This window comes from Podarcis melisellensis, assembly GCF_964234715.1.
Source record: "Podarcis melisellensis genome assembly, chromosome: 6".
NCBI classification, from domain to species: domain Eukaryota; kingdom Metazoa; phylum Chordata; class Lepidosauria; order Squamata; family Lacertidae; genus Podarcis; species Podarcis melisellensis.
Window position 1 is genome coordinate 48,248,651 of NC_138538.1, and position 72,089 is coordinate 48,320,739.

At 43.3% G+C, this 72,089-nt stretch overlaps 1 protein-coding gene across 1 annotated transcript; it reads right to left on the bottom strand.

Moving 5' to 3' along the window:
• Nucleotides 1-455: 455 nt before the first annotated feature.
• Nucleotides 456-23,391, bottom strand: KCNA10 (potassium voltage-gated channel subfamily A member 10). The gene is made up of 2 exons (XM_081914690.1): nucleotides 23,325-23,391; nucleotides 456-2,224 (listed from the first exon to the last, which is right to left on the bottom strand). The coding sequence occupies exon 2, from the start codon at nucleotides 2,145-2,147 to the stop codon at nucleotides 594-596; it is 1,554 nt and encodes a 517-aa protein (XP_081770816.1). The 5' UTR covers nucleotides 2,148-2,224; nucleotides 23,325-23,391; the 3' UTR covers nucleotides 456-593.
• Between the last annotated feature and the right edge of the window lie 48,698 nt (nucleotides 23,392-72,089).

Genomic DNA, 72,089 nt, shown 5'->3' on the forward strand with positions numbered 1-72,089 from the left:
AGCATATCCACAGTGCCTTCCCTTACTACCAAGAAAACCTCCAAATTTTGCTGAGATCAGCAATTGTGACAGGCTGACAAAAAGGGCAGCGGGAAGCTTTCCTGTTGCAAGGAGTTGCAGCAACTACATTTTGGCACAATAGTCAAATTCCTGCTTCTTCTAGCAATTAAAACAAAGATCAGTTTAAATTTTTCTTGTTGTTAATTTTCATCAGCAATAACCCCATTTGTGTAGAGGAGGCACCCAGAGTATCTATGGCCAACCTAGAATTAAGGGTAAGAGCTTTGTTTATAAAACAAAGCAAAACAAAAAAACATTGATAATAAATTCTCACATTAGGGAACAAGTATGTGAGACAGCCTAGCACTTGGTTATAAAAAGAGACAGAGGATCAAGGAAGAGAGATAAGAAATACTCTGTTTATTCGAAAAGTCACAAGAAGTCAGATAGCAAAAATGAAAGACTGAAAAACCCAAGCCAAGTTGTTGTTGCTGTTTTTAAAAAAAGAGATTGAGTTACACAGTAGACATGGTTTATCAATCGGTCAGTCAGAGACCCTTAGACCCTTCAAGGCTTTTATCTTCTGTGACTGCTCAATATTTTTTTGTCTTGTCTTGAGAACAATTTTCATTTGTGTTGTTCAGGGAGTCCATACTCCCATTCCCTGTAACCACACCGGTGAGTATTTTTTCTACCTCCCTAGGTAATACTTGTCTCTCTTCATTCTCTGTCTCCCTGTGGTAGAAATAGTTAAAGTTGGAGACAATGACTGGCACAGGAAGTGCAATGGTGAGCACCCCTGCAATAGCACATAAAGTCCCCACTATCTTTCCCCCCAGGGTGATAGGACACATGTCTCCATAGCCAACAGTCGTCATGGTGACCACAGCCCACCAGAAGCCATCAGGTATGCTGGAGAAATGTGACTGTGGTTCGTCCACCTCTGCAAAGTAGATGGCACTAGAAAACAGGATGACCCCAATGAAAAGGAAGAAGATGAGCAAGCCCAGTTCCCTCATGCTGGCTTTGAGGGTCTGTCCTAAGATTTGTAGCCCCTTGGAGTGCCGGGAAAGCTTGAAGATACGGAAGACCCTCACCAGGCGAATAATCCTGAGAATGGCCAGGGACATGTTCTGTTGGCCGTTTAGCTCAGTCTGTTGAATCAGCTCCGTGGTGAGGGTCACAAAGTAAGGAATGATGGACACAATGTCTATGATGTTCATAATATTCTTGAAGAACTCAGCCTTGCTGGGACAAACAATGAATCTGACAAACAACTCAAAGGAGAACCAGACGATGCAGGCAGTTTCTATCACAAAGAAGGGGTCTGTGAAGGTATTAGGGACCGCAATGGCTTTGGTTAGATTGTTAGCTTCAGCCTTGAGGTCCTTGATCTCCCTCTCATCTCTGAACTCAGGTAAGGTCTCTACACAGAAAATGATAATAGAGATGACAATAACCAGGACCGAGACCAAAGCCACCCCTCTGGCTGCACTAGAGCTTTCAGGGTACTCAAACAGCAGCCAAAACTGCCTATGAAAGTCATTGGTTGGCAGAAGAGTGACAGGGTCCTTGATGAAGCCTTCATCCTCTCTGAATTGGTCCATGGCATCTTCGCCCAGCTCATAGAAAATGATCTCGTCAGCAAAGACATCTATAGGGACGTTGGCTGGGCGCCGGATTTTTCCTCCCGATTGATAGTAGTAGAGTATCCCATCAAAGCTAGGCCTGTTTCTGTCGAAGAAGTACTCGTTCCTCATGGAATCAAAGTAGTGTATCCTCTTCTCAGGATCTCCAAGAAGGGTTTCTGGAAACTGATCAAGAGTCTTGAGCTGCGTCTCAAACCTCAGCCCAGCAATGTTTATGATGACTCTCTGGTCGCCCTCATCCATGCCCACATTCTCCAAGCCCAGGTGGTCACTGAACTCAGTAGACAATTTGGAGAATATGGTCTCATTGTTTGTGTTCTCACTGTTGATGAGAATTCTCCAGTTGGACAGGAGGCTGGTACAGCTGGGATGCCCTTTGTGCGATTGGCCAGCAGCCCTGAGGTCATTTGAAAAACAAGGCTCTTCCGCTACCTCGTCGGTGTTGTCAAAACTAACCAGTGCCACCTCCATTTCCTTCCAAGTGGACACGTCCATCATATGGGGGTAATCAGATTAGCGGCATAAATCCCGAGGTTAGATACCGGCAGCTTGCGTCTTTCCCACGCTATGATGATCTGCAAGTGAACAGACAGAGAGACCGAGAGGATTTTATGTCTATGTGTCGCTTGCTCTCAAAGAATGAAATCAAACTGAGTCCAGGGTAACTCATCTTCAAACAAACAGAATTAATTACTTTTAATGCTATTAACTTAGTACTGCTGCTGTTATCCCTTCAAGGGAGGATTCGAGTAGGTGCTTTGCATGCACTCGTTATTTCTGCAACACCTCCCAGCACAGTGCTGAAGGTTATAGGGTTTTACAGGGGCAGTGTCTTGGACGGTTTCCAGAAATCCAGCGCCTCTGCTCTTTTCCCAGGCACTGTAGGTTATCCCTATAAGAGTTTCAAAGCAAAGATCCTTGGGGCAGGAAAAGAGGACCTTAATATTTAATTTATTAGCATCTTTTTAGGACCTGCTTCCCCCCTTTCCTTGTTTGGGGTAGAGCAGAGTCGGGCAAGCAACAGAACCCTCAGTGGCCAGTTTGGATGAGTTCAGTCTTAACCTGCTTACCGCAGCTCCCCCCTCCCCCTCCCCCAGTCATGGTTTCTGCTCCCAAACATATGGGAAATTCATTGCTCTGGCTTCTTCAAAACAAGCAGAAGCTGCAAATTTTGCATGCTTCCATGTGACAAAATGCTAAGAGGACAATATGCAGATGTTCAGCTTCTTCTGGTAACAATGCCCATTTCCCATATGTCTGGGAGCAGAAACCCATGGGAGGGTTATTCCCCATGGGCTCAGAGGCAATCATCAAAGCCTCAAGAAGAAGAAAATCAGTTGCCACTAGTATAGGCCATTGTGAGCACTGGACGGGACACACAATGCATTTTCTTCCCTACTACTACTACTACTACTACAACAAAGCAATTTTATAGCAGGACCAACACATCAAGGGCAAAATCACACAAACTTGGATTTAAACTCATGGCACCCCAGAGATGCCAGTATCTGAGGGGTCCAAAAATAATCTGGAAAAGGGTTTATAGCATTACAATGAAGTATGGACACTTTTGAGAAAGGAATCTGTGCTACTACAATTATTGAAAAGTATGGCACTCCTCTATAAAAAAGAGCAGCAAAAGTGCTGAAACAAATTTGGGAGGGGGTTGATTTTTGTACTAGAAATGTTTTGCTCAGCTTTTCAAATTCTCTGTTGGCTTGTAGACACCCAAAGTTCTGACAATCTGACTTTGGAATCTGATTTTTAGTTCTGTGTGGTGCTTGTTTGAGAGAAGCCCAACCATTCCCTCCCATGTCTGCACCGTTTTGTGACTATTTCCCCAGCACAGACAGCACCATTGTAAATGTACTTACACAAAGTCCCATGGAGTTCAATCAGACCCACATCCAGATAAATGAATATAGGATTGTAGCCTGAACATCTTACATTTACTCTTGTGATTTTCCCTGTAGAACACAAATTATGTCATGATTGTGCTGGAGAGATATGGCTGAACTTCAGAGATAAACATCTTAAGTATAAAATGGGATGTAGCACACCCTTGATCATGGAGGTTAATTCCTGATATTCCCAAGTGACATAGGACAAAGCTACCCTGCTCAACATGCTATCTCTAGCTGCTGCAATCCCAAATAGGAATGGACAAATGTGTCAATTTCAGTTATCTACCTTTCCCATTTTTCCCATTTTAAAATTCAGTTCTTCACACTTCTGTGCGGGGGGAGGGGATCCTCATGAAAAATTGTGTGCATTTTAATGCAAATGTCCTTCAATGAACACATTTTGATGTGCACTTTTGTCTAATATACACATTTCTGCAACCAATTTTCTATAATCGAATGTGTTTAAGATGTTATTTCCATGAATACATGCATTTTTTGCACATTTCTCCCCAATATATATGTATTGTTTCGTTGGAGAACTGTATTGCAAAATTCAGAATTCAGTGCAAATTGCTGTTTAAATTCATATATTGGCTGGAGAAGTGGGAATTAGGTAGTTTCTCATTAAAATGTGAACAAAATCAAATTTCCCTTCTGCCCCTAGCCCCAGAGGAGGGGTGGGGAGCAGTCAAGATCTAGCAATTGTATTTGCTCTGCATCATTTTTATTTTGGTCTAGTCAAAAATATCTGGTACACTGAGAAGGAGCACTGGAGTGGTTCTACTGGGGCTCCTGTGAAGCCCCTAACCTCACTGCCTCTTTGTTACACCTCTACACTGTTCCCGAAAATGGCAGTAACACTGATGTTAGGAGGGCAGCTCTGGTCCATCTCTGTGACCACTCCTGAATGAGCCCAATCCCTCCTCTACAGGAGTACATAGAAACAGATATGAAGAATGTACACTATTCAGAGTAGTGCGACCATAGTTCCCGCCACCCACCATATTTGGGAGCTAAATAAGAATTAAAACTGTGTGCAGTTCTTGTGGCTAAGATACTGGCTTTTTTTGCACTGGGTGTGTGGTCATGCATGTAGATGTGTGTGCATATATTTGTATATGGTTCTCTTTAATGCAAGGATGGGGATCCAGAACTGAATATCCCTCCATGAGCCACTTTGACAGGTAGTGGGGTCACCCATCTGCCAGTCATCTGATGCCATAGGACATCAGGTGGTTCCAATTAAAACCTGTGACTACAAAGAAAGTATCAGGAGTGCTCCTGATTTTTCCTTTAAAGCTATGGCTTGAGTAAAAAAATGAAAAAATGAAGTCACAACCCATGCCTTCAAAGGAAGAATGGCACATAGCCTCTCTAAGCAGGCTCCCATTTCTTCCTTACCAGCTTGGGAAATTCAGTGCTTTTTAAATTTGTTGCATTTTCTGTCACAATTCAAAACATTCGGAACTCAAGTAGCAAACTCCTAGTTTTGTTTTCTTTTAATTTTGCACCACATCATCTTCTGTCATACATGCACCTGGCATCACAGAGCATCAGGTGGGCATAGCCTGGGCCAAATCAGAGCATGGGCAAAATGCAGGAGGTGCTGCTGGACATTGTTAGGCCCATAGAACAGAAGTTATTGATTGCTGCTTTGATGGAATCCAAAATCTGCTGCATTACTCTGCCTTGGCAACACCAGCAACACAAAGGGGAAAGCTATTGTTACTGAAAGCAGTCACTTTGCATCCATCTGCAGATGCCACAGAGCTCTGTTACCTTCTCCCTCTTACTACGTGAAAGCAATAATTTGATGATGATGATGATGTTTCACAGCACACCAAATTAGCCACAGCTCTCCCCTTAATGGAGGAAAGCAGAGCTTGTTCAGCCTGTGTATGTACAAATGACTGATGAGTCTTATCTGTGTGTATTGGTTACAGTTTGCCGTCGCCACTATTGCCGCACTCTCTCAAGATAGTAATACAATACACCATTGTCTGAGAATGGCGAGTGGCAGGTGAAGTTCTAGAACCACCAGACAACCAGACTCATGTGCCAATGAAACTGCTGATATGAAACTGTTTCCAACTTGAGTAATTGCAGCTGTGTCCATTATGTGAAATGACACTTACAAACATCTCCCCACTCATTTTCCCCATGTATGGTCATCAGATCACCCTTTCTATACACCTGAGCAAAACGGCCTTCAAATGCTATCATCTTAAAAGGGAATATTTAGAGGGGTTCTGGGGTCCAAGGACGCAGTAGATGTGGTCTTCCTTTTGCTCATCATTCACAAGGAATGTGGCCTCCCTGGTGCACTGCTTCACTGCAAAACTACTCATGTTTTGCACATTGTAGACTATGGGCACAATATAATAAATAATAATAATAATAATAATTTATTTATACCCCACCCACCTGGCTGGGCTTCCCCAGCCACTCTGGGCAGCTTCCAACAAAATATGAAAATACAGTAATGCATCAAACATTAAAAGCTTCCCTAAACAGGGCTGCATTCAGATGTCTTCTAAAAGTCTGGTAGTTGTTGTTCTCTTTGACATCTGGTGGGAGGGCGTTCCACAGGGCTAGAGAAGTCTCTTGCCCAAGTCCCATTGGAATGAATGGGAGCAATATGGAGCCCACAGTCATAGATTGCACTGCATGAGCCCTTTTCTCTGGAATTGCCATCCTTTGCACACTCATATTTTATGAAGAATCAAGACGCTGAGGCCCAGCCTTTGCATTCTAGTTACACACACACACAGTTTTTAATCTATATTTCTCAGGCCAGTTGTTGTTGCTTTTTTGGGGTGAGCAAAGGTGAATCTAGGGGAGCGCAACTGGTTTGGTCGCACTGGGTGCGCAACTTCTGGGGTGCTGCAGCAGGCGCCACAATTATTGACATCCAATGGAAGGTAAGAGGTAGGAGGCGGTGCCAGATTTTGGCACCGCACAGGGCAGCACTGAAATTTGAGGTGTCAAGGACCACCACTGGGGGCGGGGGGAATAAAATATAGTTTCTGTGCTAGCTTGTCTGTGTGCACATGCAAAGTTCTTTTGATGCAATTGAGGGATACTGTACCTTTTAATTAAAAGCTTCCTATTTGCAGCTTCTGCTCTTTTGCTATCTCTTCCTGTTCAGTGCAACATAGTTTTTTACCTTTTTACCTGCTTGGAGGGATTTAAGTACTGGTTTCCTTCCACTATTTTCCTTCTTTTAAATTCCATAGCAAAATAGCAATATTTCAGATAATGCAAGGAAATCAATATTCATACTTACACCCAGGCACGAACTTATATAGCTGGAACAGAAGCTGAGCAACTAACAGGCATCACATACCCCCCGCTGCATCAAAGAGGAAGCAAGAAAATGGGAAGATGCTGCAGGGAAGAAACTTTTAATTAAGCTCCACTAAGCAGGATTAATTTCTTTAGTATGCATTATGGAAACATTATTGGCCATGTGGATTGCCGTGGCTCAATAATACAGCATAGGAGAACATCCGAACTGTTCCATTTGCACCTGCTGTGCAGATTATCGTAGGATCAACATTGATTCAGTATCATACTCTGCTCTGCCATAAATGAATGCATCAAAGGCAAACACGGGAACACCAGTAGTCATGTGGACATGTTTCTATTTTCCAGTGTATTTTTCTTGTTGCTAATGTATGGAAATGCACACTTTAGCTGTAAAGCTAATTGCAAAATTTACTCATAGCTAACTGCAAAAAAGCTAACAAAGGAAGCCAGGGGCTGCTGGCCCTATTCATGGACTATTTAAGGGTATTAGTTGGCGTCCTTTTCAGAAAATAAAAGTACAATGTATTTGCAAAGCTGCAAGGAAACATGCAATATATAACTTAGTTTTCAGCATTGATTTCAAAATGGAAAGTTGTCTCATTTACCCCTCTCTGTAAATCATCCAACAGCTGCTTCCCAGAATCTGATTAACTAATACTCTTTATCTTAAATCCTCTGCTGGAAAAAAATAAAGGTCATTTTAGGAGGTAGAGTGTTTCTCCCATCACATTCTCTTTGTAAATTAGTATGTTTATGCTGTGCTTTCTCTTCCTTCCCCCCCCCCCAACAACCCTTGTCCCATCCCAAAATGCAGTTACATAAAATTGGTCTCGCTTCCGAGAAGAAGGAGCTCTTGGGTTCCTTCGGTGACTAAAACTCACTGTAAATGGGGGGAAAGCAGCAGAATAGATGCAGCAATGCATCCTTTTGTCCCCACCTCACCCCAGCCCGATTGCTTAGTCAAGATGACCAGTGAGTTTTTAGAAGCAAGTAACCCTCTGTAATATACTTAGCCTCAGGACTTACCGGTACAAGGCTGAGACCCACCAAAGCTCAATGCATCTGTCACATGAAACAATTTTACAATAATATTTCAATTAAAAAAAAAACTTAGAGGAGGGAAAAAAGATAATTCACATCTGCCTTTGCTAAGTTCTTCCGAATAGGATAAAAGCAGCAGGCAGGCAATGTTAACTGACACTGCTCTCTTCTATTTTATTAACTTTGCATCCGGATAGCTGGTACCTAAGAGGCTGCAGTAGCATATGGTGCTGTAGCCTAAAACTTTACCCCCCTGTTTTGTCATGGGAGGAAGAAGAAAAGAAAAGAAAAAGAAGACTTTCATCTTATTGTCCGGCTGGCTTCGGGAAGAGGAGCTGAGAAGTACAGTTAATGCTCGAGACGCAGCAAAGTCGCCTTTGAAAGATGTTGATGAAGTAGCCGGGCTTGGTGGAAATGGCAGGTAAGATCAAATAACCTCCGGGACAATCTCATCTCTTATCCCATTCCACTCCTTCAATATGATCACCCTAAACTGCTTATAGAATCATCCCGCCTGCAATATTTGATATCCTTGTAGTCTAGACAGGAATACATTTACTCCAGCGAGCTCCCATGTGCACCACGGGAGGAAAAGCTGGAGCATTTCCCTGTCCCTCGTGAGGAGCATAATGTACTCTGCCAGGTTTCAAAACAGAAAACGTGCATGGTTTTCCCAGACCCTCTCATAATGCGGCCTGTTACAACAAACAGGTTTGAGGAAGTTGCACATCAGTGTTGAAAGGATGTTTTGTGTTGCTTCAGTATGTGGTGTTTTGTTTTGAATATGACTTCATTCCTTTCCTGTTGTTATTTACGGCCAATCCTTATCCGGAAACTATATCTTTTAAAGGTACTGAGCTAGACTAGCAGCCCACTGCACCCCCTGCCCCATTCCACAGCTGTTCATGTCATCCACCCTTCTGTTCCATGTGCTGTAGCCAGCAGGACTCCAGACTCACGGCATGGGGGAGAGGACCAGGGCACACATGGAGAAATTATTTTATTATAATCAGTTATTTATGTAATGGTTATTAGCATAAAGGGCATTTCAAGTACATGTGTGGCTCTCAGTCATCAGGAATTCATAAGTAAGCAGTGAATGCAAGGTTTGGTGGCATATATATATATATATATATATATATATATATATATATATATATGCTTTCGTAGATTTTCACGGGTACAGGAATGCAGGTTTTGGTGTCCTCGGGTGTCTTCCCGTGTAAAAGTTGGGGTGTCTAGGCGACGTTTCGACGAGGTCTCACTCGTCATCTTCAGGCTGGTGCTTTCGGCTTCTTGTTACTGGAACATCCTGAACATACTGAGATTCTGCTCTGTTCCAGTAACAAGAAGCCGAAAGCACCAGCCTGAAGATGACGAGTGAGACCTCGTCGAAACGTCGCCTAGACACCCCAACTTTTACACGGGAAGACACCCGAGGACACCAAAACCTGCATATATATATATATATATATATATATCCCGCAACCACCCTGCAAGGTAGGTCAGTTATATTATTTTCATTCAAACATGGGAAGCTGCCTTGCCCCAAATCAGGCCATTGGTGCACCTACCTCAGTATTGCTGGATAAGTCTTTAATAGTTATTGTATTTTTAAAAAAAACAACAATAAAAATCTGTTAAAAAACATAGACTGGTAGTAGCTCTCAGACAGGGGTCTTTCTTGGGCCTACCTGAAGATGCCAGGGATCAAACCTGGGAGCTTTTGCATGCAAAGGGTTGTATTCTGCCCTTACGCTATCCCCAAATGGCAGGTGAGGGGAGAGGTTAGGAGAAGCAGTAGCTTGCCTATGGCTGGGGCAAGATTAGAACCAGGGACATCCAAGTTGATTGTTCACACTCTTCTTAGTTATGATGCTACACCAGTTCTTACATAGCATCATCAGTGTGCAAGGCACTTCCAAGAAGCAAATGAGAGATCCCTGCCCTAAGGCGCTTGCAATCTAAATTTCAAAGGTGAACACAACAAGTGAAGAGGAGGAAAGAGGAAGCAGAACAAATGTGAGCTGCACATACTTACTATAGAATTGTAGAGTTGGAAGGGAACATGGAGGTAAATAATAATAATAATAATAATAATAATAATAATAATAATAATATCCCGACTAGTCCAACAACCTGTAATGTAGGAATAATTTGGCCATTGTGGGACTTGAACCCACGAACCTGAGATTAAGAGTCTCATGATCTGCCAACTGAGCTATCCCAGGTTACGCTTTGGTTCATGGCAGTGAGGTGAGGAATGGTTTGGGAGACCCAGTGGCTGCATCCTGCAGTCTTGGTGCTTCAGAGTTTTAAAGGGGACATGGCAACTCTATGCACAATAACAGTGGGGAAGAGGAAAACCTCAGGAACACTTGCCACTACATGTGCATAGTCAGGAACAACAGTCAATCCCCACTTTCCTTGGCAGATGTATCTGCATATTACAAGTGGCTGAATCACCTGTCCCTCGTGTGCGTGTACTACTTGCTCAGGTGTGCATGTAAACCGTTCAGCAGTTACACCCAAACACCTTAACGTGGGAAGCAGCCTTCAGAATGATCCCAGGCCCCTCTGAGGCCTTTTGCTCAGATATTGCAGCTAATCCCTGATGCTACTCAGTATTTCTCAATGGAGAGGGTACCAGGCAGAGAGCTTGCTCACAGACTTTCCATTTCTAAAGGACCCTCTAATACCTCAGCCCAGAGACCTGATCTCAACACGAAGAACAAAAGCAAAGAATAATAAACACTCAGTTAGGTGTGCCTACCTCTCGCCTGAGACCATGAGGACAGTAGGCTCCTTTAGCTAGGGTGCGCTCACACTCACTTTGAGGCAGCCGTAGCCACTCTGAATCCCACAAGCAGCTCATTTTAGTCCAGGTTCCTGCCACAGTTAGTGGTCAGTGCCTTTCAGACAGCTGTTATGACTCAAGCTATAACACCGTGAGCATTTATATCCTTTGCAAATAAATAAATAAAGGAAATGACTTCTATAATGAAGCTGTGGATTAAGCTCACTATTTATACACTTAGCTAATATTTGCCCTCCCTTAATCCTGTTAATTTATTTGCCTCGGTATCATACTGTTGCAGTGAGTTCCACAAGTTAGATACGTCTCTTGGATTTTTTTTTTAAGTATAGGATTCCTATATATAAAGCTCAGTAGTTATTAGAATTCAGCAGAATAAATTAATTGTGTGATACAGAGTTACATATTTCACATTCATGGAATATGATAGCTGGTTACTAAAATTGGCTGTGTTACCAAAATTTATGAAACATAACAAATGATAATTCAAAGAAAGTAATGGGCATATTAATAAGTACTGCTTCACTAAATGCTGACTTTCATGTGCTTATATTAATCAGTATTTTCACAGCCAGAACAATTTATATGGCTTTTAAAGCCCTACGTATTTTCACCTGCATATTTATTTCTGACCAAACTGCAGGAGGCAGTGGAAGACAGGAGTGCCTGGCGTGCTCTGGTCCATGGGGTCACAAAGAGACAGACACAACTAAACAACTACACTAATAATATTTATTTCTGCCGTTTAATGCTGCTGTTTAGTTTTTATCAGTTTTTGTTGCTGTGATTCAATCGTTGTATCTGGTTTGATGTTGTCAAACCTCTGGAGTCTGTCTGAAGAAGAGTAGGATAGGGGTTGGGGGGGTTTCCCCTTAAAGCAACAAATAATGTGTTCTCCAGGAGATGGTGGTCTTACCCCTGAGCAGGTAATCATAATTAATGGAGTTGTGAAGGTTGGTGGGATTAGTGCATTATTCCTTATTTGTTAACAGTTCTTTGCTTCTGGAATTCTTGTAGCCGAACAAAAACTGGATCCTAGTTCTGTTGGCTGCTGTTGCTGCTGCTCAGAATATAGCAGAAGAACCTTGCAAGTAGCCTGCTGTGTAGGCAGCATGCTGCAGATGTAAGAAACCTTTTGAAGTATGCATGGCATGGAGCTAGGCTGGCCATGTACCCTATCTTACAGTGGTCAAACCCTTAACTGAAGGTCTGTCTCTTCCAAGTCTAGTTCAAAGAAGGAAGAGCAGGGGCTTTGAAAATGCCCATCCATGGGGAACAGCTGGATAGCAGATAGCACAGGCTCCTGGTAAGTCTCCCCCATGATGGTGTGATATACTGTATTTCTATCGAAATTACAGTAACTCTCTCTAAATTTGCATCTATAGTTCTAGGCCATCTAGGCTCTCGCCCCCTCTTTTTGGCCCTGTATAAGCGACCACCCTTTGTGGAACTGTTTGGGTAAGAGCCAGTGTGGTGTAGTGGTTAAGAGCGGTAGACTCCTAATCTGGGGAACCGGGTTCGCGTCTCCGCTCCTCCACCTGCAGCTGCTGGGTGACCTTGGGCTAGTCACACTTCTCTGAAGTCTCTCAGCCCCACTCACCTCACAGAGTGTTTGTTGTGGGGGAGGAAGGGAAAGGAGAATGTTAGCCGCTTTGAGACTCCTGAAAGGGAGTGAAAGGCGGGATATCAAATCCAAACTCTTCTTCTTCTTCTTCTTCTTTCTGGTCAAAAGTTTGTATCCAACTCAACGGTCAAAAAAAATCATAATCCTAAATAAAAAATATATAATGATATAAATTATATATATCCCTGCTTCGTAGGGGGTTGGACTAAATGATGCTTTGAGGCCCTTCCAACTCTACAATTCTATGATTCTAATTATTATTATTATTGCCTTAAAAGGCCTTGTCTGTGAAGTTTCTCATTTAAGAAATGCATTGGCTATTGGTCCTCATTTGAAGCATTTAGTGGTGAGTTTTGACCGCTGATGACACCCTCCCCCAAAAAAAATGTGCTAATGAAGCAGATTATACTGGGGAGAGTTGGAGCAAGTGAGGTTTGCATCTTTTCCAGGTGATTTGTGGATGGTTCTTCTGCTTATCCACACACACTTCAAAGAAGAATTGTCAACAATATTTTTAATATTGCCAAGGGTTGTTGTGTAACTATATGTACTTCTTGTACTGTGATTTCTACCTTATTTCTAAGCATTGAGAATGTGAGATGTTTTTAAAATCTGATTTGATCTTAATCAAAAGTAATCAACATATGAACATACTCATTATTATATTCATATATTTGTAACACAGTACAAGCATTACCTGCAAGCATGAAAACTGGCTTCTCTAATTCAATATTCTGCCCAAACTCACCCTTACTGAAATCAATGAGTCCAAAAAGGACTCAACCTTGGGTGATCATGCCAAATTATAACAATTTGTTACAACTGATTTCAAGTTCTATTTCTAGCTGCAGTTTAATTTGATTATACTTTTTCTGTTTCAGGGTGGAGGCAACAGAGATGTTTCATGGGAAGCTATGTATGTTATTCTGTCATTGAAAGAATTTCTGGCACATGAAGAAGCAAAATGGACTACGCCTCATTTCTCAAAAGGACAATGAGCATCTGCCAATAAACCTATAGAGGACAGGACCAAACATGTCAACGGTTTAAAGACTATGGCTTTGTAGTTGGTTAGTTCATTTTTCTCTACATCAACAACTCCATTACCGTGTAGTGTTTGCTTGGACAGCACAGAGGAAACACTGGATGTCTTTACAGCCACAGCAAATAATCAGAACAGAGAAGCCCAGCTGCATTCCTGCTGCCAAGAAATTGGCTGGTAGTGAGTTCAAGACACACAAAAGGAAGCTCTTCATGCAATTCATAATTAACTTATGCAATGATTGCAAGCTGTAGTGATGGACACTAGTTCATATAACTTTGAAGAAGCATCAGGCAACATTTATAAAGAATAGGCCCATCAACATCCATTAGCCATGATAGCTAAACATGGAACCTCTATACACAGACCAAGCTTCCCAGAGGCATCTAGCTAACCAAGAAGACATAATGTTCTGCTAGATGGAATTATTAATCTGATCCAACAGAGCATCTCTTACTATTTTCAAGATGTATCTCCACTAAAGGAATAAGTGAACCTAGACCAATTTTTAATGTGATACGTGATTCCTAGCTTAATGACCTTCTTCCCAGCGATATGCAATTGACCCTATCAGTGATGGTCTTCAAACAGGTTTGGAAGACTCACCTCTTCCAGCTAGCTTTTTAATTAAAATGACCTCATTGAAGTAGCTTCAATAACTTTAAAAGGTTCCTGCAGTTTTTCTGGTCTTATTTCCATGATGTTATGTGCTGTTCATTATTTGTAAAATAAAACATTACCTTAAAAAGAGGGGGAAATAATATTTTATTAAGGTTGTTGGGATTATAAGAGTATTAGTTTTAGTCTGCTGGCTTATGTCCTGTAAGATGACCTTAAAACCAGAGTGTTCTGTGGATTTTGTTTTTGCTTATTAAAATTATGAGAACTGCAAAGAATGTTTGGTCTTTCCTATTGTGTGATTGATTCTAGAAGTTCTTTAAGTTAGTTTAATGGAGTCACCTTAATGATGTGAAATAATGATGTACCTGCAGGTACATCAGAGCAGTGGAGAAAGTGGAGATGGAAAATGCAAGGGCTTTGCCCTCTTTCACTGTCTGAAACCCTTTAAAACTGGGGCAGGATCTCTGAGGATCCCTCAGTTTCATCATTCCTCCCACAGCCCATGAAAGTAGCCCCTGTGAATGGGTTGGTTTCGCCCTCTAAGGTCAGAGTCACTCAAGTAGGAAGGTAAAAGGAGGGAGTTGAAGCTGATGCTTCTTTTGCTGGTGATAAGAGTTCAGAAAGTTTTAACAGACCAGAAATATTTCTTCAGCTCCGCAGCAGAAGTTTGCCTTATGTCTGTATTGGTGTTGCTTTCTGAAAATTTATAAAGATGAACATGCTCACAGAGGAGTGAGGGGGGTACATAGATATAAGAATCTATATATATATATTGGTGTCAGGGCAGGGATGGATGTTTAGGACACACTAATGACAAAGACAGTGCCTGAAGCCAGATAATTTGCAGCTGCAAATCAGCACAAGAGAACATAATGGGAGCACATTTCCTGACTCACCATCAGTATTGACCTGTGTATCTGCTGTAAGGCAGGAATACTTCATATGAGCAGTACAACATCAGAAGAGGGAGCTTGAGCAAGATTGCAGCTCGTCCATGATTTGAAACATTTGACCTTTTAAGAACGGATGTACCGGCTCTTAGTCTGCTCGCACTGCCAGAATGGCATAGAAGAACTTCGCTGTGTGAATCAGATTCTCGCCCAGTACTGGTGACGCCTGCCAAAACTGCTTCAACTTGAAACCTCAGGCGCAGAGGCTTGTCTTCTTGTGTGAACAGTGACAGCCAGACTTGTTTAATCCCCTCCTCCAGTTTGCACATTTTATTCAGATTTTTGCTTTATAAATAAAAATCAGATTAACAAAGAACCTGGTACACCCAGTACACGCCATGAGACAGAGGAAATCTTTCTGATACCCAGACATTCAGCGCATATTAATCAACCGTGGATTAACCGGGTCAGCCTGTAATTTAATAACGAGAGAGATCAGAGATCAAAGCTAAAAGGCAGACTTTCCACATATAAAAAGCAGCTAAAAACCATCAGCCATTAGAGCCCGCTATCAGTTAAGTGAAACTACATGTGCTTTCACAATGACATATGGGCTTGCCCTAGAAAAACAAGAACTCTGTTTCACAGCAAGTTTTTTAGTATGCTCCTCAAAGATCTTTCTCAGTAATATTACAAGATGCCGAACTGTGAGCAGCCTGGTACCTGATAGGACTTTTGATGCCCTCTCTGAAGATTTGAGATTCTCAGTCACACAGGAACCACTTTATATATTCTCCACCAATGAGGAGGGAGCACCAAGTTGGTTCTGCAGAGACTACAGCTTCTACAAAGGTATCATCTAGGTGTCAGAGTTGGTTAAGGCCTCTCCAGCTGTGGGGGTCACAGCCCTTCCCCACTCTTCTGCTTTATGCACAGGCAGTGGTTTTGGTGAAGATGACCAGATTTTGTGGGATGTCTGTCTCCCTGAATAGATGACAATGAAGGTCTGGCCAGAAACTGCTCTAGATCTGAGGGTGTCTTGTTCAAAGTGAACCCTGGATGGGCTCCCTCCTGTGTAAACAGTCCGACTGGGGCTCACCTGGTGGAAACAGGCGGCAGCACTCTGAGCAATACAACAAGCAGTATTGAGTGATCTAGATTGGCCACCAATTTAATTTCCCATAATGTCCCAGAGTGGTACTACACCAGGGGAATTGTGGGACATTAATATGGCAGCTGGACGCAGCTGGGCAGGACTGACCCTGCCATGCCCTGCCTTGTAGCAGGGTAAATCAACCTGCTAAGACAGTACAGACATACCTCATGTTACGTCCGCTTCATGTTACGGAAAGGGTTACTTCCGGGTTTTGCTGCTTGCGCATGTGCAGAAGCGCAAAATGATGTCACGCGCATGCGCAGAAGCAGCAAATCGCAACCTGCACGTGCGCAGATGCGCCACTGTGGTTTGCCCTGTTTTCATGTTGCGAATGGGCCTCCGGAACGGATCCCGTTCACAACCAGAGGTACCAATGTACCCTAAAGGCAAAATGGAGACAAGAATTGGTATCTGATTGGTGCCTTTTTAAAGACTTTTTAAAGTGCTGGCCCTAGCAAATGCATTTAATTTCCAGTTTAGGCAAGAAAATGTTTTGGGCTGGCAGTATGGGTAGTGGGGACCCATTAGATCTACTTGAGCCCATGAGAAATCTAGTAAGCCTTGGGGGCAGGACAAGATCTTCTAAAAGATTCCTGTTGAATCAAATCAATATTACTGCTCTCTGATCTCTGCTTCTTGGGCATTTTTCGCATGGCAGAAATTTTCTGGCAAAGCAGCACCATAACAATACATTGCTGTAAGGAAATGTTTCACTTCAGATCAGTCAATGTATGCTTGCAGTCAGAAAACATTTAAGTGGCCATTTGTCATTTATGATCTTGCTGAGATTCCTGCATTGCAGGGGGTTGGACTAGATGATCCTTGGAGTGACCCTTCCAATTCTAGAATGCTATGATTCTGTGAAGTGCCAATGGTTCTGAATATTCTATTGTTGCTCTCAAGTTATGCTCTAGAGGGGAAGTCAAGGGAGCCACCTAGTGGCACCTGAAAGCATTACAGTAAAGCAAGAACAAAACTTTTAATTAATTGCAACTGATGCTTGCAGAACAACTTTTCGGAATGCTAGAGGCCTGCCCCTTTAAGGCCTTCCAAGGGGCAGAGCTAGGAATGGGTGAAATGACCCTGGGAGCAAATTCTTCACTAGGAGATCTTCTTGGAAAAGTTGCTTTGCTGCATCACATCCCACATGGGAGCCTTGTTAGGACTAGTCAAAACAAAAAAAAATTCCTTCCAGTAGCACCTTAAAGACCAACTAAGTTAGTTCTTGGTATGAGCTTTCGTGTCCATGCACACAAAAGCTCATACCAAGAACTAACTTAGTTGGTCTTTAAGGTGCTACTGGAAGGAATTTTTTTTGTTTTGACTATGGCAGACCAACACGGCTACCTACTTGTTAGGACTAGGACTGGCAAGACTCTCATTTTTAAAGCACCACATCATGTGGCAGCAAATTCACTATGGTGAAGAGATGCGCTTTCCCTTCTCTGCCAGAATCTTCTGCCATAATCTCATGTTGACTTGCATCTACAAGAGTAGCTTGTAGAGGCAAGAGGCCTGCTCACTGGCTCCACATTTCTAGAGGCTATTGGCAAAGACATTTACTTTGGTGTGGGATAAATGACATGCCTACACATGCCTTTCAGTTTTATTTTTACTTTTTACAATGTGTTTATACCATTGCAATTTTTTAACCTGGAGACAATTATTTAGCAATTTGTGGGGGTAGAGTTGAAAGCAACAGGTAATTTATTAGAAATAGGAGGGAGGTGACAGCTCTTACTTTAAACAAGGTACCCGGGGTTATTTCTTTCAAATACATATACATCCTGAAAATTTATAAGAAACTTGCCTACCCTCTCAGAAACAGCACTCTCCCCCCGCTTTCTTTCTCTCTCACACATCGCAACACACTGCTTTTTTCACTGTTTGGGGATCAGGGTTTTTATGGAGTGACATAAGCCTGAGTTGCCACTGCGGCATATCACAATTTCTTGCTTCGTTTTTTAAAGTAACTTGCCTGATTTAATATACAAAGCACATAAGAGACAGTTCTTCATCACTTTTCTCAAATACAGTGGTACGTTGGGTTTCAAACACCTCGGGTTACAAACACTTCAGGTTACAGACTCTGCTAACCCAGAAGTAGTACCTCGGGTTAAGAACTTTGCCTCAGGATGAGAACAGAAATCGTGTGCCGACGGCGAGGCAGCATCAGGAGGCCCCATTTGCTAAAGTGGTGCTTCAGGTTAAGAACGGTTTCAGGTTAAGAACAGACCTCCGGAACGAATTAAGTTCTTAACCAGAGGTACCACTGTACTTGAGATTGTGTTTTGATGGCTGCAATTTTGGCTATTAGTCAGAAAGTATATGAATCATCTGGCACTGGTTGTTTTTCAAATCCCTTGAAATAGCAATTAACAGTGTTACAGTAACATACAAAATTTCAGGTCATTCAGCTCCCCTTTTCTTTTTCCCAATTCAGGTACAAAATATAACAGTGACTCAGAGAGCAGTAAGGAAAAGGGGCAACAACCTCCACTTTCCTTGCCTCTCCTTCTAAATTGTGCAGATTGATCCCACAAGCAAATGGGAAGTAGTGATGAAGTGGTGTTACTCAGTTAGGAAGACTCTTGAAGTTGGGTTGCTCAAGCCCTACCTCAGGGGTGGGGAACAAGATCTGGCCCATGAACCAGATTGGTCAGCCCTCAACCCTCTGCAGGCCAGCTTTGACCAGTGGGCAGGACCACCCACCAGACAATCCCCTGAGATTGTCTGGTGGGTGGTCAGGTGATTGAAACCTGGGAAAGTTCAACTGGGATCGCTGCAAGCACTGATTGGCAAGCACTGAAAGGTGGTGTGGTTACAGCGACCACCTTTCAAGGCACACTCCCAGAGGCTTGCTCCATTAGCACAAAGCAGTTTGCATCAAAAGGGCTCGCTAAGATGTAGGGAACAAGCCCACCTCATCCCCCCTCCACAAAAACCCGGAGATGACATTGCTTTAAAAAGCTTATCACATGGTACCTCTAATTATGTCCAGAAGCACTTGTAACATGGTTAAGTCTACAGGGGAGGAAACACCCCCATAGCCACTCCATTCACTTGTAGCCACTGTGCCATAAGCTTTTAAACAGCTACCCCTAGAGAAGCAGGAGTACATCAATTGCTCTGCATGTTTAGGTGACCTGACCTGGACTAATACATCAATTGCATTAGTCATTTAGATTTTGCACTTCTCCAAATTTTACAATACAGTTCTTGTCTCAAATCACATACCCCAATGTGTAAAAAGCTTGTCCCAACAGTATTTTAGGGCAGAAATAAATATGTTTAGAAATGCATACGTTAAGGTAAAAAAAGTCATATTTTGTGGTAAAATAGTATTTTAAATACTTTTTAAAATTAAAAAATCTGTTTCTTTTTAAAAACAACAAACCCAGATCAGTGCAAAAATGAGACTTAATGTACTTCTGAATGAACGCATGTGAAATTACCATGGACTGAAATTAAACTGAAGTTCACCCTTAGTATTGCTGCCAGTCTTGAATCACCCATACCACAGAAAACATTGAGGGGGACACGGTCACAATGCTATCCCTCATTTTTAGCTGTAAATATCCTCACTTGCACACAAAGCCTGATCCAAGTCCAGTGATATCAGTTAAGGCTCTTTGGCGCTAGCGTGGTTTGCATGAACACTTCTAAGTCAACAGAACATCCCCTGCACAAGAAAAGCCTCACAGTGGATTAGCTGATTAATGTTAATGCATCCCGAGTATACTTCTAAGGTAGCACACTCTGAGCTTTTGTCATTTTCTGTTCTATGACATTTGATAGTCTAATTACTGTTCTAATTGCTGTACCACAGGACATCAGATCTAGCCAACAGAGGTGTTTTCATTTCCACTGGAGAAACACCGGCGTTGCCACTCTGCATATTTAGCACATCTTGTATATTCCACACATTCACTTTTGAATATGGAAACATGCTGTTCTTAAACACACACACACACACACACCACTTTATATTACAAGAATTCATCAACAAAAGGTTTTTTAAGCAGGCACTTAGTTAGAAACAATATTCTCACTGATTTAGGTAACTACCTGCAACAGGGTTAGTGATGTCACTGAACTCATATTTCAAGGGTCGCAAGTACAAGTTTCAGGAGACTCATCACAGCTCAACGGCAAGTGAATATTGTAACCCCTGAATTCCCCTTCCACCTCTTCCAGCCGACCTCAAATCTGCTCCCTCCCACCCAAGCAGCCCACTTTCAATGCATCCTGATTCCCCAAGCCTCTTGTAGGAACATAAGAAGCTGCCTGGACCACTGATCCACCTTGTACAATATTGTCTACTCTACACCACCTGGAAGCAGTCCCCCAGGGTGTTAGGAAGGAGTTTCTTGTGGCTCTACCTGGGTTTGAATCTGGGACAGCAGATACCGTGCACTTGAACCAGGGACTGCATGTTGAGATTCTTACACTGCATGGGGTTGGGCTCTCGGAACCCCTTCCTACTCTGCAATTCTTTGATTCCTCTTCCATTCTCTTCAATGCCACTAAGCTCCAATGGGTGGTAGAAAGATAAAGATAGGGAGGGAGGGAGGGAGGGAGGGAGGGAGGGAGGGAGGGAGGGAGGGAAGGAAGGAAGGAAGGAAGGAAGGAAGGAAGGAAGGAAGGAAGGAAGGAAGGAAGGAAGGAAGGAAGGAAGGAAGGAAGGAGGATTCCTATCCCTCCCCATTTAGCACTGCAAAGTAGCACACCAGGCTACAAGACTGGGAAATGTAATTTCCCCAAGGCAACTGACATTACAGGACCTCTTGGGAAAATTACATCTCCCGGGGGATACTTCAGCCTGGCTTTCGACACTCCTATGCAGTACGCACAGCTGATTTTGGAGGAGAGAGGAGAAAGTAAGCTACTTCCCCTCCTTCCCTCTTTCTGTGGCTTGTCGTAGTTTGCTGCTGGTGCTTAGGAACCTGACCTCCACTGCAGCTTGGGTCACATTCACACCATACATTGCAGGCACTTACAACACTTTAACAGTCATGGCTTTCCCCCCCAAATCCTGAGAAGTGTCGTTTTTTAAAAGGCGCTGAAGATCCAGGCACCCTTAACAAGCTACAGTTCCCAGTACTCACCATGACTGTTAAGTGGTTTGAATATATGTTGTGGGGGTGACCCCAGTCAGTGAGATGAGAGGGATGGGTCAGTGGGTTTGAAGGATTGTAGGGACTGTTTCAGTGGAAAAGAAGGGAGGGGTTTCACATTGACTGATAAATAAGCTGATTTAAAATTGAGATAGTTTGGTCCATTGAGTAGTTATGGCTTTGCGTAGCTTGTTTTCCCCTTTTGCCAATAGCTAAGCACAGGGACACCACACTATATTGGAACCACAGTGTGACGGTAGAGGGGCTTTTGGCCATTTTGTCTCTAGTTGCAGTCCCGTTCCTGACTGGATCCTTACAATATGCAACCACAGAGGACTGGGCACAATCTCAGTTCATAGCATATGATGGTGAGGCCTTGAATATGTTCCAAAACCTCTCCAGAGGTCCTGATGAAATGCCCTGGGATCTTTCAGGATAGAGTCATAGAATCGTAGTAGTAGTAGTAGTAGTAGTAATAATAATAATAATAATAATAATAATAATAATAATAATAATAATAACAATTTTATTTATACCCCGCCCTCCCCAGCCAAGGCAGCTAACAACCAATAATAAAAACAAGTTGAATGAATACAACTTAAAAACAAGATTAAAAGACAACATTAAAACATTAAAATGCAGCCTCGTGGAATTGTAGAGTTGGAAGGAACGCTGAGGATCTCCTAGTCCAACCCCCTGCAAAGCAGGAAGATGCAGCTGTCCCATATGGCGATCAAACCTGCAACCTTGGTGTTATCAGCACCATGTTCTAATCAACTGAGCTAAATGTTCATTGCAGGTAAGGATCTTGAAAGACACCAAGAGAGCACAACCCTTTTCTTTCTTTCATAGTTGCACTGAAGGTGCAGCTATTTTCACCCCTGCATACCACACACAGGATCACACAACTAGATGTACAATGAAATTCTGAACAACTTTTAAGAATTCCTTCCTTCTTTGCTGGAGGTCACTCCATTGTGGAATGATCTAGCCCACTGGAAAGTGGGAAAGAATTCCACTACATTGAATGAAAGGTATCACAGATATCTGAGCAATTTGACATCAAAATCTCATGCAGCATAGTAGTTTAATTTCATTAAATCGCATACCAAAATCAGTCATTCATACACCTTCCATTGTCTGAAGCAAGAAGGACTTCAGAGGGCTAGTCAGCTTGCAGGTGAGATCTGGGCCTTACTCATTACCAACTTTTAATTAAAGTTTGGCCAAAACAATGGCTTTGATCCCAGATGTCCCTTCTTCAAATGAAAGGGCTCCTTCCATTTGTAGAAGCCCTTTCAAGCCAGTGGAGGAGACCAATGGTAGGAACCAGGTGATCTTCACCACTTCTACCTCCCACTATAACACCACCATGCCATCCTATCCTGCACATTGTTCTGGAAGGTTCTCCAACTCAACTAAAGAAACGAAATTTCCAAAAGCTGTGTGAGATGCTGCTGCTGCTCCTCCTCCTCTCTCTGTTGAATGCAACGATCCAGGCACAACCTTAAATTTGATAGACCCCAATTTTCTTATAGAGCCTGATCCATAAGAGAGGCAGAATATACATACAGTAAAATCACCACCACTGGTCCATAAAGCAGGTAGATAACAACACATTGTGGACATTGACATCCCTAGTCTTGAAGAACATGCTGTGATATGAGGATAGGACTGCATAATATTGGATAATTTAATGAATTCACCTTAGGGCCACTGTGAAGGGTGTTCTCCCAGTTTTGTTTCTTCACTTGAACAAGAACTAGTCACCATTCCAACCATTTTTAAAATACAATGCAAATTATTCAAAGCCTTGTAGAGCAAAGTCATCAATAAACATGAACAGTAGGAATATTTATATCAACACAAGGAAAACAAAAGCTATTGGAAGTTCTGATTCACATGGATTTTCCTAAATTGAGGTTATTGTCTTGAGGTCCACAAATGGAGGCATTGTAAGATACTTCATTTAGAATTGTTAAGTAAACAGCTTTTGTTTCATTTTAAATGAGTTGCTGCAAAAGAGATTGTTTTACTACACCCCATTGTACCCTGCCTGATTGTATCTATTTATGTTTCTATCACTTCATTCCCCCTGCCCACCAAATGGGTTCTTCTTTTAAAAAACAATGCAATATAAATATTCAGCAGCTCACCTCAGATCCAATTCAGCTGGTCTTTTGAGGGGCAGGAACTTGCATGGGAAAGGCTGAGATATCTCCAATTGTCCCAGATGTGACTGGTGTCTGCTTGTTATCTCCGATACAAAGATAAGCATTAGAAAGAGTTTGCCTTGGCTAAGACTCAGATTCAGAAACACTATATGCTGGTGAAATCTTATCTCCTTGTTGTCATAGGCTTTAAAAGGAATTGTTCTCAAAAACGGGAGCAGCATCAAACAGAGACTGGGTGTTCTTGTGTGCTTAAGTGACACAGGCAATGTGATCCACAAATTACTTAAGCAAGTATAATTGCACTCAAGCCAGGTTAATCTCGCTGAAGTCACTGAGACTAAACCACTTTGGAAACAATTAAATCAATTACTTATGGATTCAGACAAGGTTAGGAAATAAATTGTCCGCATGGATAAGACTTCCATCAACTAAGATATTGCTTGATCTTTATGTATACAAAGAACTCTTCACTCCAGATTTGTGCATGGATCAGAAATTGGCAAGCTCTAAGTACCCATTCATATATTCTTATATTTCCTATTGATTTCCAATAAGCTCTACAGTTAGATCATAAGCACATTTCCTTGAAAGTAAATTCCACTGAATTCAGCTAGGATTTCCTCCCAGGAAAGTGGGCACCAGTTTCAGTCTTACTTCCTAGTATGTATGTCACAATTGCAGCCTTAAAAGTATGAGAAGTCATCTCCATTTTATTTAATTTTTTGTTACATTGATACACTGCCCATATAACTGAGTTCTCTTAGTGGGTTAGATGCAGAGAGAGATGGTTAAGTGCCACTGATTTCACTGAATCCACTTATTTCAATCCTATATATACTGACAGCAAACTTCTTCCCTGAAGGCCGGTAGCAAAAACAACACCATCCATGCATGAAAGGGAAGTACCAAAACAATCTTCAGCCAAAAAAATCTCTAAGCAGAGGATCCCAAAAACAGTCTAATGGGGACTGAGCATACTCAGTGACTAAGGAATGCCGATGGACTGATGGACTGGAATCTTTTAGGAAAGGGAATGACTGGCAGTGTGGAAATCTAGACAGGTGCACTGCACACTTCACCATTTTGATGCAACGTCCTCTTATTTTTTCATAATTCTACTCAAAGTCTGCATTTACTCCATTCACTCCATTCTGACTTCCTTCTAAGTAGCATGTTTAAGCTGAAAATGTATAGTGCAGGAAACAAAAACAATTGGATCTTTCTGTTACACATCAGTAGCCGCAGTCCAACAAATGTTTAAGTGCACTTAAAACCATTGATGTCAACTCTTCTCTGACTTATATGGTTAATGGTTATAATCTAAGATTATGGGTGCTTAGGTGGCCCTAATAGCTAACTGGCCCATTACTGTTTTTGTACCTCTAGGGCAGATCCAGTCCTTAACTATGCTGCAGTATGACTGAGCTCAGGCACTCAGGGAACCAGGCAGAGGGCCTTCTCAGTAGTGGCACCCGCCCTGTGGAACATCCTCCCACCAGATGTCAAAGAGAAGAATAACTACCAGACTTTTAGAAGACATCTGAAGGCAGCCCTGTTTAGGGAAGCTTTTAATGTTTAACAGACCACTGTATTTTAATACTCTGTTGGAAGCAGCCCAGACTGGCTGGGGAATAAATAATATGTTGTTGTTGTTATACCAAGTATCAGTCAATGATACCTGAAATGTCAGTGAACTTCCTTTCCTGGAGTTAGGTCTGCCCCCACCATTCTGTTCAAAACATCTCTAGGGGAGCCTACAAAACCAATAAGCGGTTACTTCCATTTCTCTTTTCCTTCTGGAAGTTTTGTTCACTGCCTTCAGTATTTTTCATCCTCGTGTTTTAAGTTTTGTTTCCTCATTACCAACAGCAAAACCACCATTAATGGAATCCAGATGGAATCCTGGTTGCGGTTGTTAACTTACAAAAGGCCAGACTTACCCCAATGCCTTCTTGTGACTTTTGCCATGGGGTGATTTTAGCTGATCAACATATCAGTCATGATGAGAATTGGTTTCATCTCTTTTTGCCAGAATAATGAGGCATTGCTTTGAATCCAAACAGGGCAAAGGAGGTGAGGTGTTCATTTCTGGCAATTATAAGAAGGAAAGGACCAGAATGGAGTTGAAATAATGTATATTATGTGTGAAGAAACACATGACAGCTTAGGTGATGATAAGTCATTTGCCATCCAAGGTCCCTTGGGGTTTGCTAGCTGGTTTCCAGTGAGGAGATGGCCCCAGAATATCACATCACTACTCAGCATCAGGAAGGAGGGGGGAATCCCCCTGAAAAGCAAGGAGCTTGAAAGCAGAGCCCTTGGATGGAAACAAAAGCTCCCTAGGATAATGTTCTTTCTACTTACTGGCTGTGACCATGTCCTGCCTGCCATCTGGCAAATAGCAGTCTGCAGATGCTGGTAAGAGATGGTTGCCAACAGCCTTGCATTGTGTTTCTCAGCCAGGCAGGTAGCTGCCCTCAAAGGTCACGTTAGTCAATTTGAAGGTGCTCACTGACTGCTATGTTGGGTCACGAATAGGGGAGAGTAGTGTTGCCATTTTCTCTACTGACCTAGTTCCAGGGGACCTGCCTCCTTCTCCCTATCTCTCAAACACACACCCAGTGAAACTTCCCTCATTCCTTTATTGCCAGTCCACTTCCTTCCTTTCTGCATGAGTAGGACCAAAAAACACTGATGTCCCCAAGCGCAAGCTGCTTGCGCCTCTTAGCACTAGATTGAATTAGTACCTTCAGATTCCGTACAAGCCCAGTAGTTCTGTACTAAGTGAAAGCCGTTTCTGATTTTCAAATTTAGCTTTGTTTTCTCGCCAAGGAAAGGCGAATTGAACTAATTACAGTGGTATCTCTGATTAAGAACTTAATTCGTTCTGGAGATCCATCCTTAACTTGAAACTGTTCTTAACCTGAGGTAGCACTTCAGCTAATGGGGCCTCCCACTGCCGCTGCGCCGCTGCCACACAATTTCTGTTCTCATCCTGAGGTAAAGTTCTTAACCCGAGGTACTAATTCCGGGTTAGCGGAGTCTGTAACTTGAAGTGTTTGTAACCCGAAGCGTTTGTAACCTGAGGTACCACTGTATTACAGTAAATATTGGATTTAACCAAACCTTGAAAAACAGATGGGATTTTCTTCTTCTTCCATGCATACTGAAGTTCATGGGCATTTTTATTTCCTTGCCTAGATTTCTTCTCCCTACACCATTCATCAGTGGAAGGAAAATGGGATATGTTCATTGTCTTCATTGAAATATATGCATATAAAAAAGAAAATGGCCACCAGGGGAAGCATTGCTCTGGAAGAACAGCTTGCCATTTTAATGCTTGGCATGTAGAGGCTGTGAAGGGCCTGACATGCAGTGACGGGCTGCAATGGCAAGTCAGGCTAACAGTGTTCCTCCTTCCCTCACCAGCACCACCCATATTACGCCTGCCAGTGTCATGATATTGGTGATAGAAACTAAAATCTGTCACTTGACCATGGACTGGGGTCAGCAATGCAAACTGATCACAGTGTAAGAATGGTCAGGGTAGGTCAGCCCCCTCTTCTGATGGAGGGATAGACTTTCAATGTTCATTTAGCTAATGGTTTCGTCTTCCATGGAACAATTACCAGGGCTTAATCTGAGCTAAGCCTCAGCTTGGTTTGTAATGCTAAGGTTCAAAATTTTGAACAGCTGGAATGATGAAGAAAAGAAAAAATTCATTGACCACTACATCTTCAGCACCAAAGTCTTGTGGCACCATATAGACTAATGCATGTATTGTGGCAGAAGTGTTCATGAACCACAGTCTGCTTCTTCAGGTGCATGAAATATCCCAAGACATGGGAATATGGCTGGGGGTAAACAGGGGTCACACCCTGGTGCTGCTCTGAACTGCAGGATGATGAGAGGCACTGGACTGAGGCCCAGGAGAGTCACAGAGGGACCGACAGCAGGAAGAGCAAAGGAGAAGCACTTGGGAGGATCACAAAGTCCTTTCACTTCCGGTATTGGTGGTGTAAAGGAGGAGAAATGCAGAGCCCTTTCCCGCTCTCCCACTTCCAACCTTTGATGCTGCAAGTTGAAAAAGTTGATGTGGAGAATGAAGGCTGTTGCTGTCTCTACTAAGCTCATGAACCCACAAGGGATTTTGACAGGTGGGACAACCCAGCTGACAAGCATGAAACATCATAATGACTTCATTTGATTGAAGTTGCCCCATCCACCCATCAAAGTAGGTCCAAAGTATGTGTGTATATCTGTAACTCAGGAGAACAGTTTATGCATCTGTGGCCATATACACATACATACTTTAAGAGTGCCACATGACTCTTTATTGTTTTAGTTGCAGCAGCCTAACACAGTTAATTTCTTCTGGAAATAGTTACTTAGACTGTATGTCTTTTCAGGACAGAAAATGTGGCATGAATGCATGAGATCCGGCTCTTTGTAATTTGGAGATTCTTCCATAGGTTCAGTTTGATAGTTTACATTGTTTACATTCATTGTTCACACATAAGACACATCTGCACATAATGCGGAAACAAACTATGGATTTGCACGACTGCACAAAGGTGTGAGCACCTGGGGAGGAGATCACAACCTCTTTGTTCCTCCTTGGTCCTTCAGTGCATCATGGCAGCTAAGCCATTGTCCGGCTTAATGTCATCCTCTGTGTCCTTGAAGCATGATCAGCCACAGGTGGAGTCACTTGGCCTTCTCCCCCTTCAGGCTGCTGTTCAGCAGGTGAAGCTGACTCCTGGTCCATGGAAACTTTTTTTAAAACCAAAGGAAAACCAGAACACCCAAAAATCAAGTCTGCATAATCAAGGTTAAATTTACAGGCCTCTCTTTCATATCCAAAGATGTAAACTCTTCCAGTCAGAGAAATGCATTCTTAATTTCAATGCAAAACATATGAATTAAAGAGAAATAAAACTGCATATTTGGATGTGCTGATGTGCTTAAAAGGTAAAGGTAAAGGACCCCTGACCATTAGGTAGTCATGGCTGACTCTGGGGATGCGGCGCTCATCTCTCTTTATTGGCCGAGGGAGCCGCCGTACAGCTTCCAGGTCATGTGGCCAGCATGACTAAACCGCTTCTGGCCAACCAGGGCAGCGCACAGAAATGCCATTTACCTTCCCGCCAGAGCGATACCTATTTATCTACTTGCACTTTGACATGCTTTCGAACTGCTAGGTTGGCAGAAGCAGGGATCGAGCAACAGGAGCTTACCCCGTCACAGGGATTTGAACCGCCGACCTTCTGATCGGCAAGTCCTAGGCTCTGTGGTTTAACCCACAGCGCCACCTGTGTCTGCTGATGTGCTTAGGAAGTATTCAATAATACATCCCCAATTATGCATAAATCTATTCTGGTTCTGTCTTTCTTTCCTTCCCATTTAATATGTTAATTATGTCAGCAAAGTGTAATCCCATAACATATCAATCCAATCCTTTGTCAAAGGTAATGTACATGACCTCCAATTTTTTGCACAGAGAATTCTAGCTATCTGTGATCATGTAAACAGCCATGTCTGTTCATGTCTAAAGTTACATTGGTTTTAATGGCTCTGGATCATACCCAATATGTAATACAGCCGCTTCATGTAATGAAACAATGTTGTTATTTTTTTCTATTAATCAGGGAGGTGAATTATTTTACAGTATGGTCAGAATCAGAACCTTCATGCCTAGGCTTTGCTCTTTACATTAGGAGTAGGGAACTGGATCTAGTTGGTGGACCAGATCATTTTCTCCCCCTGGCCTGTGGATCACGTTTGACCCTACCCAGCTGTCAATCACCTAGTGTCACTATGATTTCAGGTGAGCACTGTGCATAGCATTTCTCAAGCCAGCAGATCATCAGGTCTTGCAGAGTGCTGTGCATGGAGCTTTGCAAGATCTGGACAGCTGATTGTCAGGACTTGTGAAACCCCATGCATTGCACTTTGAGAGATCCGACCATCACCTTACATGTTCCCTTGTTCCCATGGTGATATGTAGCTCTTCCCCCACCCCCTCCAGCTCATGTTGCCTTTGTCCTTATTGGCCTTCATCTGAGTAGTGACAGCCAATCCCCCTGAAGGTTCGTTTCAGTTTGTAATTCTCACTGCAAAATATCTGTTATGTTATCCTTCCAGCTTGGTGTCACCAGGGAAACAAAACCTTCTCTCGTCTTCTCCATCCCCTGATTCATTTCAAAATATAGTAATTAATACTGGACCCAGCTGTGACCCCGAAGTGGAGATATCTCTCCCCCTTCTCTTCCCAAACTGATACATTGACATTAATAATTACAGTGATCCTACTGAAGCTGTACCTCCTTTGTGTAAATTTATTGAGATCTGACTATATCCTGTGCTTTTTGTCTGGAGTAGTGGCACCTCTTCTTTTTGCTGCCCATGGCAGCCAATATGTGCTGGCGCCAGGGCTGGCCCACCTATGGGGCAAGATGAGGTGACTGCCTCAGGCAGCAGGATCCATAGGGGCAGCAGATTCAAATGTAGATCTTTAGTCCTCCCTCCCCCCCCCCTTGTTCCTGAGACAGATTTTCACTCACTCCTTTATCCTGGTAGGGAAAGAGGCACCATTTCACCGTTCATCTCAGAAGCCAGCCCTGGCTGGCACCCACGACACGTTTGTTATTATATGAATACTGCAAGCTACCTGGTGCCATCAGAGAAAGGTTCTTGTTCTGGAGATAGGATGAAGATTAAGATTTCCAAATGATGTTATATGCTAAAAGAACCATTGTATCTGATTGTATCTTTACAGATAGTAAGGCAAAATATGGGTGACAGCCAGAACTGTGGCAAGCGGGGAGCAAGTTGCAAGTGGGCAACAGGCAGAGAACTTAGTTCAGTGTTTCCCAAAGTGAGGGGTATCACTCCGGCGGGGGGGGGGGATACTGCCTATGGAGGTGGCAGAGGTGTAAATGACCATCAGACTTGAAAACATGGTACCCCTGGATCCAGTTTATCAATTTTGTTGAATTAATTAAGCTAGATAGTTTTGATTGGATTTGGAATAAATGTGCAATTAAATGTTGCTGTTTTGAACTTTAATCTTCCTTAGTGGGTCATGCAAAGTGCTGTTCTGAATAATGCATTTTATAAGGTAGGGGGATGAGTTTATGAAACCAAAGGGGCATTTTCCCACCACCACCAACTGGGGAAAACTGACGTAGCCTAACTTCCCAGCTGCAGGATCACAACTTGCACAAGCACAACTGGGCCACAGGATTGTGTGTTACTCTGTTTTGTTAGGCCATTCTCCCACAGGTTAGGATGCTGGATTTAGAGTGATGGATGCATTCTGAATGCTTCAGGAGCAGGCAGATTATGCTCAAAATTATTTTAGCATTGTGTTTAAAGCTTCCCACATGCCTGCTGAATTAGATGGGTGTGTTGTGACCCCTAGTGGCATATTTGTGGATGTGGAGAGGAATATCTGGTCTCACACTTTTTTACTACATGCAGTTTTAAGACAGCCGTTTCGTTCATTTTAAAACCAGCCCTGCATACATTGTCCCATGTAAATCTCTGCCACTGCATACATTTCAATTAAACGAAGCCAGCAAGGTGGACAAGGAAACAATGAATTAGCACAAGCAGATGGAGGTGGACCACCCAGTGTGTCCCAGGCCAGGAGACCATCGGAAGGGCCCAAGGGGGCAGGGTGTGAGATTTGGAGACGTGAGCCTTGTTACTTTTAAAAGACAAATTCATGGAGGAGACAGCTATTAATGGCTACTAGCCATGATGGCTATACTGTTGCCTCCACAGTTGGAGACAGCAATATTTCTGAATACCAGTTGCTGGAAACCACAGGAGAAAGGGTGCTCTTGTGATCAAATCCTGCTTGTGGGTTTCCTACAGGCATCTGGTCACCCACTGGGAGAACAGGATACTGAACTAGGGTTACCAGACATCCCTGGTTTCCAGGGACAGTCCCCAGATTTGCAAATCTGTCCCCAAACAAATTCTGTCCCCGGAATGTCCCCAGATTTGCAAATCTGTCCCCAGGAAATGTGGCAGCAGCAGCCTCAGCAGCCCGGAGCCAGCCTGGTAGTGCAGTTGGCTCTGACTGGCTTCAGGAGCTGCTCACTACCGTGACGCCCGCCATTTTCCCTCTCTGGAAGTACCCATATGATGTGTCTTGTGTGCAACACATCGTATGGGGACTTTTGGACTATCAACTGCACTACCAGGCTGGCTCTGGGCTGCTGACTGCCGCTGCTGCCGCCACTGCCGAAGGGGAACTGGGGATGTCCGGTGGTACAGATCTCCTTCCCCCTTCCCCCTTTGTTTTGACTGATAGGGGGAGGCTCGGGAGTCGCAGGTGGGGGGCGCACCATTGCCCAGGAGGGGCGCAAGGTGCACGGTTTCTCTGCCGGGCAAGGTGCAAAGGCCTTCTTTCGCACCCTGTGAAACATAAATGTGCAGAGTTCTTTTTTAAGAAACTGGGCAACGGCACACTGTCATAACAAAGGGGGAAGGGGGCAGGAGATTAGGGAAGGCTCGGGAGTCATGGGTGGGCAGCGCCATTGCCCAGTTTTAAAAAAACTGCAATTATGTTTCACAGGGTGTAAAAGAAAAGCTTTGCACCTTTATACAATATGCATGTGCGCTTGGGCCCAGGGTCTTTTGCCTCACCATGCCCACTACTGACTCCCTGTTGCTACTCAGCTTCAAAAAAAAAAGTGTCCCTAAATTCATTGGAAAAAAATCTGGTAACCATATACTGGACTAGATGGGACATTGGCCAGATCCAGAAGGTTCTTATTATGTACTTAAAATGTGCATAATATGCATATATTAGTGAAAATAACATGGAAAGATGTTGAGAAAATTCTTTGTCAAAAATGTGTATAGTAGGCAAAACTGCATGCAAAAAATGTGTGTATTAGGAAAAAATCACACTGAAATGCTGGTCAATCTTCATGAAAATCTTATTTAGAAAAGTTCACAAACTGATTGGGAAATGTGGAGAACTGAATTTGAGACTGAAAAAAATGAGAAACTGGGAGAAATTGAAAACGGAGAGAGTCCATTAGATCTCTAGGTTGTGACTGGCCTCACTTCAAGCACATCATTGTCATTCTCAGATGGGAATGACTGCATAGGAATCCAACCTAATTTCTCTCATCAGTTATGTCACCATCATGAATAAACAGCATACTCTTGGGTTGCTGTCATTTCAGGCAATCCCCAAGAGGTGACATTTAAAAGAATTGTGTTAAATTAATGTATCTTCCCCAACTTCAGTGCTCAAAATAAAACCAAATCTCCTCTGAATTCTCCTACTCTGGTGAATCATTGTTATGACCCATCACATCCTGATCTGTCTGATGTTCTGGTTTGTTACAAAGCTGCATGACTAATGGTGACAATTGAGAACAATGGGACCTCAGCCCAGGATGCAAGGCGGCATTTTTGTTTCATTTCATCTGTTTGGTTTCATTCTCCCACCCTGAACTATAACTGGGAGGGCCACAAATCTATAATAAATAGGTGTTAGTTGATATTGTTTATTATTATTATTATTAGCCTGATCTGCCTTTGGTTTCAGTTGGTATGAACAAGGGCTGCTTCAGAGTTGGCTTTACAGAAGTGGAATGACACCCCATTTCTTCATCTTGGTATAATCCAAAGGCTCACATATGCAGGACGAGATCAAGGCAGCATTAAAGCATTGGCCTAGATGAGGTAGTGATCATAAGAGCATAAGAAGAACCTGATGGATCTGGCCAACAGCCCATCTAGTCCAGCATCCTGTTCTCACAGTGGCCAACCAGATGCCTCTGGGAAACCAGCAAGTACACATTTTGTACTCAGTCTTCCCATAAAACAATTTTCTTTAGACTTAGGTCGGCAGATGTTGTTAGACTACATCCTATCATCTCCAGTTAGCTTAGTCAGTGGTCATGGATGATAAGGGTTGTAGTCCACCACCATCTGGGCAGCCAAAAGTTTTACACTGCTGTAAAATATGCCTTCTTCCATGCATTTATAGACTTTCCGGTGCATTTCCCCCAAAATACACATTTTGTACACCTTTTAAAATGTAAAAATAAGTAATTTTCTGTGTACACTTTGAAGGACCTAATCTGCATTGAAAAATCCAGAAGAATGTGTAACTCAATAGATAGTTGCATTCTGATCCGCAAGCAAGTTTGAGAACACTGAATTGGAATGGTTCACTGTGAAAAGTGATTTTAAAATATGGATGTTGATTTTGGAGAGGCGAATGCACAGATGTACTGAGCATTTGTGTCTGCTGCATTTCTTTCCAGATTTTGCAAAGGAAGGATGTAGTCATAGTTTGACAGAGAAAAATATGTGTCACTGGATTCCAGCACTTCTGAGACATGAAGTAGTAATCATTTGACATAAGTAACAGATGCATGTGGATCTTGCAAATAAGAAAGTGATTTTGTCTATGTATAACACCAGAATATTGAGATAATTCCATCAACAGATTAATGTTTGTTCATTGTTCCTGTTGTGCTGCTATTGATTTTAACCAGCCAGCGAAAGAAACTGCAGTAAAAAAGACTTATTGTTTCATATTATCTCTTAAATGGAGTAGAGGACAGGTATGTACACAAACACCCCACAGCCTCAACTTTTCCTTTCATTGTAGTCACTCACAATTTAGCTGTCTGAACAGGGGCAAGAACGGCAGATGCCTCAAAAGGGTGACTCTGCCCAAATGATATTTATGGTGAGAATCCTAGATGAACTTTGGTCAAACCAAAGTCTCAGTGAAGGTTCTTGAGAACTGTCATTTTAGCAGCACTCTCTCGTCTTGCTCTTCCTCTCTTCTCTCACCAAAAGAATAGCACAGGCAAAACAAAAGCGAATCATGAATGAAGTTGACATTCACATCATTGCAACTAGGACAACAAGAAGTTGCAATGGAGGGTGCTCCTGTCCAGGATATTGCATTCCATTCCCCCGCCCCATTCCTACACCTCACTGGGCTGCATTGAGCTCTGCCATCTCTTTAGGGGTTCCCCCTTTCTCCACAAATGTTTGTTATACTTCTGTTAACCTTGGAGGTTCTCCAAAGCCCGCTAAATCCTCCCTTGTTTGTGTGGATGCTGCTGCCGATTAAGATTGTCATGGGTTCAGTGGAACCTTGGTTCTCAAACTTAGTCTGTTTGACTCCTGAAACATTCAAAAACCAAGGCGCAGCTTCTGATTGGCACAGGCACCCCAAAAACAATAGCTGACAGCTGCATTGGATATTCAGCTTCCAAAAAAACTTTTGAAAACCAGAACACTTACTTTCAGCGTTCGGGGGCCGATTTGTTTGTCAACTAAGCCATTCGAGAACCAAGGTTCCACTGTATAGTGTTACAGATGTTGCTCACCACCCCCAATCACTGCCAAACAGTAAGCAAGATTCCAGGAGGTTCCAGGCACTTAACCAGGGTTATATTTCCATTGGGAATCCAGGCATGTAAGAGACTGTAGTGTTTTAAGATACATGGTTGATTTTACACCTATATACACCTGGGTCTAATCAGATAAAGTGAGTTCACAGCATTGCATCTCGAGAGGTGATTGTTCCTCACAACAGTGCAGCACTGAAATCCAATGCATCCTGCCTGTTAAGTTGTGGGTGAAAATGTCAGACGACACAGTGATTCTTCAAACAGCTCTTGTTTATTCACAGGCCAGAACAGAACAGAACTGAAGGGTTCAGCCAGCCTGCTTATATAGAGCTTCACTACAACACAACAGTAACAACTTTCTGTAACTATCCAATCACTGAACATCACTTTCAATTCCTTATTTGCATATGTGGACCTGAGTGAATACTATCTACAGTATCCCCCTGCTGGCCCAGGGTGAGAACTTCAGTACATAACACTGCCCACTATTCTCCTGCCTCTGTCCCAGCCTACCAATATGGTTCTGCTCCACATGGCCTCTGCCTAGCTACTACCTGCTTCATGTTCCCAGAACACCTTGCCAAAGGGCAACAACCCCCCACCCCTTTGGTCTGCTTGCCCCCCTCCTCCTGGCTATTCCACACCTAGTTTTTAAAGGTGACCATTTTTCCTGTAACCTACATCATCGCTCCGTGTTACCTTGGCAACCTCCATTGGCCCAGACCCAAGGATTTCCCTGTGATGGGCCATCAACATCTTTTGTCAGGCTTAAAGGCTTCCATCCCAAGTGAGGCCTTGACCTGAAAAAGGAGCTTAGTCTGTATTTTTCCACTGGCCTTCATCTTCCCTTCTATACTCTTCAAATTTGTAAAATTCAACCATTTTTACTAATTTCTAACATTCACTAACTCTAGCAGTTATGTGTGCCCTTGCACCCCAAAACTATGTTACCCCAAATCTGTATTAATATTTACAACTAGGACCCTGCAATGAAATGTTGAAGTATAGAGTGCTTCTTTTTAATTTCCCAGATGCTCTGTTCCAGTTCACCACTGCCCCACTGGTTTTCTCCCCTACTTCACCCCCAGTATTCTGTGCCTACTGAGCAAGCTCAGTCCTCCTCACATTGAAAACACTGCTGCCTGATCCCAGCTACATTAAAATCTCAGATTTTCCCCATTGATTTCTATGGGCTTCCCTCACTTTCATCCTTGGAGTTATCTAAAAATACTTGTGAACTGCCCTGAGACCTTCAAATGAAGGGTAGTATCCGAATAAATAAATAAGAATGGTGTCTCCCTTTAAATCATGAAATGTCCTATCAAGGCAATTAGAGGTTTGGTTGGTTGGTTTTGTTTGGTTTTTTTTGCTAAACTAGTGATGCATGGAAGTGAGAGCTGGACCACAAAGCAGGCTGATCACCGGAGAATTGGTGCTTCTGAATTATGGTGCTGGAGGAGACTCTTGAGAGACCCATGGACTGCAAAAAGATCAAACTTCTCCACTCTGAAGGAAATCAACCCTGAGTGCTCACTGGAAGGACAGATCCTGAAGCTGAGGCTCCAATACTTTGGCCACCTCATGGGAAGAGAAGACTCTCTGGGAAAAACTCTGATGTTGGGTAAGATTGAGGGCACAAGGAGAAGGAGACGACAGAGGACGAGATGGTTGGACAGTGTTATAGAAGCGACCAACATGAATTTGACGAATCTCCGGGAGGCAGTGGAAGACAGGTGTGCCTGGCGTGCTCTGATCCATGGGGTCACAAAGAGTTGGACATGACTAATCGACTAAACAACAACAACCCTACTTTTCTAGCATCTCCATTCCATTCCCCCTCCTACCAGGTTGTCAGGTATTTTCTGCTCAGCATTCAGTCAACATTCCATGACCCCTGAGCATGCTCAGTTCTTATTAGGATGTTTTGGGGGATTCCCCCCATTTAGGCCCACTCCTTAAAGATTTTTTGTACTTCTGCAAACCCCCCAGCTATCTTCAGTGTGCTGATACCTCCCACTTCTGTGGAGGAGATGCAGTTTTGGTCATACAAACAACAGCACACAAAGTACTGAGCAGGAATTAAAATACAATATGCGTAATTAACAGGAATCCATTATTTCCAGAATCCCCAAATAGGGCTGTGGAAGATGCTAAATGAGAGGGGGGTGTCTGTGCATGACTGGCTTACACTCTATTGTGGTAGAAGTCTCCTTCCTCTCCATTCACTTACAGATTCTGTATCCGTGCCTTAGCACAGAACTATTAAAATATTTACAGCCGGGCTGGATAAAAAAGACCGAGGCTTGAATTATTCATGCTGTTCCTTTTATCTTGGCAATGGCAACTTTATTTAGTGTGGAGGATTCCTACACTAGAATCCTGGGTAATCTCCCTCAACCAGAATCACTAGATAAACTCTCCGGTGTGATTAGCACCAATTAGAAAAGGAGGTGGGGGATCAAATTGTAACTTCTCGCTGGAGACAAGAAGGTTGTCGCTTTGATGAGCTGCAAGAAGGATATATAGTCATACGTCTGATGCCTTGCAGCACAAGGAGAACAGTTGTGGGAAGAAGGGATCTCCCAAGCTTACTTCCAAGAAGCAACTGGGCACATTGCCTAACATCAGGCTGGGCTTCTGGAGGATGTGAAACAGGCATTGCATCTCAGTCATGCTAATGATAAGGAAGCCAAAGGGTCCTAAGTTGTGGTTTAAAGAGCCCAAACCAAAGCATACCCTAGAGGAAAAGAGCCATAAAGGAAACACGGACTTGACCTAGAATGAGAGACAGGAAAGTTGAACTTTAGCTTCACATCACACTTATTGCTATTCATGGGTATGAAAGTGGTATCGTAACATTTTGTGGTGCAGATGTGACCAAGGCCTCTTCTTCTTTGGACTGCAGCTTCTTCCTTGGTGTCCAGTTACCGTATTTTTAGTAATTTCATCATTCTCATTAACAAAACATATGTGGCTCCAATTTCTTCTACACACCTAAGTTGCACTCCGAACCAGCTTTGTCCAATAGCTTTGGCTCCACATGCCCCAAAATGTCGGCCTGTGTATAAGCTTCAAGGCCCCATTATAAAGAGACTGAGGTCCAGAAGTCTGTTCATACATTGTTGCCCACTCTAAATTAGGCGGGAAAAAGTTGCATTGGTCCAACTTGGCACTGGAAAGCCCCATGATCATATATTTTTCGTACATGGAAGAAGCCAGGAGAAGAAAATCTGTGAGGTAGTGCTGGAAATCCGGATGGTTCCAAAGAATTTGACTCATAATTGGCAGGAGGTCTGTTCTAGCAATGGGGAGCATCAATATAAAGCTGGCTTTCACACCACGCCAACAACGAGGAGGAAACATCCCAGACAAGATTCTCGGAAGTCAATGAAAAATTGACAACACTGACACCCAGCATCAGGTGTTAATGTCTTTGAAGTTTTCATCCCTTCCTTATAAATGATGTTGGTCTCAAGAGCAGGCTCAGAGAGGCCATGCCAAAAGGAACTGAGTGCAAAACTGTTCCTTGTGTAAAAGTCCTGATATTCTTTGCAGACTCTTCAACAGGATGTGGTTGAGATGGTGATGGTTAATGACTGGACTGGTGTCTCCAAGGGTTTGAGGAATGGAATAAACTTTGCAAAACTACTGCAAAATCTGCACAACTGCTCAAAATGTGAGCTCAAGGCAAGTGGGGGGGGGGTTTCTCTTCCATCTCCTTGCCCTTCTCACCATTTGTATGTTCAAAGACAATGAAGGCAAGGAGGAGAAAGAACAACAGGGCAGCCCTATATAAGGATGTGGGCCTCAGCAAGTGCCCTATGCTAGTCCTGTAGGAAGGAGGTGAAATGCCATCACTGCCTATGTTCCCTTGCTCCCTCTTGAATATGGTGGTCTTTGGATGTGTTGTATATGTTTAGTAGGGGAAAGGTATACTAAGGATCCTGCTTTGGTAAAGAAAGAAAACTAGAAGGCCTCATGAGATCTCACCCCCTGAAACCCAATAATTCTATCATTTGTTCAAGATTATTCATATATTGTATACCATGGGATCAGTTCAGATTGTTGTTAGACAACTCCCATCATCCCTGCCCAGTGGTTCTGCTGGCTGGAGGTTGAAGGGAGTTGGAGTTCAAGAGCAGCTGGCGGGCTACACATACCCCATCCCTGCCTTAGTGCTATGATTTCCCCTCCCATTTAAATTGAATAATTTCAGGGAAGGTTCTTTACTGTCCCAGCTGCCAAAATGATGCACTCTTTTAATTTTCTGTTCGTATATATGTTTGCATTCATGAAATGGGTAACATTTGAAATAATAATAAAATATAAATTCAAGGGCAAACAGTCTTTTATCAGTGAATTACTCTTTATGTGTCCAGTTTTACAGTATATTTAAGGAGTCAGCATCATAAAATCACCTACAAACATTAGGGCTGCCTAGTCCGGAAGTTCACGGAGATTATCAGGATTTCAAAGGTGGAATTAGAGCTTCTTTGGGGTTTGTTTTTAAAAAGCTCAACAATTTTGGGTTCCTCCTACAAAAAGCTCAACAAGTTTACTTTTTGAAATATGGCAGCCCTAACTAACACAGGGGAAAGAAGGATGAATTAAGCCCATTATCTTGAGCAGCTCCTCAAAGCACTTAAGGCTGTTCTGGAATTCTGTTTCATTTTATTGTTACATTAGGCATTCTTCTTCTAGATTAGAAGTAGTCTCTTATATCAAGACAGCCTCAAAACGAAAGAAAAAATAAACAGGAAGGAAGAAAACTTACGATCAATTATCTGAAGGCAGCCTTTCTAAAACTGGATGCTTATCACTGCACTATATTCCCACTCATAGATGGATATTGATATGGGATACCCGGGGAAAGGAATTAAGGCCCATCCATTTTCAACCAGGAAGAGGTACGGCCAATTCACTGACACTCTCACAAAGAGGTACATCAGCTAATCCACTTCCCAGGGTCCCCTCACATCATTAATGATGAGTCTGTTGTAGATTATATATATACATATACACATATACATATACATGTGCACCCACATGCTATATAGCTTTTACGCTCAATGCAGGAGCTACTTTGGCTTAGGCTAATGTCACAAAAGGCCAAATACCAACTTGGGTGAGTTTGACCCCAAACCCAGCTCAACTATTACAGTCTGGGCCAGGATTTTATCCCATTTTTGAAATCTGTCTCTTCAGAGTTGTGTTCAGCTGTTGCAGTAATGTTTTCCAAGTCTTTACCTGGCTCCTCCCAACATCTCTTCACTTGAGGGGCTTAGTGTTACCGCAGAAATTAAGGTTGAATTTGAAGAGAGGAAGGAGTCTAGGAGCCCCTTTTTCTTACCTAGAGATCTGTGAGGCATATCCCAACTAGGGCTCAGGTAGGGTGAAAAAATCTCCAGAAAGGAGGGAGCTCTGTGTTAAGGTATCATCTTCCACAGATGACATCTCTACTCCCAGCCCTTATCCTTAACTGTGAGAAAGTCTAAATGCTTAGTGTGATTGCACTGGCACATAGTCATCCCCATATATCTTTGTTTTAGTTTTCTCCCCATCCTATCATATAATCCTCACTGCTTCCCTTCTCCAGTCTCAATATAGTCTGTGTGTCTGCTGCCAAGAAAACTTGTCTCTCCTCCCCATCCCATGCCTGCATTTAAACTGTAAGGTCTCTGGGGCAGAAATGTTCATCTTTTGCTTCTGTTGCTCTTTTGCTCTCAAAAGCACTGTGTTCGCTGATAAAGGTACTGTAAAGGTAAAGGTACCCCTGCCCATACGGGCCAGTCATGTCCGACTCTAGGGTTGTGCGCCCATCTCACTTAAGAGGCCGGGGGCCAGCGCTGTCCAGAGACACCTCCGGGTCACGTGGCCAGCGTGACGAAGCTGCTCTGGCGAGCCAGCACCAGTGCAGCACACGGAAACGCCGTTTACCTTCCCGCTATAAAGCGGTACCTATTTATCTACTTGCACTTAGGGGAGCTTTTGAACTGCTAGGTGGGCAGGAGCTGGGACCGAACGACGGGAGCTCACCCCACCGCGGGGATTCAAACCGCCGACCATGCGATCGGCAAGCCCTAGGCGCTGAGGTTTTACCCACAGCGCCACCCGCGTCCCTGCCGTGTTGGCTGATAGCATGATATAAAACCTTGTTGCTTCTTCCTCCAGCTGCCCTGCTTCCCAGCCCAAAATGTATCCCGTGTGTGTGTGCATGTGTATGTGTGCCCGCACACTACCACAAAATTTTCCAGTGAAACCCCTCTGGTCTGAGAAAAGCAGGGGAGAAGCTGCAGCTGTGCCTTTTCCTTTCAACAACAGTTCTCATGGCAGCATCTTGACTCAGGGCTGAGTCCCAGCTGTCAGCGATTACTCCTTCCTTGGAGGAAGCTGCTGCCTTGTCCCTCCATTATTACATTCTCTTCTCATCTCTTTCTGCAGGCTCACACGGCAAGTCGTGACACACTCACGGTCAAGGGAGGGCAGCCAGCCTTTGTCCTCCTTCCCCCATGTGATAGGAGGCTCTCGGCTGCTATTTGCACTCTCTGTGCCCTAAACAAAGGCTTCCCGTCTTTGATGCTGCCTTTCGGATAGGATGCGTTGACGCTGGTCATGAATCTACAGTCAGTTATATTTTCAGAAATAGGACAGCTCTTATTTAAGTAGCCCTCCGGAGAAACTTCCAGCTCAAAAAACAAAATGCAGTATGCTTGTGAACACACCCTCTCCTGTATTTTGGTAGATGAAGATGGCACCATGGTTTTAGACTGTGAGGTGCTCCCCCTTCCCAAGCAAGCAGAGACATCCTTGAAGAAGCAATTTCCTATAGAGGAGATGTAGGGAGAGGACTGTAGTTCAGTGGTAGAGCATTTGCCTTGCATGCAGAAGGTCGCAGGTTCAATCCCTGGCATTTCCAGGTAGGGTTTGGAAAGACTTCCTGTATGAAAGCCTGAAGAGACACCGCCAGTCAATGTGGGCAAGACTGAGCTAGACGGATCAATGGTCTCATTCTGTATTAGGCAGCTTCCTATGTTTCCATAACTTTCTAGTCAAGAATTTATTTACAAATCTGCTGATTGTGTAGGCAGCTGCATTATGGAGAAATTAGAGGGGGCGAGGGGTGGCAATGCCAGCTCCAAAGCAAGATCACTCCAGGATGCTGAAACACCAACCCAACTACTCAGGTCAGGACAAGGACGAAAGGACAAAATGGCACCCTCACTGCCATTCCATGTACAAAAGCCACCCAACTTAGCTGTTGAATTTTACTTCAGAAGAGGACTGTGTTGTCCACCACATACCTGAAGGCTGCAGAATAGCTCAGAGAGCTTAGGACAGGTTTGTGAGAAGTGAGGTTACAGGGAACCAGGCAGAGGGCCGAATCGGTTGTGGCGCCCGCCCTGTGGAACGCCCTCCCACCAGATGTCAAGGAAATAAACAACTACCTGACTTCTAGGAGACATCTGAGGGCAGCACTGTTTAGGGAAGTGTTTAATGTTTAATGTTTTATTTATTTATATTACAGTGGTACCTTGGGTTAAGAACTTAATTCGTTCTGGAGGTCGGTTCTTAACCTGAAACTGTTCTTAACCTGAGGTACCATTTTAGCTTTAGCACTGCCACCACACAATTTCTGTTCTCATCCTGAAGCAAAGTTCTTAACCTGAGGTACTATTTCCAGGTTAGCGGAGTCTGTAACCTGAAGTGTCTGTAACCTGAGGTACCACTGTGTTATTGTTATTGTTATTGTTATTGTTATTGCTATTGCTATTGCTATTGCTATTGCTATTGCTATTGTTATTGTTATTGTTATTATTCTGTTGGGAGCCACCCAGAGTGGCTGGGGAAACCAAGCCAGATCAGCGGGGTATAAATATATTATTATTATTATTATTATTATTATTATTATTATTATTATTATTATTATACTTCTTATTTAAAAGAAAGCCCACACCACTGAGCAAATGCTACATGTCATGCAACATCTACTCTGAGTCTTCCTTTCCTATATAATGAGTGCTTCAAGTTGCCACTGGCAATCTCAATCATATATCAACCTCTGTTCTTATAGTTTATCTCAGGATTGATTACAGGCAATTTCTTCCTTTCATTCCAATGCGCGACCTCTTGATTGGTTGCTTTATTGCTCAGGACTGTGCGCTGGCATAGAGACATTTCTTGCTGAAGCCTATATTTGTTGCAACTGTTTTGGTTTTTGTTTGTTTGTGTAACATTATTTTTGGCCCTAAACTGAACAGAAGTAGCGGGAGTGTGGGGGAGAGAATGACAGCAATAGCTTTTGGATGATGATGCACTTCAAAAATTATTTGTGCTCTCTTGGATCAATGAGAAAAGGGCTCTGGAGGGCAATAATATCTCCTATGGTGCATCAGAACCTTTCCTCCTTTGTGTATCCACGCATTATGTTTACAAAAGAGAAGTTTGCCATAAACCAAATGATTTGCTCTGTCATCGGTGATTCCAGTGGAGATGTGATGGCAGAATGACTGGAGCGCAGGAGAGTGCTTAGCTTGAAAACCCAGTGAAATGCACTCAGTTCTGCAGACTGCTCTTCAATTGCTTCCGTGCATTTTGGAAATATTTGGCCCATATGCTTTTTGGAGCTGTCAATACTGGTGAAAGATTGGAATCAAAAAGTACCTGAAGTATGTTAGTCCATTTGTTGCCAGACCAGTTTAACAAAGAATCCCTATATGACAACATCTGGAAACCCTGGTGTTGCTGGAGAATGAATGCTTAAGTTAGATTTGCATAGTCTTGTCTTCTAAAATGTGACTGTCTCTGAGCTGCACTCCAAACTAAAGAGACACCGCAGCTTTTCTGCTATTGAAGGGTGGCAGATATTGTTGGACTAAGGCTCCATCCATTCCTGGCCATGCTGGCTGGGGCTGATGGAAGTTGGAGTCCAGCTATATCTGGAGGGCCACCTCTGACCTATTGAGGCTGTTGAACATCACCCAGAGCCCTACGTTAACTGAAAAAGTACATGGAGTGATCTGGTCTAGTCCAATCCAAATGAGATCTTATGTCTGAAGGAAACCCTTGTTCCTTACCGCCAATAATAATAATAATAATTTATTTATACCCCGCCCATCTGGCTGGGTTTCCCCAGCCACTCTGGGCGGCTTGCATTAAAACACTAAAACACTAAATGGTCGTTGCATATTTGCTGTGCAGGTTGTATGAGGCAAAGAAGGTTCTGATTCAGGTGGGCAGAAGAGAAAGATCTTGCCCCATCCCTCCACTGCCCCTGCCAGAGTGGCACAGCCCTCATATGGCAGCACAGTTGTGCAATATGCAGTAATGTTAATAATAGCAATAACATTTGTATCCCATGTAGCACTAACAGTCCCATCAGTGCAAGGATTTCCAGGCATGCAACAGGACTCCCCCGTCTCATCCCCCTGCATGCACCCCCATGTGCTCCCCAAATGTGCTCCAAAGGATTGGGGGAAACCCCATGACAGATTTAGGGGCACACAGGGGGAGGAGGGGGAGTCCCATTACACAAGCAAATATACTTGCATGGATGGAATGGTTACTTAGTGCTACGGAGTTTCCATGCTCTCTGGCACTCATCACAGTATCCCGTTGCGCCAGAAGTGGTTTAGTCATGCTGGCCACATGACCCAGAAATCTGTCTGTGGACAAACACCAGCTCCCTCGGCTTGAAGCGAGATGAGCGTCACACCCCATAGTCAAGATTGACTGGACTTAACCAACCTTTACCTTTTTCATATTGAATATAATCCTATGCGTCCATATTACGCCTTATGAGTGTTCAAAGTGCTTGGCATTGTCCTCATAATAATTCTTACAACAAACCTGCAAGGCAGGCCTGTGTTATTACAGAGAGGAATAGATGGACTAAGACACAGAGAGGTGGGATTTTAGGAACTAAACTATTGAAACTGCACACTTACTAGGGAGTAAGGTCACTTCCAGGTCACCTGTTTATTGAGCATTCATCCTGATTTGTTTGCAGAAATGTTAGACACCAATGCATCAAGCAAGTGTTGTCCCACACTTTCCAGTCCATTTTCCTATCACTTTCCTTACTGCAAAAATTCTGATCTGTAGTGAAACCAGGTTTGTTGCACAATAGCTCCCAATCGACTTTAATTCAGCAACCTGAATTTGCCGGTATAGCACCCAAAATTTGTGTCAATCTGGAAGTGCCCTAAGTTCCATTGAAGGAAGTGGAACTTGCATCTAAGTAAAACTGCATAGGATTTTGCCGCACATGGGTCTCTGCATTTAATGTGCACTATATATATATACATACATATAGATAGATAGATAGATAGATAGATAGATAGATAGATAGATAGATAGATAGATATAGATAGATAGAGATAGATGATAGATAGATAGATAGATAGATAGATAGATAGATAGATAGTAGCCACTGGGAGGCTGACCTGGATGAAAATTGCTCCCCTGGAGCTGCTCAGCAAAGTTCCCACTGACAACTGTTTTAGAATATGAGATCTTTTATTCTGCACAGTTATAATTCAATTTTTTTAAAAAAACAACTGAATAGCAGAAAGGGAAACAGACTGAGCCAGATGGTGGCTCAGGTAGTGGCTGAGCCAGGGTTTGATTTGCTGGTCTCAATGTCATTTCAGTTGCCATTCCAGGAGGAAGCTAATATTGCTCTGCAGTTGGTTAATGCACTTGGAATCTTTTAAAAAATATTATGATGTCCACCCAAAGTGGTTAAAAATGGTTATGTGAAGCAGCCACATTCAAGCTGCAGAAAAAGAGGTGAATAACAAGAATATTTGAATTGTAAATGTCAGCCAGTGTCCTATTGCATCAGTCCAGAACCCACTTCTTAAACATTCAGATGGCATGAACTAGCTATCGTGATTATATTATTACACAGAAAATAATGGCTTCTTCTGGCTGAAAGGAAGCCTTTGCCACTATGCATGTGGGGAAAAATCGAGCTGACTGTTCTGTGTATTTATTCCTCTTCTTCTGAACTTGTTGTTATTCCTGTATTTGATACTCCACAGCAGAGTCTGAAAGCTGCATTGCAGACAATCAGATCCGCCTTGCCTGTTTTAGCAGGTATCAAGCTCAGAGCCACACTATTGCTTGGATTACGTCTATATCTGCTTGCTGCAGCTCGGATTCCCTTAGGACTTAATTATTTCTCCACAATGTGTTTTTTTTAGAGGCAGGACAACTTTACCCCATCGGTTTCATGGCATCACCCATACCACATAAGCCACACTGCATTATCCACACAGCAAAAAAGAAAATTGCCATTAGGACACAGTATTGCACATAAACAGGATGCTGGCAGGATGCCTTAGTTAAAAGATTATTGAATATCTTTGTGCATCCAGGGAGACTTTGATAAGTCCTTTATCACAAGGACTTGCATCCTCAAATCTTTTTTTAACAATGTTATAATCATGCGAATGGGAAAGTCCTAATGAATTAGCAGCTTGTTGCATGGACAAAAAATGATCGGTTCTCCCACAAAGCAGATTTCCACTTTATGTGCAGAGACATCTTGTGTCCTCATGTGTACCCCATTGTGGATGTGCACTGTGTGCCACTGTCTACGGGGTTTCCCAGTGTCTTTAGAGCAGCCTCCCCAAACCTAGTGCGCTCCAGATGTTGCTACACTACAACTCCCATCATTCACTGCCATTGAACATACTTGCTAGAGCTTATGGGGAATGGAGTCCAACAATAACTAGAGGGCAACTAGTTCCGGGAAGGCTATTATTATTATTATTATTATTATTATTATTATTATTATTAACCTGCCCTCCACCAGCAGGTCCCAGGTGTGTCAGATCTGGAACTTTGGAGTGGCCCTGAACTGAACTGCAATGATCCATATAGAGCGATTTAGAGCCCTGATGACCAGATAGAGAGATTTAGCTCTCAGGCCTGAGGTTCCCCAACCCTGGTGTATATACATGTCTCAACTGAGGACAGCACATCATGTGCGTCTGATGTAAGTGGGACACTAATCCACAAAAGCTTGTGCCATTAAAAAATGCATGAGTCTTCTAAGGTGCTACAAGGCTCCTTGGTGTCTTTGCTGCAGCAGGCAAACACAGCTGTTTCTCTGGATGCTGCACTTTTAGGAACTGCAGGAAGAGGAAACTTCCACCAAATGTGGCTTTTTTACATTTCAGCAATGCACATTACATTCCAGTGCTGAGAAAAGCCAGGTATGCTGGATGTCTCCCATCTGTGCCACTCTTAAAGGTACAGGATTCGGTCACCTCCAGGGCACTTCTACATCCAAGCTTCCAGATCTCCTTGTTTTAAGGACGAGTCTTAAGGCTTAAGCACTGACACCTCTCTTATTAAAAACTGATAACTTGCCCTTTCTAAGTTTGCCTAAGATTAGCCAAGCAGGATTTGCATAGCACAAGCAGGATTTAGGAATATGATCTCCCCCTGTGCCAGAGGGAGGTTCATGTGACTGCAGAGAATTCGCCTCTGCAGGATGCAACATCTGTGTGCCCTTGCGACTGGCCTCTGCAGGGATGCAAACACCACACCCTGTGCCGGCCACCGCTCTGGTCGGTGCAATACGTACTGGAACACTGCCTTGCAGATTCTTGTGGATGTTCTCTTTGGGGATTTGTGCCCTTACCACACACATTAAATGTTGGCACATTGCTTCTGGGCTTCCCACATTCCCAGTCATCTGTTAAAATGGCATTGTGCCCAGTCTCACTTTCAAAAGTTGCAATGGAAACTCACCAAGCATACACAGTCAAGGCAACCCGGAAAACACAGAAGGTTCAGTGTCTTGGAGGATTAGAAGCCTAGCATATGGAGAGCAGAAGAGCTCTTGCAACTAGAGGCAGGAAATGTTTTGTGTCAGAGCATATGATGCAGAAAGCAAGAAATGCAAGTCACCTATAGCAGTTCCAGAACCCTGTGTGAGAATAACCATTCCATCTGATGCTATTTTCAGTATCATTTCCAGTCCTTTCTTAAGAATCCCTAACATTCTGTTTGCCTTTTAATTTGACATTTTGCACAGGTGTTTTTCAGAAAGTGGTCCCTAATTATTCCCATTCAGACATTCAGGAGCTGAAGAGGATCCCTCTCTTTCACAGGCCTCTGCCATTTCAGCTTTTACATGGAGGGTTGTTTGTTTGAAGGCAGGTGCCTTACACCAGTGTTTTTCAGTGCTGGGCCCACAGCAGCTGTTGGATGACAACTCCCATCACCACAGGTAACTTAGCTAATAGGCAGGGATGATGGGACTTGTAGTCCTGGTTACTGAAGCTTGAAGGACACTGGCTTACATGACTTCCACACCTTATGTCAGAATTTACCAGCTCACCTGAGAGAGAGCTTGAGAGCTAACCCAAATCCACAGTCAAACAGGCTATAAATAAAAAGGAGCTCTCTCTCTCTTTTCTGTGTCCATCCCACCTCCCAGAAAAACAGAATATTTCTGCCAGTTTTCAGAAGTCTCCTTCAGACTGACTCACAGTGATTTTGGGAGAAGTTGACCTTTTGAATTTATGTATGAAATGACCCGATCTGCTCTTCTTGGACTAAAATGTAGCTTTCATGCTTCTCCAAATGTTGCTATACTGCTGTCAACATTTTAAACCCTGAAGAAAATCTGTACCTGCTGCTTTGCGGCACATCTTCGGGAGGCTAAGGAGTAAACCCTACAAAAAGCCAGAGTGGAGTGCCTAAGACCGTTGAATGGCATCTTGTACACCTTCTTCTGGCAACTCCTGCAGCCAAGCTGGTGCCAAACATATTGCTCTGCTTTCCTTTGAACCACATCAGCGAGGATGAAAGTGAGGGTGGGGGAGTCTTGTTGTTTGGGCACCCCAGGACCTATATACGCAATGTCCAAAGGTCACTTCACTGCTGCTAACACAGCAAAAAAAAAAAAAACAGGAGGCAGCAGTTATGAGTTACCAGTCTCTGCAGCTACAGCAGTTGCTGTGACTTCACCTCCAGAGGTGCACTCCATTGTTTCTTGAGACAGATGAATGCCAATGATACTGAATTTTAAAATGATGTGAGCTGCTCTGGGACCTGCTCCAAAGTCCAGATCTAACACATGCGCAGCCCTAGAAGAAGCAAAGGTAACTGTACGAAGGTAATGTTTACATTAGTTGCCCCACCCACTTTTGCCTCTGGCTCCACCCACCACTGGCATGTGGAGTCCTGGTAGATTGTCCAGAAGGGAATGAAGCCCATGGATTGCAAAGGGTTCCCTGCCCCGAGGGGACACACTGGTGTGGACAAGGGGGAGGGCTTTGACAACAGAGGGCTCAGAATAGCAAATGCATCAGTCAGTATAGCATGTGAGAATTCACGCAGAGCTTGTTAAATGTACACAAAATAAGCGCCGTGATCATTCACAACAGCAGGAATGGGAGGAATTCTTCCTCTCTGAATTAGGTCCTTTGTTAGACATGACCCAACAAACAAGGATTGACCAAAAAGGAAAGCACCACCAATAGCTAATGGTGTAAACCATCTTGCCCTGGTTACCTCACCCCTGTTGCATCACATCGTCTTATTCAATGCACTTCTCTCTCTCTCTCTTAAAATGGGGAGAGAGTGTCTAATTTTCAAGCTGTGACTTTGCATTTTGTGCAGAGGAGGTGGCAGTATTGGTATTGATGAGAGCAAAGGGAGGAGGATTCCTGAACATCGCTGACTGCAGTGGCAGCTGCACTGCAGAGCAACACACTTAACTCCTTCAGAAAATAACAAAGGTACATGCAAACCAGGAACACTGAAACAGCAGCTGTCTGGAGCATTCACAGCTCTCCCAAATGGATTCAGAAGGTCTTGGTGTGATTTATAGTTCAAAATTACTGTTTGTGTACAGTATGTGGACAAGGGAAAGAGAGATGCAATGAGAGGATGCAAGAAATGCAGAAGAAAGGATGCATACATGCCCTCTTTTTTATATATGGCTCAAGAGCCGGGTTTGATCCAGACCTGCTCCAATCTGTTCACAGCTTTAGAAACTTTAACAAGCAGATTCCCTGGAGGTGATTAGGCATCTAAATAAAGTATATTTAATAGTGGTTAACATCACACAATTCTAGTCTGGTTAAAAAAAATAAATCCTGCAGTTAAAGGGATGTATGCATATCCCAAGTCATACCCCTTGCAGTCAGAACAAATTTTGGTGCATTCATTTCAATGGTTCTACTCTGAGTAGAACTTAGATGGATTCCCAAGAACCATGTGTTTCATTTTATGAACCAGTAAAATTGCCTTCTCGCCCTCGTGGTATCTCTAAAATATAAGGTGCCCCCTGAAATATAGGTTTTCTGTATGCTCATTGGTGACATGATATGTGTGACCTGTACAGATGGCACAGTGGAGGCTCAGCCCCTGTTTGTCCCAAGTGTGCATGGAATCCCCTGCCATAGGGAAATAAACAGAAGTTGCTTTCAGCAATAGCAGATCAGACTCTTTCTATGTCTTCAGTATGTTCCATAAACGATGGCCCAAGGAAGGTGGTGATTGGCAGGAGCAGGATTCTGCACCAGGCTGGAAGCTCAGGCAAGGTCAAGGAGTGCCTTTGCTGCCGCATTCAGAAAAAGGCAAAGAGTCTTGTGGCACCTTAAAGGCCAAACAGATATATGCCACTATAAATACGTTAGTCTTGAACATACCATAAGACTCCATGATTATTATTTTCCTGCAAGAGACCCCGTGGAAATTGTTGCAGGTTACAATTACAATTTCAAAAGACCTTCAATCAGGGATTTTGCATTTCAGCACCATGGTCAGCTGAGGTCCGCAGCCTGAAAGCGAACATCCTGTGTGGCGAGGAAACTAATATTTTAAAAGGCAATTCCTTCTCTCTCTCTCTCTCTCTCTCTCACTCACACACACAATCAATGCTTGCATCCAATCTTGAGAACTGTTCTCAGAGGTTAAAAGGTTTAATACAGATCTCTGATGTAACCATTCTGGCCAGCAGTTACAGAAATGTTAAAGTGCAAAATTCCCAGGCAGTTTGTAGTAAGAGTCTGTAGAACTTTAAAACTAAATATCAGATATTTGGCTGGCAGCAATTTTTGCTGAATCAAACAAAAAAGTACTGATTTGATTAATTTCCTGGTAGGTTTTCTTAATTATATACAGTATAGTTTTGTGTGGTTTGATGTGTCTATGAGACCTGAACATCATTGCTGTTATCACCACCATTATTCTACTTAATCTCCTCAAGACTACAGTGGTACCTCAGTTTAAGAACAGCCCTGTTTACGAACTATTCAGTTTAAGAACTCCGCAAAACCAGAAGTAGTGTCCCGATTTGTGAACTTTACCTCAGTCTAAGTACGGAAGCCGAAGGGCGGAAGGGCACGGGTGGCGGGAGGCCTCATTAGGGAAAGCGCACCTCGGTTTAAGAACGGTTTCGGTTTAAGAACAGACTTCCGGAACAGATTAAGTTTGTAAACACTGTACCATAACTTAGCTTTATGCAAGCTGATGAAATAAAGATAAAAGTAACCACCATATGCAATGTCGTCAGCATACAAAGTGGCATACAACAAATGCAACACACAGGCAGGGCGTTACTCCAGGGAATTACAATCAACAGTTTGAGAACAGGGAAAATAACAGAAGGGGAAGAGAGATAGAAGATGAGATAAGGATAACAAGGGATGCGTGTGAGTAAATCCAGTTACCTGTGTGTGGCATATCGGTTTTCCCTCAGGTGTATCCTTTGACTGCCAAAAAGACACAGTTACGATTATATCATATCTAATATTGTGTAATAACCACAAAACCCCTTTCTCATTGCACTGTGTAACAGTACCATGAAGTAGAAGGAGATAAAATGCGGACTTATGCAAGTGATCCTATGGGGGAAAGCAATGGGAGGGCCACCCCACTTTTAGTACTCTTGTGGTCTGGCCCTGATTTTGCAGCAGTGGTATGGTCTCCAGACAATGGGCAAGGAATGAACTGGCACCACTGGAATAGCTAAGCAGTAGGGGAAGGAAACCTATTCACATTTTTAAGAAAAATTAAATGGGTGAGATGTGTGTTCTAATGCTGGGAGTGATGCTGCGTGCCTATTCTACAAGTAAAATATATAAGTAAAGGTTCTTCAAATGGCAGGACATTACTTCAGGTGAAGGCACAATGCTGCATGGAAGGGCTACATAAGCATTCATGTGGCAAAGCAGATAAGCATTCACCCTTTACAAAACTTATATATATAAAACTTTAAAAATAGTTTTCAAAACCACACATGCAATAGATGGCAGGGAGAGGGAGACTGTGCCTGATGTCAGGAATGGCATTTATTTTTATTCATTTGAAGAATTTCTGACCTGCAGTTCACCAACGCTCTGAAAACATATTAAAATGTTAACAATTACAATTTTAATCGTAAAGCATACAATTACAACCAGCCGCTAAAATTTCCAGGCATAACACATTAATCAAACACAGAGATTTTTTTGAAAGGTCTTCAGAATACCTTTAAAAAGCAGCAGTGATGAGGCCATATGTATTTCCCTAGAGATGGAGGGCCAGCAGTGAAAAGGCCCTGCCCTGGGGGCCATGCCAGTCTAGCTTCAGCTCTTGCTGGTGAGAGCAAGGTCTCAGATTCTGGTCGTAAGGCTTGGAAGACTCATACAGGTGCAAGCAGTCCTTCAGATAACCTGATCCCAAACTGTGACTAGAGTTGGTACTAGTTGCACAAAAATGTGCGCACCTCTGTCACAGCAGCAGCACCTATTGAACTTCAGAGGCAAGTTTCAAATCTTGCCAGGTACTTCCTAAAGCTATGAAAACCAAGAATTTTTTTTTGCCAGTGATGCAAGTAAGGGGGGAAGTGGGAGGGGTGATGCAAGTAACAGGAGGAAGGCAAAAGTTCTTTGACAGCTCTGGAAGAAGAAGAAGAAGAAGAAGAAGAAGAAGAAGAAGAAGAAGAAGAAGAAGAAGAAGAAGAAGAAGAAGAAGAAGAAGAAGAAGAAGAAGAAGAAGAATTTGGATTTGATATCCCGCTTTATCACTCCCCTTCAGGAGTCTCAAAGCGGCTCACATTCTCCTTTCCCTTCCTCCCCCACAACAAACACTCTGTGAGGTGAGTGGGGCTGAGAGACTTCCAAGAAGTGTAACTAGCCCAAGGTCACCCAGCAGCTGCATGTGGAGGAGCGGGGAAGCGAACCCGGTTCACCAGATTATGAGTCCACCACTCTTAACCACTACACCACACTGGAAACATATTGCCTGCAGAAGCCTTGAGGAGGGTTGATGAAAAGTTGGGGGACTGACCTTGCTTAATGGCCAGAGTTCACCAGGGTTAGTTCTTGAACAACTTCAAGGTGCTTGGCTTCATCCTGCCAATTTTTGGAGAGACATTCTTTCTGTTCTTCTGCTTCCTCCTTGCTGCTACAGTGTTCTTCATCACTGGCTGCATGACTTGTACAAAGTGCTGCTTCACAGATAGGAGTCATTCTCAGCCCTTATGTCAAAGAGATAAACTACCATTGCTGAAAAGTCCCCTTCTACACAAGTATTGAAAAGGCAGGAGCCCTGTCCTTGTGTGCATCTGGCCACCTGGGGAAAAGGGAAGAAGAGTTGGAATTCACAGGCTTGGCTTGTCCACACTTTCTCTATTTGTGTTGGTGCCTAGCATTCCTACTACCACAAACATTAACCTGCCCTGCAAGTCACCAGTATAACCATCTATCAAACATTTTCCTGCAGCTGGAATAGACTTTCACAGTTCTCTAGCCCAGCATACCAACTTACATCCTTTGAAAACATGTTGGATTAATCAAGCACAATAGTCTTCCCTTCAATATTTGTTCCAAGGCTTGATTCAAGATTCATTCAAGTTTGAAGCAATGCATTCTGTGTGCAGCATGCTCTCTCGCATGTTCACTCAGAACAAGCCCCTCTGTCTTCCATGGGGCTTACTCCAAGGAATGTGTGCATAGGTTTACAGTCTTAGAATAACCAAGGGCAAAGGGGTGAACGTGAAGCCACAAAATGGAAGTCCTAAGTGCTAAGAGAAAGAATATTTCCTTCCAATACTTTGCAGCTTTCTTTTTTGCAAGAAAAGGAGCAGCTGCTTAGTGAATTGGGCTTATTCTGCTCTTGTGTAAAGCATGCCTTTAGGAGACGCGTTCTGATTTGGCCGTTGCTGGTGCACAGGAGTCAAGAAGCAAGCCCAATAGCTAAGGTCAATGATGCCGCAGATGGCAAAGACTCATACCTTATTCATGGTGAAATGCTGGATAGCTTTGTTACATTCAGCCTCGTACAGGTCTAGAGGGCATTTGACTTTAAAAAAGAAAGAACGAAAAACTGAACGCTTTACAATTCTGCAGGTAATGTCTAGCTCTTCAATTCCATTCCCAGTTGTAGTGGATCAATAGATCTACTGCCGTTTTCTTCCGTATTCAGGTCCAGCACTCCAATATTGCAGCATGTATCAGGAGCAAAGGGAGATTTGTTTAACAAACCCTAGTAAACCCTAGGCATTTGCACTGGTTTATCAGACTGAAACATGGTATGAGATCTATGTGATGTCAGGTTGTTTTGTGATTAGCCACCATTTCGCCTGTACAGTGGTACCTCAGGTTACATACGCTTCAGGTTACATACACCTCAGGTTATAGACTCCACTAACCCAGAAATAGTGCTTCAGGTTAAGAACTTTGCTTCAAGATGAGAACAGAAATTGTGCTCCGGCGGCACAGCGGCAGCAGGAGGCCCCTTTAGCTAAAGTGGTGCTTCAGGTTAAGAACGGTTTCAGGTTAAGTACGGACCTCCGGAACAAATTAAGTACTTAACCTGAGGTACCACTGTATAGCTTCTGTGTCTCCAACTGGTAGATGAGGCTGAAATTCAAGAGGTGCTGTTTCCCCTTCTGTAGCACAATGACAAGAAAGTTGCATCTGCTGACTTGTCTTTCCTGCTATCTTCAAAGGCACAACCTATCTGTCTATTTTAAAAGTGGCCATTCTGTGTGTGGCGCTGTGCCACATTCCCCACTGGTCCTGCCCTGCATATCCCATGATACTTTTGTTAATAATCCATTCTGTGCTCATAGAGTGGGTTATACGAGCAGCCATAAGTAAAGGAGAAGAATGTGCTAAGTTCACAGCTACATAAGGCAGCCAGTGATGGGGAAAGAAGACGGGGCTCTTGCACCTTTAAGAGTTATGCCTGCTGAACTTTCCCTGTTGTATATAACAATTAAAGATGCAAGAGCCCCTCTCCTCTTTTGTATTGCTGACCACCCTACTGTGGCATCAGGCCACCTCCCCCCCCCCATCCTAAATCCTAAATCCTCAATTATCTTTCATTCCAGAAACTTATTGGCTACCCTATAAAACAATTCCAAACTCTTTCCATTTAGTTCCCTTAGCACCCCCTTCTCACATTTCAGAATGGCTTGCAGCTCATGAACACTACATCTGTAAACTAGTTTTAATAGTCATCCTCTGTCCTCTGCAGACCTGCAGACCTGCATTTTGCTAATGGACCCCATGCTAAAAGTGTCAGGACTCCTTAGGGGAGGTCCTGACAGTTAAAATGATACCAGCTGTGATGAGTGTGCCATGACTATGCACCCTCAGTCTCCCCACCCACACCCCCACACCCAAGATGTACTGTAAGCCAGCCAGCTCTGGACAAAGGGCAGCTGAATCGCCTGCCCCATTTATGACAACGCACTATCCAAAAGGAAGTTTTACATAAGAGGTCATAGGCCACACAACAACATGAAGGAGGTGATCTGCATAAGGCATGCAAGGGCACAGCTGTTTCTCCCAGTTAATGTCCTTCTGTAACAAATGCTGCTACATACTTGCTGGAGGACCTCAAAGAGGATCCCAGGACGCTGGCGTTTTTCTGAATCTCAACGATAGGGAGCCAACCCACGGGTGTTACTATAGGCATGGATCTTTGGCACAAAGCAGAACAGAGATTGGGAAGAATCTTTGTAGGCTGAGAGAGCTTTTTGCATAGATATGAGCCACTGTTGATTGGGATGGGGGTGGGGGATGGATGTCTCCTGGGCATTGAGTTTGACAGTAAGGAAGGAAGAGCTCAGAGAAGGAAATGCCCAGAAAGTAGGTCACCTATCACAAGCGTTACCAGCCAGCCTGTGCTCGGTGGGGGATCAGCTGTTCTCTGCAATCAAGCTCATTGGCCATGAGCAACCACTGTGCATTGTAGGGCCGAAAGGCCTTTTGTGCAAGCAAAGGGAGCCCTTTGTGTTTGCCTGCCAGAATAATTAGCCTGCAAATATTGCTGTCTATTTTAAATTATGTAAATGTGCCAAACTGCCTTGTTAGCAGTAAGACATAGATTACTGACTGCATTTCCATGTATTTGAAGCCTGCTTTTGCTAGTGCTTAATAGCTCGGCTGTTTACAATAATTACCCACACATCTTGCAGACTTGTCCTTACATTTCTCTGAGAGTGGGGCTCGGCAACTTAATGGCATGGTGCAAACCCTTCGCACTAGCTTGCGGTTCTCCATTTATGATCGCATAATCCAAAAAGAGACACTGAAAACAGAGGCCGCATCCTTTGCATCTCTGTAAACACCCGTGCGGGCATAATGGTGTGACTATTGGAAAGTAAGCAATCAAAATTATTTTTAGATATCTATTTCAATTATGGATCACTCCTGATTCACAGTTCAGGTCAGGTATAGATGTATCATTTCCCAAAACTTCTCTCTCTCTCTCTCAATTTCAAAGCACCCTACAAATTACTATTACCTGTTGTTGTTATTATTATTATTTATTAAATTTCTATACCACCATTCATCTGAAGATCACAGGGTGGCTACAATATATAAACACAACAATATATGGCACAAAAACAATACCCCCCCTTCCACACATACACAGTTTAAAAGGCCTGGGAGAAAGGAAATATTTTTGCCTAGTGCCTAAACATACGTAGCAAAGGCACCAGGTGAACCTCCCCAAGGAGCATTCAACAAGCGGGGCACCACTGCAAAAAAGGCCCTTTCTCATGTTGTCACCCTCCAGACCTCTTGCGAAGGAAGAACATGAAGAAGAACCTCAGATGACGATTGCAGAGTCCAGGTCACTTCATATGGTGAGAGGCAGTCCTTGAGGTATTGCGGTCCTGAGTTGTTTAAGACTTCATAGGTGAAAACCAGCACTTTTAATTAGACCCAGAAGCTAATTGACAGCCAGTGCAGTCAGGCCAGAATTAGTGTAATACGCCCAAACCGTCTTGTCCTGATGAGCAACCTGGCCGCTGAGTTTTGCACCAGCTGAAGTTTCCGAACCATCTTCAGAGACAGCCCTACATATAACATACTGCAGTAATCTAACCTAGAGGTTATCAGACAACAAAAGTTAGGCTGTCCCTGTTCAGATAGGCGCAACTGGGCCACCAGCCGAAGCTTACAGAAGGTGGCTGTGTTTCAATTCACACATTGCTTCGGGAAGTGTTAATTGGGTGGGTCCAATTTTCATGTGAACTCAATCAGTTCCCCCACTCCCTGGACCCCAGGGGTTTAGCGCTCTTGCTCTCTTTTTGAAATGTGGCATATATGGAAGCTCTCTTACAAGCAAACTGAGGCTAGCACAGCTTCTTGCAAGGCTGGCTGTGTAACGCAGCTAGAAAGGAAAATAACAAGGGTGGTCATGAATACATTGGAGCATTTGCCACACACTGTCAATTCAAAGCTATTACCTAGTGGATGTATTGAGCGCTGACCAGGTTCCATCCTATTAAACTAACTGGTCCTGACAAATGCTGGAAGCATGAATCTTCCTGAGACTTCATAATCACTTTGCTATGGCACTGCCCCAAGGTCCCCCCCATCCTGTCTTTGGCAGGGTTTTTCTGACAAAATCAATTTCGGAGTAAAATCAAAACTAGTGACCATGTTTTCCTGCTGGCTAAATGCCACGTTAGTGGAGTTTTTGTCTGCGCCCTCAGCTAATAGTATGCACACAATCCATTGCCTGGCAGAGGCACCATTTAGGGATGGCATGGGAGGGACAACCTCCCTGCCCCCCCCCCTTCTCCCATTGCAGGCCACATGTGAACATTGCACACTATCGTTCTGATTTCACATAGAGATTTTGCTGAGACTCGTGGTTCTTGGTTCAGAAATAAGAGTCTCTGGGGCTCATAATGCTCACCTCACATTCTAACTGTGTGTTCAACTGCTTTTCAGATGTCAGTAGCCTTTGGCAATGCTGCATTTCCTGCTTGTATACTGTATATCAGCTGCTGGAGGGGAGGCAGGAGAGATTTCCCTCCCTCTTGTCACTGCTGGAATAGCATTAGCCTGGGTGAGGAGGAAGCAGGATTTGGAGATGGGAGGGAGGGAGGGAGGGAGGGAGGGAGGGACAAAGGAGGGCATGGGGAGAGACTTGGAGTTTCATGGAGTCACAATAGTATCAAAATACATTCAGATTGATTTGGATTAAGAACTGGGGGGGGGGATTCTGTTTGGATTTTAATGTGAACCTATCTAACGTATATTTTCCAAAACAATTTGCATACCAAAACACTGCTAACCTTTAAAATGTGCAGCTCTGAATTCTGTGATTCAGTTGTCCAACCCAACAATGTGTACAGAAATATGTGTATAAGTTAAACAACAACAACGATGCCACCATATATTATTAAAAGTAATCTATAAAATGCATTATATCAGGCAATATTGCATGCAGAAATGTGTATGTTGAAAGAAATTTGCACTACGTTGTTGATCAGGAAATGAAGAGGTTTTTATTTATTTTTAAGAAAACACTCACTTCTGAATGTTTTCCTGAAAATTAAGAGGCAATCTTTTGCACTTACTTTTGAGGAAACTTTTTAATTTTGCTCATGAATGTTAAGGTACTTACAAAAAAAAAGAAAGAAAACAGGAAGATTGTGGTCACCAGCAGAACATTGAGGGCTGAGGGGCATGACCTGGAAAGAGCTTCTAGCAAATCAGATGAGGCTAATGTTAACAAGCTGCAGAATTTGAACAAAGTTCACTAATTTTCCTGCTGACCAGTTTGGTTCAGTCTTTAAAGCCAAAGGACCCTTTATCTAGTTCTTTGGTGTTTAGCTTCTGACACCAGTTGGCCACATTATTATAAGCCTGGGACTAAATGACTTCCCAGCATCCCATTCAATTGGGTGGTGGTTCTTTAGTTATTCTATGAAACTCATATCCCGCTCTTCCTCTCAGCGGAGCCCAGGGCAGCTCTTTTATTCTCAAAGAGAAGATTCACAGCCCTGAAACCTGCAGGCCAGTTTTGGCCCAAGCACATCCCTTTGCAGGTAAATTAAAGGTGAGATGTTTCCATGAGAACTAAACAGGAAGCAGGAGATAGCTTTTAATGGCTGGCTTTATCAATTGGCAGCAAATATCTGAATCTGGATGCCTCTTTCTCCCCTGCCATTTAAGAAATATAGTAATCCAAATGCCTGTGTGAAAACAAAGGTGAGGCAACCTATAGTTTAGAATTGGGAAACAGACTGAGAAGGCTGAGGTTTGTCTCTGTAAAAACATATTGGTGGTGTTCCTCTAGAAATCTGATCTGATTTTAGATCATCCTCAAAGCTGTACCCTATCAATGTTCAACCTGCATATTTGTTAATAAATGCAAATATTAGCCAAATCCCTCAAAGGAAGAGCTGTCTGCAGTCTGACTGCTTGTTGTGGTGGTATAAATCTTTGTACCCTTTCAACAGTTCCTGAATCTGTTCTCTTCAATGTGCTGTGTCCCCATTATTACACCATCTGGTTTGCATCTGGTTTGTGATGTCCTGGAACTGAGTAATATTCCAGTAGCCTGAAGCAAGTGACAGATATAGCTCATCAACACTCCAGTTTGTAGGGAGCTCCTTGTCCTGGCTTCAGTCCATGAAAGGGTGTGTGTGTGTTTTTATGTGTACATGCCTATAGCAGGCACTGGCGAAGGAAGAGGAGTGCGGGGGGAGTGCACCGCCCCTGGCAGCGCGATCCCTGTGAGGTGCCATCGCAGCTGCCCTCCCCTGACTGTGCTGGGCACCACACCCCTGCAGGCGGCATGTCATGCCCCCAGGAAGTGCATCATGCCCCTGGGACGCACACCAGCCCTTCCCCCACCTGCTCTCCGCCCCCCACTGCCGGAGCATCAAGCTCTGCTACTGATAGCAGGACTAACAACAAATATAATGTTTGAATATAAAAAGTGGTGATGGGTTGGCTGCTATCACACAGCCCCTCCAAACACAGACATAATTGTAGGTGTCAGCCAGAGAATAAAGTACTGGCCTGGCCTATTTTCAACTCTCAGATTCACTATCATGCATCATTTTCAGCTTCAGTTTCCCTTCTGTGTGAAGATATTATACTGCAGTCCTAAACATTAAACCCAGCAGAATTTCCTTCTGAGAAAGCATGGATTGTGCTATCAAATAGCCTTCCTCACAGGACTCTTGTGAAGGAGATTGAGGTAAGTGCTACAAAGTACTCTGCATATTGAAAGCCTGTTTACTGAGAAGTCTCATTAGTTTCAATTGGGATTTCTGGTAAGTATGACTGTGTCAAGGGCACAGCCAAGGAATGCACACGACAGAGAGATAACTCCTTATTGTCAAAGATAACACAGCTCTGGGGACCTAGGCACACCAATGCAGCATCTAGGCAGCTATTCCTAGGTCCGTGCTCTATGGAGCAGTTGCAGCTTGCAGGTGGAGTGATAAAGAAAGCTAAAAGAGAGGTTTTTGCAAATGGACAAAAATGAAGTGGTCACCTGGAGCTGTAGTTGCTGGGGAGCAGCAGTGCGGTTTGGAGAGATCTGTGTGTGCCACATGACCTGTTCTCTGCCAAGCTATCCTGCTGCCTTCAGATGCTATGGAGAGCAGTGTCCCACCACCAGTGTTGAAATAAGCTCCAGCTGCAGACCACGTGGCTTCTGTAAATAGACTAGAGGGGGGCACTATCAGAGGCGTCATTGGAATTAGGCAGGAAGTTGCCTAATATTGCCAAACCCTTGGTCCGTCTCACTCAGTATTGTCAACAATGAGTTTCAAACAGAAGTCTTTACCTACCTGTAGATTCCAGGGATTGATTGGACATGGGAACTTTCATACCTATGCTCTGCCATCGAGCTATAATCCTTTTCTGCACCATAATATCTTGGGTGACCCCTAGCTATACCCTAAATGAATGGATAGGGTTAGCGATGTGCGAAAATTCGTAAGTTGTTTTGATATACAGATCTATGCAGCTTGCCATGCTCCGTGACCTAACAAATCAATAACAATTTCCCTTGAAAAGTTCTTATCTACACATGTGCAGACCAGACAACCAAAGCCAGCTGTTTTGTAGGCACATCCACAAAGGTAGTTTGGAGTTAGCCTCTTCAATGATGGTCTAGTTTGTTGCTCTGACTGTCACCAGATCACTGGGTCATGCAGCCTTTCATTTGATGAGTCTCTTTCTTCTCTTTGGGGGTCAGAGTTTTTACACCCATCCAGCTATAAAACTGCTTCATGTTCCCTATACCAAATCAGACTACAGTGGTACTTTGGGTTAAGAACTTAATTCATTCTGGAGGTCTGTTCTTAACCTGAAACTGTTCTTAACCTGAGGCACCACTTTAGCTAATGGGGCCTCCTGCTGCTGCCGTGCCGCCGGAGCACAATTTCTGTTCTCATCCTGAAGCAAAGTTCTTAACCCGAGGTAATATTTCTGGGTTAGTGGAGTCTGTAACCTGAAGAGTACGTAACCTGAAGCATATGTAACCCGAGGTACCACTGCATTGGTTCATCTACACCAATATTTTTTATTTATCAATCAGAATTCATATCCCGGTTGATTGTAATAAAACCTCAAAATGGTTTACAATCAAATAAAATAAACATTAAAATAATCAATAAAAACAAATATTTTCCACCAGGGTATTGCCAGCAGCTCTCCAGAGTCTCAAGGAGAACAAGGCCTTTCACATCCCCTGATTCTTGATCCTTTTCTTAAGTGGGGATGCCTGGAGTTGAATCTGGGACCTCCTGTATGCAGAGCTGTGCTCTGTCACTGAGCTATAATTCTCTCCCCCTTCTTGGACAGTCACCAAGAAAGCTAATAAAGATTGAACTGGTTCCAAAGCTGAGCCAAAGGGAGTTTGCCTGCTACTGGTTAAGAGTTCTTCCAGGTCACTGAGAAAGCTGGAATATGGTATTCATGTGCAGCCTAGCACACTGATCGCTAAAGAAATATAAAAACGAGCCACGTTTGCACCAACTAACAATAAAATGCTAGAGAGCACAGGGGCATAGCGTGGTGGGTGCCAGAGGGGCCATGGCCCCGGAAGGGGATTTTTGATGAGGCGTGAAGCCTCTAGGAAGACAAGCACACTTGTAAGCACAAGAAAAGCAAGAAAAGGAGAGGCAATGCCATGGTTCCCATCAAGGTACATGGGATGAAGAAAATTGGCTTCAGGTAAGAAGATGGCTGAGACGTGGCTAAAAATGTGATCCCCTCTTTGAAAATGGGATCACCACTGCCAATAGCAAGGGGCATTTTATGTGCCTCCACCTCCAATATATCCTCCTCAGAAGCAGTTTCCTACATATCTTGACTGAATTAGAAGGCAGACAGTGTTGCCTGGTGCATCTTTCCTGACGGCAGGACTACTCGTTTGTTAAGACGATTTATGGTGCTGAGGGTAAATAATGTAGTGTGTGTGTGTGTGTGTGTGTGTGTGTGTGTGTGTAGGGTACCTCTCTTGAGAGCCTCAAGCTATGTCATGAATGCACATAGCCTTAATTTCTCCATTCTCCTTTGGTCTCCCTGGCTCTGGGCCCATGGCAAAAGCAATGTTGCTAGCCAAACTTTTGTTTTTGTCACCATGGAGACTTAAAAACCATTTCCTCTGTTTTGACTAGGCTGACTTTGACCAGTGCTGTTCATATTTCCTGTACTATGCAAGGACGGAATTTGGAATGTAGCATACATCTCTGCATCTCAACTATGTCTCTGGTCCTCATGGTTATGGAGATAAACTTGACCATTCTTAAGCCCAGTGAGGCTTCTAATTGCCAGGGGTTGGTGCTTCAGTGCTCTACATAGATCCTTTCCCCGTCAAGTTTGGCAGAAACCTAAAATATATGAAAATTAAGCAAATTTGCTTAATTTGCTTAATCTGTACAGGTAGCTTTGATTGGTGAAGAATTTATATAGACCAGACACTTTTTGTAAACCCATGTAATTACTGTTTATTCATATCTTAAGCAGATTTCTGAATAATTTATAGGCTTTATAGGGAAACATGTTTGCCTTTCGTTAGCGAAGTATCCCTTGCTTCAGAACACCAGAGTTCTTTGAAACCCTATAAAATATTGAAATGGTAGTCCAGTTTATAGAAAACAACCACCTTCCTATGGCTGCATGCTCCATCTGCCTTCTACTTGCTTCTCACAAACTGCAAACGAAAATTTCTAGTGCTTATTAAATTCCATATTCCTGCTACATCTGAACCTGGAAACTGTGACTTAACCACAGGCACTGATCTCATATCCTGCTTTATATTCTGTAGTTAAGACTACAGTGTCCCTGTTCACATGTAACAGGAAACCGTGGTTTAATCAACACAAGAAGTTTTCAGTTGTTGTGCATGTGAGAACGAAGGGAGAAAGGAACAGCCCAAAGCCATCACAAAACATTGAGCCTAACAGACTGCAGCACTGCTGCTTCCGCCCCTCCCCCCACCTCCTTGCCACTGCCACTCCTCCTAATGCCTATTTTCCTCCCAACCATGGCTTTGTCTCCTACTCCCAGCTCCGAGGGCCTTCTGGCGGTTCCCTCCCTGCGAGAGGCCAAGTTGCAGGGAACCAGGCAGAGGGCCTTCTCGGTGGTGGCGCCCGCCCTGTGGAATGCCCTCCCACTGGATGTCAAGGCGATGGACAACTACCTGACATTCAGAAGACATCTGAAGGCAGCCCTGTTCAGGGAAGTTTTTAATATGTGACATTTTAGTGTATTTTTCATTTCTGTTGGAAGCCGCCCAGAGTGGCTGGGGAAACCCAGCCAGATGGGCGGGGTACAAATAATAAATTATTATTATTATTATTATTATTATTATTATTATTATTATTATTATTATTACTGCTTGCTGGCCTTTGCTGAATTCTGTAAAAGCAGCTACAACACAGACATCTCATTCTTCACTCTGAAGAAAAGGTCCATCCTCAGAGTGAGAAATTGCTTCACCCCGAGAGGGTCTGTTCCATCAGTGCTTTGTCACAATGGTGGCAAATTGCTGTTTCACATTAGTGCTAAAGGGAGAAGGGAAGGGGGGAGGGAGGGATGGGGTGAGCAGGTAGCAGCAGGACAGAGGGAATGGTGGTGGTAGTGTTGACCAACCAATCAACTACAGGGGGTGGATGGCCCTGAGGGCAGTGTGTGAGAGCGCAGATGATCTTCAGCCCCTCCCCTTCCATCAACTGAGCCATTTGGCCAGCCCTGAGGAAGTACATGGACACAAGACTTGTCCTTGGCCTAATAATCCATGCTTTATTAGACCAAGTTCATTGCGTCTGAGTTGGACCATGGTGTACAATCAACTGCCAAAGAAATCTATCTTCCCACCCCATAAACCACCACAGAGCAGCTGCCATTGGATCATATTCTTGTTCACTTACCTCTGGGATCAGCTGGAGGCATCCACATTCACCATCTGCATTCAACAAAGGCTCTCCTCTCATGATCCAGAATCAGGCAGGCACAGGAGAGCTCTTGGAAGACAACAGACTTTATTATTTACAACAAGACTGTAGCTGACCAGAAAGGAAGCAGAGGAAGTTTTATGGAAGGACAGGAAATGGGATCCTCAGACAACTTCTCTGAAAGGCATTGTCACATTCTCGAGCTCCAATTATATTTTGCTATTGTTGAAACCTTCCTTGGGTTAACGTTGCCTATTTGTAAAATAGTCCAGAAGGGTAACACAGATATAGAGAGAAGGTATGGAATGATCAGAAAGACAACTTCTAAGGCCATAGTGGCCAGTGAAGTGGAACGGGAGGCCATTCTGATGCTCCTACCACCACATGCTACACCAGACCAAGTTCTCCACACCTCATAGCTCCCCTCTCCCTCTCAGTAGGTAGCAGCAACTCACTGTAGATGCCAGGAGAGCAATGGACTCAGTGGCTGCTACTGCACCAGGTCTGCCTTCCTGAAGACCATTCCTGTATTTCCGATAGAACAGGAGATAGGTCAGCTGTGGCTATTCCTGCTGGTTCCTTCCCTGAATGACAGAACCAGAGAAGGAGTGAAGGGGGGGTCAAGTTATTTCCCACTGAATCAGGAACTTAAATGCATAAGTACAGATCACTGGGTGGCATCCAGACAGTCACTATCTCTTTGCCCAACCAACTCACAGGTTTCTTGTAAAGTGGGGAAGGATCATATATACCGCCTTGGGCTTCTTGGAAGAAAGGAAGAATATCAATGTTGTAAATAAGTAATGGCTTCTCTTATGTCCTTACTATAGTTATTTCCAGGTTCCCCTCTGTTTCTCTCTGCACATTCATTTGCTCATTTGCTTATTGGCCAACATGAAGGATTCATTAGAAAGGCCTATTCAACTTGTAATGAGGCCCTTAGATTATTTCTGTAGCTCAATGTTCACTTCTCATCAGGAATGAGTTTTCCTGTGGGGATATACTAGCATTTACATTCACACCAGCAGAAGACACAGAGGTCCATGGTATATTAAACAAAATGAGGGACTGCCTACAACAACACTATCCCCAAGAAGAAAAAGGCTCTGCTTGATAAGGTGGATATTTATAGTGCATGTATTTAATGATGAAACCCTGCATGTTTTGCTCTGTCTTTGTTAATTAGGGGTATCCAAAGCTATGCATTAAGGCAGGCAGTTTCATAAAATGCTTTGGAATACATATAGAAATTGGCATATATAATTTGGACCCCAGATTATGAGTAGGCTTTTATCATTATATCATGCAAGAGAAACTCATATTTGTAACAGCTGCGTTTTTAAAAGTATTCAAACATTTATATTTGGAAATGCCACCTACTAGAAAGTTGGGGGATCCTTTCTTTCCACCGGAAAAAGATTCAAAAACGAAACAGAAACTATGAGGTCCAACAATAAGAGGGTCCTTGAAACGTTGATCTTCAGGGAATTCCTTTTAGGCAAGCGCTGAGACAATTGCAACATCTTAGCGGTCACAGGCCACATATCTTGGTGCTCAGCATCTACAAATAGGCTGGATATTTTAAAAGTTTTGATGTCAGCCATTCCTACACACAAACACATTCACGCTACGCCAGCCTGGTATTCTCCAGATGTTTTGAACTACAACTCCCATTAGCCCTGGCGAGCATGGGATTTTTTTGCATCCAGTAGTCTGATCCAATCTAAGCAGGAGTCACACTACGGGCAGCACTTGTTACATGATACCGGGGCTGGAATCGGATCTCAGAAACAGATTGTGTTATGTGGCATTGTGCCAGAATTGGGATCCAGTATCTATTTGTCCCAGATCTGTGTGCTGCTTTGCCAAAGCAATGGCTAATGGATCAGTATAAAAGTTTTAAAACAGATGCTGGGGAGAAGCAACAGGGAGGTGGGAAACCAAAGTAGAGGTGTCATGAAGACTTCCCTGCAACTCGGGGTGGATGAACCTGTCAATTTTCAGTTTCTCCCTGTTTCCCATTTTTTCCAACCTTAAGTGCAGTTCTGCACATTTCCACATCAGTTTGCACTTTTTAAATTCCTCATGATTATTCATCTGCGAATGCCCCCTGATGCACACATGTTCATATGCAATTTTGCCTAATAAACACCTTTTTTCCAAAGTAATTTTCCCTAATAGAGTTTCTTTTTAATGCCATTTTGACTCATATATGCATTTTAGGCACATTTTACTGTAGTCCGTGGATTTTTGCACACATTACTTGGCTGGAGAATTGCACTGCAAAATTCAGAGAAGTGCGAATGTTGAAGGGTGGCTGTATTTTGGCCCTTGAGTTATTTTGGAAAGGGAATATTAAGAAGGTTCACCATAAAATGCAAAGTGAATTGACTTGCTCCCCTATACTTTCTTACCTGTACCTTCCAACATGCCCTGCTGCCCAGAGCTGCAATGGAGGACATTATCCTGTCCCCAGCAGTAATATAAGATCCAGGTGCCAGTCTAGATGGCATCTGTATTTTAAATAGGAAGGGAGGAGCAATCTTCTCTGCCTCAGGAAACAAATATTTGGGGCTTTAAAAACTTGTCTTCAAATCCCAAGGAGGCTTCATTGTTGAAAGTGGACAGAATTGATAAGATATGCACAAAATGGTTGGCTTACCTTACAATGAACTGCTTCCAAGGTTTTGCAATCACCTGGCGCTCCAACATTGGAAGGGGAGAAATCATCTTCATCCGCTAAGCAGCGGGTTGTTTGCCTACATTCCCTGCCCCTCCTTGAACTTTCATGAACACTAAGCAGACCTCTACAAAGACATCTGGGCTGGTTTTACCCATCAATTGCTTAAATGTTCTTTTTGTTTCCAACTGACACTAATGCAATACACCTAACACCATCCCTCCCTCCTCCTCCATATTCCTTTGTTTCTCCCAAGTGAATTTCTTTGTTACTCTGCTCTTGGGGGGGGGGACTATAAAAAATAAATAAATCCTTAGGAAGCCTTTTCTGAAGTACTGCATATATGACTTGCTGCTTCTCCAAGAAGACAAAAACAGCCACTTAGAACTTTGTCAATGTCACGTCCTCTTTTAGACTAACTCTGATGAACTGCTGGGCTGGCAGAAAATCAACCCCTTGCTTGCCTTACCTCAGCTTCTCTCGTGTATGTTGCAGAGTTTTTTTTGCCATTGCAAGGCAGAGCTATATGACCAGGGTTCCCAGAAGGTATTTTGTTCTACCACAAGGCCTGTTCTGAAGAAAGCAGCGTGTCACCATGGATTTACAATGGATTCTGCAAACAACGTAGGCACTTTTGTTCAGAAAGACATTATAGCTCATCTTAGCACTGATATTGATTTGTCTGCACAGCAACAAGAACCATACATCATTTATTCAATAACCAGTTATCATTCTTTTTAGGGAAGCACGTTTGAAAATATTCCCCTTGCTGCATCTCTCTCCCTCTCTCTCTCTCTCTCTCTCTCTCTCTCTCTCTCTCTCTCTCTCTCTCTCTCCTCTCTCTCTCTCCCTATTCTTTTACAATAACACATAGTTCATTACAATGTATTATTCTATTCATTTCTACACCACACTTTGAAATAAATATTCTAAAGGCCAAAATAATAATAATAATACAAAACTCTAGAAGGACAATAAGCAGGTTAAGTGTTTGGAACACTAAATCATGTTAGCAGCTATACAAATCATCATAGCTTAAAAATTAAAAGCCTGAGGAAATAAAATCAGGGTACTAAAGGGAAAGCCAAAGAGGCAGCAGAGAGTTTCCTTGGGGAGAAAGTTCCACTGGCAGGGTGCCACAAGTGAGAAGGCCCTCTCTTCAGTCACCTCAGGAGGAAGGAGAACCTCCAGTTATTTATATATATATATATATATTATATAGTTATTACATTTATATTCCACCTTTCCTCCAAAGCACTTAAAGTGGGTGCACATGGTTCTCCCAAAACTCCCCATTTTATCCTCACCACAACCCTGTCAGGGCAGGTTAGGCTGAGAGAAAGTGACTGGCTCAAGGTCATCCAGCAAGCTTAATGGATGACTGGGGGATTGAACCCTCGTCTCCCTGGTCCTAGTGCAATACTGTAGCCACTACACCAACAGGCAAGTGTAAGCACCTTGGACTATGCTCAGAAACTGGTTAACCAATGACAACATATAAGAAACACTAAGATAAATGTTCTCACCAGATGGTCCCAAAATGCTCTTTCTACGTATCGGTATGGTACACACCCACCACTGAAATCCAATCGAGTTTCAGCTTGCAATACAGCACAAGGGCCAGGCCTATTGTGCTGAAATTGAAACAGACTTCCTAGCTGCAATTGCATTGGTCCATGCAAATGGAATGGTATCCTCTGGACATACTGTAACCCAGAGGAAGGAAAAGGGGTTTGGCGATAGGAAAACAGCCATGCCTAGCACAATCCAGATGTAAATAAAATAACAATGTGTATAATAAGAAGCATTTTCAGCCTCTAAAATAGATGGGATGCTGGCACCAGGCATTTTGTTGGTTGCCAGGCATTCTGTCACAGACAATGTTGAAGAAAGTGTTGCAGAAACTGGTGCCACCTCTGCTGCCCATTGCATGTCCTCTTTCTTAATGGTCCCTGATTAACACTCTGCGCTCTGTGCACAACAGGAACACAGCATTTGGCTGAAAACACAGTGTTGTCCATGCATTTAAAAGGCACTTGTTTAAGCAAATGTTTCCTTATGCCCCTTGTCTGGTCATCACCCAGACTCTCCTCCTTCATTATCTATGCCAATCATAACTGTTACAAAATTACTCAACTCCACCCCAGAACTCCAATAAGAGTTTATGCCTGGGAGCTGATGAGAGCCCATCTTGTCCTACTTGATGTTGCATTAAAATAAATGCAAAGTGGTTTGCTGGGGAAGACATGCCTGAGTGTTTTTGTAAAGGAATCTGAACACCAATAATGTCCTTGAAATAAATTAGAACAGTGCACGAAGATTACTGCTGCAAGAAAACTACTCAGATACTGAGGACGAGTTTGCTGGGGAAAAGACTACCATATATGGCCATTCAGAAGGAACCAGATTAAATGGCCATTCTCCGGCATTCAGGTGGGGGGCGGTGGACAGGTGGCTGAAGATTAGCTTTCCTCTTTCCATCACTAACAATGTTGCTACAATTCTCTAGGAGGTATTGGCATCATTATACAACCCCAAGTGTGTTGTGTGACAGAAATGGAACACTTTTTAACCATTACAGAATGTCTGCAGATGATATAATAATTTCAGCAGCCTCCATGTCCCGTCGTCAAATAGCTTCAGAACTATTTCAGAATGGATGGACTACTCGAGAGCAGACAGAGAAAAAAGAAGAGTGATAGGGTGGGGAGACATAGGTAGAGGGATCCGTTTTGGGGCGAACAGAACAATATGACTTCAGCAGCCTGTCAAAAGTTTATTCCTCTTTTGTTGTCACACACAACGTATGGCAAAACGAATCCTCAGTAATATACCTTTTTTATTTTTAACGGGTGCTGATATTTACAAAATTGGTGGTACTCTATGAAGCATATATTATGTACACACATGATCAACCAGACAGCAAATCTCCATTTGGGAATATATATATATGTATATGCATATATATACATATACACAAATAGCTTATCCCTATATACAAGTAATTCATCTTGACAGGGCATATCTCAGCTTCTTGTGTCCAGTTAGTGCTGAGGACTCCTGTGAGTTGTTAACAGTAAGTTCTATACACATTGTGCAATTTAGATACAGCTGGTGTCTAAATTTTCATCAAGCAAACACATGGTTAAACGATTCGACATTCCCATGAGTTCTCTTTCTTTAGCGTCCTCTCACCATTATTGGTCCCATTCTTCCAGTAACCATGGAAACAAAAGATTCAGTTCCACGGCATCTTTATTATGAGTCCTTCTTGGATTTCCTTTTCTTATTGATTCTCTCAAATTAGGCAAACACACACTTATTTGATCCAATATCCTTTCTTTCACATTCCAAGCAATAATTAGTAATATGACTAGTTTGTAGGACATCTGCAATGTCTCAGGTAGCAAGGAAAGCAGGTGCAGTTCGCTAATTACATTCCTCGCACTCAGTAGAAAACAGCCTTACAAATCTTGAAATAATACACACAGTTCCATTACATATTTACACATACACATAGATTTTGGAATTAAATTCCTAATAGCACAACATTGGACATCTCATAGAAGCCAAAATGTACCCGAGAAGATAAAATGAGAACTAAGGGATTCATTTGCCAGCTATCACCTTGAATTCATCCTTGGGCCAAATTGTGGGATGGTGTAAATTAGCATAGCTCTGTTGAAACCAAGCCAAAGCCTTATCTGTGTTCTAAGATTGGGATCTCCAAGGCTTTAGAGCAGGAGCCACATTACAGATGGAGGGCTTGCCTTTAGAAAATGCCTGTTAGTCTGAAATTCACTTGGGACAGTGGAGCAGGAGAAAGGAAAGGAGGGGGGCATTTCTAGCAAAAGGGATCAGCTGTTAGGCTCCAAGGAACAAATAGCTAGCAGCAACAATGAAAATGGAATGAGCAAGGAGGCATCAGATACCCACCCTGTCTTTCCAACATGTGACAGATAGAAACAGGTTAGCCCGTAGCACCACAAAGACTGCTGACAGGATAAAGATGGCGGGAGCTGCGGGAAGATCACAGAGATCAACAACAAAGGGCCTAAGCAGATTCAGACCTCGTGGGCAGAGAACTCTGCAAAGAGAGGGGGGTGAAATTCTGCACTTTGGGTGTGCTTGAAAGAATCCCTCTTTGGGTGTGCTTGAAAGAATCCCTCACCCTGTGGCCCTAGGCAGGAGGCAATAATATGAAGAGTAAGCCTTGCTTACTCTTCATTTGGGGAATGGGGTCTTGTGTCATCTTTAAGACTGTTGATGGAGTGAGCTGTACCCTAGGCTCAGCATGCTCAAGCTACAACACCTTTGGTGAACACGATTGCACAGAGGGGCAGGAAACTGGAGGAGAACTGGGAGGACAAATGAAGATTGGTAAAGTGCACTTGTGTGTGCCTCAAATTGGGACAAAATGGTTGTGCCCCTAAGGCTGCTGGGATGTGCTGTCTTTCGATAATGGAAAGCATGTTTACTCTGCCTTGGCAGGGTGTGAGATGCAAAAAAACTAACATAGTACTCAGAGTAATAGTGTTGCTGCCCCCTGAGAAATTCCTACATCCTTGTAGTAAATGTTTGTTGCCTCTCCTCTGCTCCTTTCCCCTTAGACTGGGCACACTCCCCTTAAGTGTGCATTCTGTAGTATCCACTGTATTTCTGACTCCAGTGGTCCTCTGTCTCCTGCTTAGAGGCCATTTTTGTTACAGGCTCCACAGCTGGGGTGGAAAGGAACCCAGGATGCCACCGTTGGTATGGTGCTGTGAAAACGACAAGCTGTTTGAATCTGAAAGGTGCACAGCAAACAAACAAATGCCTTAGCTCATAATTTGGCTTCACCTGCATAGTAACATAAATACTAGTGATGGGTCCAAAACTGCAAACTTCAGATCCAGATCAGAATTCAACACAAGTCCCAAGGGGGGGATTTGGTTTCACTAACTTGAGAAAAGGGAGAAGGGAGATCAGTGAATTCCTCC

What these genes read in the sequence shown, in the direction of transcription:
- KCNA10 (XM_081914690.1), bottom strand. Translation starts at nt 2,147, where the DNA reads ATGATGGACGTGTCCACTTGGAAGGAAATGGAGGTGGCACTGGTTAGT.